Below are 72,089 nucleotides of genomic sequence, written 5' to 3' on the forward strand. Positions count from 1 at the left end.
TTCCCTGCTCCGATACCTGGGAGCTCTACCGCACTCAGGCACCCCCGGTCTTTCTGTGACCCCGAGGGTCCTGAGACCACACTGTCCCGCGAGGGTTCCACCCCCCACTTCGCCACCAGAGTGACGTCCCTCAGCGGAGCAGACTTCTAAAAGTTCCGACTTTGTGCTCCGTGGCTCTATCACTTGCCAGAAGCGGCCGTCGGAGGCCCCTCCCCCGCCGTCTATCCTCCCGAATATCGCCTCGGATTCACTTCTCCGCACGTCTTACCTTCCAGAAAGTGGTCGCTTTTCTGTTCAGAGAGTTGTTGCTCTTCTTTTCTTTGATCTCCTGTTGAGTTTGTAGGTGTTCAGAATGGTTTGATCCCTATCCAGCTGAATTCCTGAGAGGAGAGGAAATCCAGGTCTCCTACTCCTCCGCCATCTTGCTCCGCCCCCCTCTGTCCTTAGGATTCTATAGATGCGTCACACATACTTAATTTTCTCTTTGAAAAGATGTAGCTATTGGTGTCCCTATCCTCTTGAGAATATGGTTGAGAAATCTAATGCTGAATTGCAAATCTTCTTATCCATCATTCTTGGCCTCTAGTCATGGGTTTGTATCTTACACAATGAGGGAGGGGCACTGCTGCTGCATCAGACTCTATGGACCCATGTCAGGTGTCCTGCCCTTGGAGGTCAGGAGGGGAAGAACACTTTCCCTGCTGTCTGGGGAGAGGCTGCTGAGGCTTAATTGCTGGCATGCACAACCCACCTCTTAGGTTGGGCTTCAAGGTGTCATGTTGCCATTGCTTCTTTTTGCCATATATTCTTTTGTCCCTCAGCTTGCTTTATGAAAGCTTGCACACTCTCCAGTCATCTAGCATTTTCATGGGCTCTAAGACCTTGGTTTAAGTCCCGTCTTTGTGTTGACAGAGTCTGTGGAGTGCTATAGCACCCACTCTTTCTCTCCTCAGTCTATTTTCTTCAAGGACTGCCAGAAGGCCTTTAAAGGCAGATCTGATAATGTCCCTTTTCCTGCTATTGCACCTTGGGCACCCCTGCTTGGCCTCTTGCTCACCACTCTTTCTCTTTCTGAGTTCCAGCCACACTGGCCTCCTTCGATGTTCTGATGCACTGTGTTCCCTCCTCTCCCTGCTGTTCCTTCTGGACCAAAAACTCCCATTCTAGGAGTTCTTATCAGTTGTATCTTAACTCAGTTGTGATCAATCAAGATCACAACTGTGATCAATCAGATCCCTCCATCACTCATTCTCCCAAGTCCCATTGGCTGTTTGATGATGTCCAGCTAACCAGTGTGATAATGTCATATGAGCTGGCTGTAGCTCTTTCACTAGCCTGAAGCCTCTTTGAGGACAAGGACACATTTGTCTTTGCTCATGCCTGAGTCCTTTATGCTTGGCATTGAGTAGGCCTGCAAAGAATGTCTAGTGTGTTAGATGGAAGAGCCAGTAAACTGTACATTGTATCCCAGCACAGTCTCTACCCTACCGCATTCCACTCCTGGAGTGCTTGGAATATCTTGGTTGCTTGTAAATCAATTGTACTACTGTGATGAATATATGATAAAATATTTAAGGAGTCACATATGACACCATCAGGTATTCCAAAATCATTTGTAGTAAATGTTATGTTATTTGGTATTCTATTATTAGGACTTCTAAAAATCCCTTCTCCCATCAACATGTAATAGTTGCTATCAGAAGCCTCATGAACCCAGTCGCTACCTAATGTATGTTTATTGATGACCATGATGACAGCATCTTTAGTACAGAGGTGATTGATTTTCACAGTGACAAGCCTGAGGCTCTGTGATGAATGAGCAGAGGAGGCACTGAAGATGCTGAGATGCTTTCCAAATAAAAGCAATTGTTTCCATGTGGTTTTACTAAGTGCTTTCACTGGATTTCAGATTTTTTAAATTATTAATTCCTATGGGGCATACACAGCAACTGCACCGAGCAGGATATTTGATTGATGTATTGACTCAGTCTCAGCTGTGCCAGCTCATGGCACTGGTGCCAAGCGCTGGGCACACTCACACATGCACACTTGGACTTTGCCCTGGAGCTCAAGGTTCAAGTTCTAACACCTCCCCTCAGTTCTCTGATGCAACTACTGGTTTTTCTGAAACTTTTTCTGTTTTTAAAAATAATTACTGTAAGACTGAGCAGTGATTGACAAATGATTTAATTAATGAATACCTGCTTTACACTTTCCTTTTCTGATGGTTATCTTAATGAAGTGGGGTTTTTTGTTGACAATTCCAGAGTGAATAGGGCCAGATAGAGTAGCTCAGATTAAATTCAACTCCCCCTGCCACATGGGTGCTTTTCCCAAATGCGCCATTCCATTCAGTCCTCACACACCCTGGTGGCTGGGAATCCCTGTGCATGTTTTTAAAGTGTTGGAAGCTGAGAATCGAAGGTCAGAGAATTTGCCAAGGTCAGGTCTGGCCATTCTTTCTTCTGACTGAGAGGCTTCCACTGCTTAGCTAATCCTTGCAGTTTTTTTTTTTTTTTTTTTTTTTTGTAGAATCCTAAGAGACATAAGAGTGGCCTCAGTTTTTACCAATGATAAGAGAGAAAGTGACCAGAGGTATGTAAATCTTGACTTCTCAAACATGCAGTGAAGGAGGTTCTATTATGGCAGTATACAAACTGAGTCAATAAAATTCCAAATCAACCACAACAAGAGTGCAGTTGGGTAAATCCTTCTAGCATCTTAATTGTTCATGCAGTAATTGGTGGCTCTTATCTGCTATAATTTGTCAATTGAAAAAGCAAATCATTTGAATTCATTGTGGAAAACTGCATTCAGGAAAGAGTAACAGAATAATTATGAGGCAAAATGTTACTGGAAACCATTAAGCAAGAATTTACAAGAAGACGAAAGACAAGCTGTCCCCTAATCCTACGCTGTTGAGTGTTCCCTGGAAATGGCCAGCTGCCAATGAAAATCAAGTTGGAATGAGAAGTCAGCCAATAAAATAGCTTATCAGTAAGGAAATGTAGGCAAGACCGAGGTATTCTGTCTGAAGGGAACAGGAAGGGGAGATGCCTGGGGGCTCAAGTTGCATTGTGTGCTGAATCTAAACTGGCTAAAGGGGAGAGAATGTACTGGCTACTGAGCAAAAAGCAGTTATATTTCATCTGAAAATTAGGACAGAGTACAGGGCAAATCCAATTTAAAAACACTTCCTTCTGCAAAGCACATTTTACAATAAAAGGTAATCAACCCCAGCGACATCTGCCACATGTTTTAAGAAATAGACTTATAACATTTTTCCTTCTGTTCTTCCCCCTTCTCTCTCTGTTCCTCCTACCATCCATTTCTTTGAATAATTCTCTCTCCCTCTCCTTCACTTACTCTGTCCCTCCATCATTTTTCTTCATCCATCCATCCATCCATCCACCCACTAGCATACATTCAACAAATATCTTTTTTTTTTTTTTGAGGAACAAATATCTTTTTATTGCCTGTGATGATCCAGGGACTAGGTTTTAGGAATACAACAGTTTATAAGAGCATCATGGTCTCTGGTCTTCTTGGAGTTTACAGTTTCGGGTGGGTATAGACACATGACCACTCACTAGAGTTCTTCCTGACATGTGCAGGATGTACCTCCTTTGCAAGGATTTTATAGCACTAAATGTAGAGTTCCTAACTACTGCAGGTATTGCTGCTGAAGGCTGCACTTACATAAAGCCTCTGGAGTGCCTCCCTGTTCTGAAGACTTCATGTATAGTGATTTATTTAATCCTATAGTAACCCTATGTAAGTTCGTTCTCTTTTATGCCTGAGCTGCACAGAGATTGAGTGATTTGCTGAGATGCCCTAACTCATGGTAGAGGGTCAACACACTGGATACAGGTGGCTCCCCTCTCCACTCTCCTTGCAGTGCTTTATGTCATATCCCTTCCCCAAAGGAATTTGGGATGTGTGTATTCACTGTGGTAAAATACTGTTTACATCAAGGAGCTTGAGCTAGGTTGAAAAGTACATAAAATATCATCAAAGTTGTGGTTCCCTGTGTAAAAATTAATAAAAGGAAACTTTATTCAAAATGGAGTCAGGAAGCCAGAAGGGGGAGCTTTCATGCCCTACCCTCCTAGTCAATTGCAGACCAAACAGGAATAGAGGTATCTTGTATTCCCAACAGGAAGAGCCTGTACCTTACTATCCTAGCAGGAGGAAGAACGATTTTCTCCTGGCTGGCAACAGCCCAGCCAATGACAGTCTTACACAACTTAGTCAAGGAGAAGCCATGACACTTTGAACTCCTAGTTGACTCCTATGGGCTTTTGTTTGTAAGTCCTTCCTAATACCTCCTTTCCTCTATAAAAGAGCATTCTTCTCCTTTGCTCTATAGACTTGCCTATGGTTTTGCTGTAGCTTGCTTGTCCCAGATTGTATTCCTGAATAAACTCATTTTTGCTGCTATAATAACTGATAGTTTTCTTTTTAAGGTTAATACCCACAACTCATTTTGTGTCCTTATCTTTATAAATTCCTCCTCATACAGTGGAAGGGACTGGAGAAATGACATGTGCAAGTCATGGGGTGAAAGCCTTCAGAGAACTGATGAAACCTCCCTGCAGGAATGTCTTCTGTCAAGTCCTGATCAGCACTTGCCAGTAGCAACATCTGGCAAAAATAACCAAGAAGCCAGGGATCAAGAGCTGGGCAGGTTTTGTTATTACCACACAAATGCCCTAAAAGGTAAAAGGACTGCCCACATCCTACTGCCACAGGTCACAAAGCAAGGAGGAGCTTCTAAGCCTCATATTTCTGGACAGATCTTCTGCATAGGCCTGCTCACAACACTCCATCCCATGGAGGTCTGCTTATTCTTGCATCATCTTACCTCTTTCTGTCTTAAGGACAGAGTTCTCTTCTCTCTCCGTGCTTCCACATGATTCCTCACTTGTACTGAATCCTCATCACTACTGTCATTCAAGCATGTTGCTCTGCTTGAGCACAGATTGCATGCTCTCTGCCGCCAAAATAGAATTGCTTTCCTGATAAGCCTTGGTCCACCCTCTAGCTTAGTTGGTTCATCTCTTTTCCCAGGGAGAACTATCCAATGACTAAATTCCATATTTACCATCCTCTGATCTGCATCCCATACCTACAGAAACTATACTCTCTCAGATCATCTGTGACACACATTATCAAATACTGTGAATTTTTCCATTTTATTTTTTTCTGATTTGTTTTCGGCATTCAATCTGATCTTTGAAATGTTTTCCATTCTTGGCTTGAAATTATGTTATTCTGGTGGTCCAACCAGCATTTTAAGGGTCCTTCTTTGCCCTTCTTTTCTCCTACTTCCTGACTATGGGCATTCCTAATGACTCTCTTTTACTGGTTGGTCCTCCCTGTGTATGTGCCTTCCCTCAGAAACAGTCTCACAGCTTAAGCTATTATTTCTATGAACATGATTCCAAGATTTCTATTTCCAGCATGTCTTCTGTTTAAAGCACAAGCCCTGTACTTCCTTTCTGTTGTGTTTTTGCATTAGACTCAAAATAACTACAAACCAAACTTCCCCTTTCCATTTCAGCCTGGCTTCCTCTCCAGAATTCTGTTTCTGATGATTGTGTCATTCTTTTTCTATGGGATCATGTTTTATTTCTCTAGCCTGTTTGCCCCCATGATCATGCATCACACTGATTTCTTATCTTCCCTGTCCTACTCCTCTTGCTGTTTTTGCTTCTTCCTTTACATTCACTGACACCACACTAATCTAGGATATTATTATTTCAAGTCTTTTTTTAAAAGATTTTATTTATTTATCTGACACAGAGAGAGAACAGGAGAGCACGGGCAGGGGGAGTGGCAGAGGGAGAGGGAGAAGCAGGCTCCCTGAAGAGCAGGGAGCCCAATGCAGGGCTCAATCCCAGGACCCTGGGATCATGACCTGAGCTGGAGGTAGATGCTTAACTGACTGAGCCACCTAGGCACCCCATTTCAAGTCTTTAGTGCAATAAACTTTGTGTTAGTATCTCTGCTTTTAGCCATGACTACACACCTTGTTATCTGACTCACATTTTAAAACTCCCTAGAATAACACCTTCATCACATATATCCCTCTTTTTTTTAAATACCAATACCTTTCTGGTCATTGAAGGCTCTAGGAAATATGGCTCCAACTCACAATTCCAACCATATCTTCATCAGTTACTTCTACCTCAGCCAAATTGGTTCACTCTCTCTGGCCCCTACATACATAGTGCTTATTCCTATCATTAAGATTTCACAAAATAGTTCATCTTACCTGAATGTTTTCCCCACCCTCTAAATTCCAACTATTCTTCAGAAACCACTTTAAGTCCTCCTTCTGCCATGAGTACTTTTCTCATTGCTCCATCCGTCATCTAAAATATGTCTGAACAGGTAGCCCATTTGCTCCCAAATATTAGTCTGTGGAACAGCCTGAACTGGCATATAAGTATACCTGAGAGCTTGTTAACAATGTAGTGTTTGTGGGTCTATTGTGGGAGCTGGGAATTTTATTTTTTATGAACCTACCCACAGGATTCTGATGTGCAGTATGTGGAGACTTATTTGACAATTACTCTCAATCTAATTTATGTTTAACTTTTTATGTATTAGATATCATTTACTCAGCTGAGGTGTATAAGATGCTTCAGGGAGAGGCCCATGGCTCATTCATGGTATGAGTAATGGCATGCCCCTGGAAACACAGAAAACACTAGGGAGAGAGGCTGGAGTTAATTACATTTACAAACAGCCCCCAAATTTACTTTCCCCTTACACTTCTTTTTGTCTCCAGATAATACTATACATTCATTCGTTTTTCCATTAATTCCATTCATTCACTTAAGCATTTACTGGCCATTGCCATCTCCCTGTGAGAGTGACAGGAGACACTCCCCATTCCATGTGATAAAAGGTTCTGCTGCCACTATGGACAGAATGATATGGAAGTCCAGAAAAGAAAGCAATTAATTTTTTCCTTGGCAAGTCCATAAATTCTTCAAAGAAGAGGTGACATAGATGACATGTGAACTGGACAGTGAAGGTTGAGCAGAGAGAGAGAATTGGCAGGCTTTCCAAGATAAGAAAAAGTATTATAGAAAGGAGCCAAGGTCAAAGGGTGATACTACTTGGAGAGAAGAATGAATGTTTCCAAGTGGCTAGAGGGAGGGTAAATGGTACACATAGAGATGGTATAAAGAGAGGTGGTAGTAAGAGAGGAGGGCGGTGATTGGAGAGAAGGAGAGGGTCAGACTATGGCCTTCATCTTTGGGGGAGGTCATCTAAAGGCTCTTAGGAAGGATAATTACTCCATTAGATCTGTGTTTGGGGTTTTGGGATTGTAAATTTGGCCACAGTATAGAGAAAGTAATAGGTGAGAATTTGTAGGCTGAGAACGTGACCATGAAGGTGTCACAAGCAAAGAAAGGCAGATGAAGTTTTGGTCTTCTGAAGTGACTGTGAAGATCCACAGTGAGGTTTGTCCTACTTCTCTCCTGCTGCCTCTCCATCCATCAGCAATCCCCAGAGACTCCTTTCAAGTTGTCAACTCGGGCAACTGGGTGAATAGTGATGTCATTAACTAAGACCGGTACCAAAAAGAAGTACAGATTTGTGAAGAAATATGAGCATGGCTTTTGAGGCAAAGAACTTTAATTGCCTGTAAGACAACATGATGAGGTGTTCATAAGGCAGGAGGGAGATGAAAAATGAGTATGTCTACTTGGAGTTACTAAAAAAGAGGAAATAGTGGGAGCCTTGAGAATGGATGAAATTTGGACATGATTTGGACATGGAGATGATCTGAGTTTAGAAAATTTTATCTGCATTGAGCAAGAAGAAAATGGATATGCTTGAGTGTTATTTTAGTTTGTTTCTTCTGTTTCTTCTGCTTGGGATGCTAATGAATAAATGAGTCCCATGAAGAAAGAGGATAGCTTAGGTTTATTAAGAATTTATAAGTTAAATAATCAGTACCAACCAACAAACAAAACAGTGATGGAGTAAATAGAAGTGTTGGATGATAGGCTCTGGAAATATTAAAACTTCACTGCTCCAGCCTGTAAATAGGCCTTCTGAATCCAGAATTTGGTGTGAGAACCATTATCCATTATTGAAAGAGAAAGGAGACAGAAATTTATTGGAACTACCAGGAAGATATGATGTATAAGGAAGAAACCATTATTTATAATATACTTTGGCAATTATACATCCAGAATCTATCATTACAGTGAATTTCATTATCCTTTTAATTGTTATAATTTCTTTACCTTCTCAAGAGCTCAACAAACCTTCTCATATAAATGAAATTTTAATTAAGTTAATAGCTATATCTTATACATAATTTTTAAAGATAAGAGCTAAAGTAAAGTAAAATAGAGGAAAAGAAACACTTTGCTTGACTTGCCCCAATTTTTCAGAAAAGTTAGGAAATGATGAATAATAACACAACAATCTTGGTCTCCACCAGAAAGTTTTCTGAGCTCCTAGTTATAGACATTTTTTTATATGTTGTTTAAACCAACCTGAAAGTGGAATGCTTTATATACATTTAATTCTAATGAGACTAAAATCCTCAATATTTATTTGTTATCCAAATTTTCTTTCAAGTATGAATAAACCTTTAAAAAAAATCTCAGTATTATTTAAATTGATGTGTATTTTATATAGGATAAGGGTAATTTAACTACAGAGACTTATGTAATGTCAAAGAACCTTTTTTCTTCTATAACTTTATGCTTCTAAGCTCTTTAGGTCTTTTGTGAGAAAATGACTTAAATATAAGATTATTAAACTGACTTTGATTCCTAACAATTCCTTATTTTATACCTGCCACCACCATACAATAATTGAAAAGCATTAGAGGCATGCATATGTGTGGGGCAAATGTCAGGATATATGAGGCATAGTCTTGCCGTCAGAAAGTCTACAAATTTAATTTAACAAGCATTTGTTGAGTCTCCATGATGGAAAAGGCATATACTAGGTACTTGGTGATACCCCAAATGAGTAAGGCGTAGCCTCCCTCTTCAAGAAACATATTGTCTAATGTATTAGCTACCAATCATGGTATGCTAACTCTAACACAAAGATGACTTGTGGTATGGGAAAACAGAATGTGTTTACACACATCACTTCATGAGATCCTTTTAAGAAGACAGTGAGTGAGTTGTATGGTCTTAGAGCTGATGGGGAGTGGAGCCAAGCTATCACTGCTGCCTTCAGTTTGGTTATGGTACTCAATGAGTATGCTGTAAATGGTGTTTACTCAACAACAGGGTTCTTCAATGAGACACAAGCATGAAAATTCAGTTACTTTAGAGGCAACTGTGCTTTTAATCTACTGAACATTGTGCTAATTCAAAATACAAAAATGCAATTCTCCTTGCCCACAAATTAATTTCTAAAATTGTAATAATAAAAAAATTAAAAATGCCATTAGAATTCCTCGATATTTTTGTATGCTTTGTGATTTTTTTTTTTTCATGTCTCTGTGTGCCCTCTGTTGTCCTGTTATATATTGGCCTTTTCCTCATTTCTCTTGTATATCACACTGCCTTTGGGTGTTTCTCATATCTGCACCACAGCAAATGACAGTAGGTATCCTACCTGTACTTTCATGGTACAGTGGATGTACCCTAACCAACCCACCATGTACTGGAGTCTGAGAGTAACAGATCTTCATTACTTCCAAAAGTCGGTGGTCTTCACAGTAACAGAATGCTCAAAGTCACTAGGCTATGTCTAACCTCTGAGTCTTGTATGTATTATTTCCTTATATTGCATAATTACAATTAACATATATGTTATTGTAATTGTGCTATATAATGAAATATTACACAACCCCAGAAAAAACAATTTTAGAAGAGAGTTGTTTTTATGAAAATTTAATTGAATGTTTTTGAAAGACTTTATAACACTGCTATTGAAAAGGCAAGTGTCAATTCAGGGAAAACATAAAAATCTGGAAAGATTCTACACTCAAATTGCTTTTTAACTGTCTTTAAATTGTTCGCTTCACTGGCTGATAAATAGAATTGCTATATTATAAGTGGTTAAAATGCAAGAGGAACAAAGAGCTACAATCATACTCAAAGAAAAAATGATCTTGGTCTACATACAAGATTTGTGGATAAATACATATTTATTATTTATGTGTTTAAATCTGATTTTTTTTCAAAATATATTTCAGTACTTTTGTTAATGTCTTGTCTTATGTGACTGTTAAAAATTAGTTAACCAGATGCTGACCCCAGTGAAAGTATCTGGCAGGTCAGGCAGTGAGGGCTTATAAGTGTTGGCAACCAAGTACCTCTGATTCCTTCAACTTTTCATGAAAAACAAAGGACCATCCAGAAGCCCTTGGAAAATGCTGTTAGAGTGTTAGCAATTTCTCAAAACCTGCATTTGTTTTCATATGTCACATTTATTTTAATAATTTGCAGATTTTTCCTTTAAAACTTTGCAATGATTATTCTGAAATAGCTCTCCCATCATCTATTGTCTTTATTTGTCTCCTTTATACCTTATTTATTCTTAATTTACTATTAATGTTTGTGTCAATATATGCTGTCTGTTATTTTCTTGTTTAAGGCTTTCCCTGTCCCTATTTCTTCTAAGTCTATCATGGAAGAAAGACTCATTTGCATAATTTTCTGTTTCTGACAACCAGCTCATTTCCCCAATCTTACCCTGGGATATGTCAGTGCAAGTAGCTAAACGTCAAGAAGGACCTGAACAGCAAGAGCTAGAGAGGCATTAAAACAAAATAAATACTTATTTCAAGCAAGAGGACTCAAAATAGCATGTGAAATAAATATTGAACTACAGATTGTGATTTGGCCTTGAATGGCATCTGAAAAGAAACTAGAATGACTTCTAAAAAGAAACTAGAATGACTTCTAAATGAAGCCTGAGAAATTTTTTAAACAGGACTAGAGACACCAACTTTCACACTGGCCATGAAAGCCCTGGAGTGTTGGGAACTACACTGAAATTTGCCTCCTGGTCTGAGTATGAAATGCAAAGTGAACTCCTTCCAAAAGGAGTTTTGGCACAGGGAATCTGCATATACTGCACACGTCTTTCCAGCTAGGGGAGTGTTCAGGTTTTCAGGCAATTGGGACAGGAATTTTTTTTTTTTATAGGAAAATGTAAAATGGGGTATAAGCTTTCCTGGAGAAGAACTATTTATAGAAACTTTCTGTTTATTTTGTGGGTAGAAAAAATAATCTCATTGGCTTTTGAGACTTGTCAACTCTCCTGGTATGGTTTTACAAATACCAACTCTACCTCACAGAGGAATAAACAAGTCATAAATTTCAAGGATCTGGCAGAAATAGAACCAAAGCTACCTTATTCAACCTCCTCCTGTCTTGTATATCTATCCATCTTACCCCACAAGAAGCTATGTAATTAATATATTGCTCAACTTTTGTTGAAGAGAGTGAGCTTTATGTTGTCACTTCACGTTGTGCATGGGTATAACTCTGGAAAAGAAATGTGTTATCCCATACCCGGAACTCCAGTTGCAAGAATGAAATAAGATAGGATGACAAACTTGGGCTTACAAAGCAAAGGATTGACTTTATCTATTTCATGCCCAATGAACTTATTTAAATTCTTGAAGGTACTTTATTCTGGTGACCCACTTAATTTACCACAATTCAACAGCGTGGGTGAAAACAATGTTACATAGTTGATAGAAGTGGAATCTCTCTTTAGTGTTGCAACTCACAGAGCCCTAGCTACATCTGAAAGATTAGCTGGCACAGTACTAGATTGGTGCACTTACAAGTAAATTTTTCAGAGCTGAAATTTCTGCTTTGTGTCTTTGGACACTGGACACATTACTAAAAGAACACATGAATGGAGTAAAACAAATCCCTTACTGTATGAGGCACCTAAACAGGTAGCATTAGCATTCTAGACTTTGAAGGAAAACTCTTTTGGATCTTCCAAATTCAGTCTCTTATGAATCTATGATTTTCTGGGATTTGTATTTCTATCAACCTTCCATCCTTCCATACATGCTTCCAGGAACACACACACACACACACACACACACACACACACACACACACACACTGAAATAAATTATGTACTTTGTTTCTTGAGTTCTGCCTCTATATTCCTCAATAACAAAGGGTAATGCAAGAGCTGAGACTCCTGTTACAGATTTCATTGTGTTGTCTTAGAGAGTGATGGTCACTGAGGGAACACCTTAGTTATAAATATATACCTTTGTCTTGAACAGACTTAGGCATATACACAGTAGCATCACCTCCAGACTAAGAAACACCCTCCATACAAATTTAACTTCATCTGTATCTTCAGATTTTACCTAATTTTCAATGAAAAAAATGGACTTAGGTGTAAGCAACAAAATCAGGTGTCAGTTAATTCCATTCATTCACTTTCTGGTTTACATTTTGGTGCTTTCTTTCCATGCCTATAATATCAGTCTACTGACAGATATATTAATGTAAACTTTTGTTTTTCATCTTCTAAACCTTAAAAAATGGAACTGAAGATTTTGTATATATAATTTACAGGGAAGTCCTCTACCAAAACAGCTTTCCTCTAACTATACATTTGTCAAAGTCTTGGGAGAGAAAATGAATAGAATAGCTTTCTTTGTTACACAGAAGGATCCATACTCCAAAAAACAAATTATGTCCTGAGTTTTTTTGAATGTTACAAAGACAAATCCAATGCCAGAGATTTTTATGGAATACATCTTTTTAGTTCTATGTAACTGCACTCTTAGCTTTTACAAATGAATATAGAAAATAAAAAATATATATTTCACTGATGAAATAGAATGTAAAATTGTAACTGTTAAATAAAAACTTCAATAAATGTTTGAATATCTATAAATGCAGACAAAGGTATACTTAATGAATTGGATAAATTAAAACCCAGATTTTACAATCTGAAGATTTCTTTACACAATTCTTTTTTGAAATACAATTATTCTCCATTTTGTCAAGATTTTGTCATTTTTTCCCCATGAGTCAACCATGGGATGTCTTGCAACCATCTTCTGCATTCTATCTAGATTATTAGGGGCTTGTATGCAGGGACAAAGAATTGTTGCTTTTGTTTTTTAAGAACACTTTATTTTTCTGGCATGGTAATCAACAAAATATAATAGCACCAAGATAATCATTTCTTGATATCACTTTCCCTGATTAAACCTCTTAGAATTAATGTTTCTCATGAATGCTTAACAAATTTTGATTTTTAAAAAAGATTTTATTTATTTATTTGAGAGAGAGAGAGCACAAGCAGGGCGAGGGGCAGAGGGAGAAGCAGACTCCCTGCTGAGCAGGGAGCCTGATGTGGGCTCATCCCTGGACTCCAGGATCATGACCTGAGCGAAAGCAGATGCTTAACCCACTGAGCCACCCAGGCGCCCCACAAATTATGATTAAATAACTAATTTTTAGAGTTAAATCACACATGATCCTTGGTTTCTTATCTGCATAAGAAAGGTGTATAGATTGCAAGACACAAAAATTCATTCAAATTACTTACATGAAAAAATGAGAATTAAGGAGGGTTACAGGGTCTCTGATGGAACCGAAGTTCCACAGAACAGCCAGGTCTTAGGAAAGAACTTCTCCAAGGAACGATCTATAGTCAGTAATTTCTCACTTTCTTTCCTCTCTGCTCCTTTTTCTCTACTCTGGAATCCTGATAAAACATAGTGTAATATACCATCTGCATGCAGCCTGGGTCTACATTTCTTCCATTGAAGAAGCCAGCCAGAATGATACTGAAATGTCCTCGCTCAGATTCCAAATTTTAATATGAACATGGTCTCTGGTTGACCTGTCTGGATCACGTGCTCACTCCAAGATTATTTGCTTTTGTTGGGTGAGGATGAGTGGTGTTAGTGTCCAGTTGTGTAAACCCAAATGTTCCTATTGGAACCATGGGAATGGGAATTGGAGGGAAAGAAGGGAAGTAGGAAGTAAATCCCCAGAAAAGTAGGAAAATAGCTAAACAACTACCCAAAAATAACTTCTGCAAGGGTCTTGGACCAGAGGCTTCCAAAGTTGCTTTTGATTCTAAAATTTATAATTCCTTTTTCAGATTAGATGTTTCTTTTAAATTTTTAATTTCTTTTTTCATTGAAGTGAAATCCACATAACATTAAAATTAACTGTTTTAAAGTCTGAAATCAATGGCATTTTTATACAACTATCATCTTTGTCAAGTTTCAAAACATATTCACCACCCCAAAAGAAAACATACCATGCCCATTAGCAGTCACCCCTTATCCCCTCCCGCCCCCACTTCTTCTCTGTCTGGTAAACACTAATCTGTGTTCTATTTCTATGAATTTATCTATTCCGGGTGTGTCATATAAATAGAATCATACATTATGTGACCTTTTGAGTCTGGCTTCTTTCTTTTAGCATAACATTTTTTAAGGTTTATTCATATTTAGCATTCTTTTTTGTCATTTAATAAGTTTCTATTATGTGTATATACTACAATTTATTTATCTATTCATCCATTGATTGAGATTTGGGCTGTTACCACCTTCTAGTTATTGTGCATAGAGCTGTTATGAACATGTGTGTACACGTATTTGTTTAAGGACCTTTTTTCCAATTCTGGGTGTACATCTAAGAATGGAATTGCTGAGTCATGTGGTAATTCTACATTTAACTTTTTGGCAACCACCAAACTGTTTTCCACAGCAGCTGAAAATTTTACATTATCACCAGCAATGTATAAGAATTAAAATTTCCCCATATGCTTGCCAGACTTATTATTTTCCTTTTCTAAAAAAAATTTATGCCAGCTATCCTAGTGAGTTTAAAGTGGCACCTCCCTGTGGTTTTAATTTTCATTTTCCTGATGACCAGTGATTTTGAATATCTTTTCATGTGTTAGTTGGCCATTTGTAAATCTTTGGAGAAATGTCTATTCAAACCCTTTGTCCATTAAAAAAATGGTTAGTTTTTGAGTTGTAATAGATCTTTACATATTCTGGGTACTAGACCCTTATCAGATAAATAATTTGCCAATATGCTGCTCCTTTCTGTAAGTTGTCTTTTTACTTTTTTGATAATGTCCTTTGATGCTTAAAGTTTTTCACTTGGTAAAGTTCAATTTGCCTAATTTTTTTATTGCTTATAATTATGGTGTCATATCTAAGAATCCATTGCCAAATCTAAGATTGTGAAGATTTGGCCCTATGATTTCTTCTGAAAGTTTTATAGATATATCTCTTACATTCATTCAGTTCTTTAGTCCATTTTGAGTTAATTTTTTATATGGTGTTAACTAAGGGTCTAACATTATTTTGCATGTGGCTATCCAACTTTCCCAGCACCATTTGTCGAAAAGACTATTCTTTTCTCCATTGAATGGTCTTGGCAAATTTATTGAAAATCAATTGGCCATAGAAAATGGCTTTATTTCTGGACTCTCAAGTCCATTTCATTGGTCTATATGTCTACCTTTATGACACTGCCACAGGATTTTGATTACTGTAGATTTGTAGTAAGTTTTGAAATCAGGAAATGCAAGTCTTACAACTTTGGTGGGTTTTTTTTTTTCAATATTATTTTGACTATTTGGTGTTCCTTGTAATACTATATAAATTTAAGTATTGTCTTTTCTATTTCTGTAAACAAGACCACTGGAGTTTTGGTAGGGATTGCATTATATCGGTAGATTGCTCTGGGTGGTATTGCTGTCTTAACAATACTGAATCTTCCAATCCATGAATACAATATGTCTTTCCATTTATTTAGGTCTTCTTCAATTTCTTCCAGTAATGTTTTGTAATTTTCAGTGTGGCTACAGTGTTATTTGGTTAAATCTATTCCTAGATACTATATTCTTTTTGAAGCTATTGTGAATGGAATTGATTTTTAATTTCCTTTTCAGATCATTTATTACTATTATATAGATCTTATATCCTACAACATTGCTGAATTTTTTATTAGCTCTAATAGTCTTCGGTGAATTCTTTAGGATTTTCCATATATGTGATTATGTCATCTATGAATAGGGTAGTTTTACTTCTGCCTTTTCTATTTGAATATCTTTTATTTCTTTTTCTTATCTAATTGCTTTGACTAGAACTTTTAGTCCAATATTGAATACAAATATCAAAAGCATGCACTCTTTTCTTGCTCCTGATCTTAGGGGAAAGTTTTCAGACTTTCACCATTGAGTATGATGTTATTTGTGGGTTTTTTATAAATACCTTTTACCAGGTTGAGGAAGTTCATATATATCTAGATTGGTAAATGATTATATCATGAAAGGGTGCTGGGTTTTGTCAAATGCTTCTTCTGTATCTTTTGAGACTATCATATAGTTCTTTTCCTTCATTCTATTAATGTGAAGCTTTACTTTGATTTATTTTCATATGGTGAGCCACTCTTGCATTCCTGAGATTGATGCCACTTGCTCATGTATAAGTCCTTTCAATATAATGTTGGATTCAGTTTGCCAGTATTTTGTTGATTGTTTACATCAATATTCATAAGGTATTTTTGTCTGTAGTTTTCTTGTGATGTTTTTGTCTGGCTTTGGTATCAGGGTTGATGTTAGCCTTATCAAATAAGTTAGATAATATTTCCTCCTCTTCTATTTTTGAAAGAGTTTGTGAAAGAGTGGTGTTAATTCTTTAAATATTTGATAGAATTCACAGGTGAAGTTATCTGGTACTGGGTTTTTCTTTTGGGGGAGGTTTTCCATTATTCATTCAATCTCTTTACTTGCTATAGGTTTTCTCAGATTTTTTATTTTTTCTTGAGTCACTTTTTAGTAGTTTGTGCATTTCTAGGAATTTGTCCATTTCATTTATGTTACCTGATTTGCTGGTGTGAAATAGCTCATAGTGTTCTCATGTTCATTTTTTTTCCCTTTAAGGTCAGTAGTAATGTCTGATTTTAATAATTTGAGTTTTCTCTCTCTTTTTTTTAGTTTATATAGCTAAAAGTTTGCCAGTTTTGTTGATTTTTTTCCAAGAGTCAACTTTAGGTTTTGCTGATTTTATCTATTGTTTTTCTGTTTTCTATTTCAATTTTCTCTGCTCTAATCCCCATTATTTCCCTCCTTCTGTTGGCTTTGGGGTTAGTTCTTTTTTCCCCCCATCTCCTTAAGATGTAAAATTTAGGTCATTGATTAGAGATCTTCTTTTTTAATGCAGGCATTTACAACTATAAATTTCCCTATAAGCACTGTCTTAACTGTATCCCAAAAGTTTTAGTCAATCCACATTAGATATATTTTTTTAAGATTTTATTTATTTTGACAGAAAGCACAAGCAGGAGGAGCAGCAAGCAGAGGGAGAGGGAGAGGGAGAAACAGGCTCCCTGCTAAGCAAGGACCCCGATGCGGGACTCGATCCCAGGACGCTGGGATCATGACCTGAGCCAAAGGCAGACACCCAACCAACTGAGCCACCCAGGTGCCCCCCACATTAGATATTTTTGATGATAGGTTATTTCAGTTCATCATACCTTCATATTTAGGGCTTTTCTGCACACTATTCTTGTGGCTATCTCAATAAGTCACAGAAAACCAGGGAGAGTTGTTTTTAGGAGGTTCATATATTTCTAGAGTTCTTATCTTTATATATTCTAAATTGTGGTATATATAAAAGAAATTAAAAGGCAAATTCTGTTTTCAAATTCCACCTAATCAAAGCAATAAAAGTTATCAATATACCAGGAAACACTGACAGACTTAGGAATATAAAATATCCTAAGCTAAAAACAAATTCAAACATCTTATTCCCAAGCCAAAACCCTTTACTCTTCCTTATTTTCCAAATGAATCCCAAGTGCCTTTTGAAGACAAGCAAAGAACTTTAATACATGGTTGCTATTCACATGTCCAACTCCACAACCCTCCTTTTTATTTTCTAGCAATACCTATTGTATCTTCCTACACAGCCTCCAATGTTCCATGCCTCTAGATCTTTGTCCATACCCTTCTTTTGCCTGGAGTGCTTGCCTGGAGTGCCCTTATCCTTTTTCTTTCCTTTGCTAAATATTCCTCATTTTTAAAGATTCATTTCTGGCATTTTTTTTCCTCCAAGAAATCCCAGATATTCTTAAGTATAGTTTGTACTTTTGCCTGAACTTCACAGTTCATCTCTCTTTTTTTTTTTTTACTGAATTAAACTGAAATTACCTGTTTTTGTGTTGGTTTCCCCCCACTAGAATGAAAGCTCTTAAGTCTGAAATCTGAATTTGATCATCATTTTCTCCATAGTGCCTCTTAAAAGCCATGGTACATAGTAAATGCTCAATGAATACATGTAGAGCTAAGTAAAAGGAGGCCATATATTTAATTGCTAAGTAGCATGGAGACCATAAGAGTAATAGAGATTAAAAAGCAAGTTAAGAGGTTGCCAAGAACTAAGGTGCCAGGAGAGTCATCAAGGAAACAGGACTTAGATGGGAGGAAAAAAAAAAAAAAAAGGTAAGTGAAGGCTAGGGGCTTACAATGAGAAAGTGAAGTCAAATGAGCAGAAACCTGGATAATCTTAGAAATAATGAGACTGGGCAGATTAGAAGGTACAAAGGTTTAAGGAGAATTGAGAACTGCCTGTGGATGTAGGGCAGACTGGCTGTGGAAGTTGGCTGGCTTGATACTGCGACCAGAAACACTCCCCTCCTGTGGTGTGTCTTCCCCATCTCTCCCTGATGGCAGGTAGTTAGGAATCTTCAAGAATGTCATCTGTACCTTGCAGAAGGTTGCTTTTTCCCAACTTTCCATCCCAGAAAGGCTTTGTCCTCAATGAATGTTGGAGTTGGTTCTAAGGAAGTGGTGGGTGGAAGCACTGAGAATCCCAGGAGTGACCTGGGCTGGGTCAGTGAGCCCCATAACTCCTGAGTGGATGGGGCCAGCTTAAGGCTGAATATTGCTTGTTATACACACCTGAATTTCCCTTAAGCCTGCAGTTGTTTTGTTTATCTGCTATTTTATGGAATACTAATTACATCCTAGGGCTACAGACTTCTAATGAGCCAGCACCTGGGAGATTAAACCTGGACTTGCTTCTTTGTAGAGATTTTATTTTTTAAACAGAGCATTTTAATATACAGCTGAAAGATAATAATTTTTCATTTAACATGTAATATTCTTTTGTGGATCAACCTATCATTATGCCTGATTATTCTACCACATTACGAGCTTTGTTAAAAGAAGAAAAAAAACAGCTTGTCTTCCTGATGGTAAAAAAAAAAAAAAAAAGGAAATAAAATAAACCAACTGAATATAAGTGATGCTATATATAAAAGGGGCCATAGGTTGCCATGGTAACCAAAGTTCTAAAAATGACAGAAAGAAAAGAACATCAGGTTGTTGTGACAAATGACACTTGAAGTGACAGGTTTCTTGTGGTGCTTGCTTTTAATTAATTCAGCTCTGTAAGGAATGTTATTATTGAATAATAGATTAATGTGGAAATCAGGAACATGGCTGGAAGATTTGTTTTTCCAGCACTGGGATAACTAATAAGAGAATGCAGAAAACAACTGGAGAGTGAAACTCTACTGTGAGAGAAGATGCCTGATGGTGGTTATCCAAGATCACATGATGAATATATGCACCATACGCTCTTGTAGATTGTGGGAACAGCTGTCTCCAGCAGCAGTAATCAAAGTGAAGCTAAAAATACAACAGTTACCACAAAGGAGAACAGTTGTGTAACATCAAAAATCACTAGCTTAAAAAATTTTTTAATACATCATTTTTATTGTTGGTGCTTTTTAGTAAGTGTTTCAATGTCTGATATGTAAAATGAAAATATATATGTAGGTAGGTATGGATGGATAGAAATGTATTCATATCCATGCAAAGGGTGTGTGTAACCTATTTCTTTCAGCAGAATGAGAGATCCTGTGAATTCTTAAATAATAGTGCACCTCACATCTGGAGGCTGATTAGGCCCCTGATGAGGTATTTATAGATATTAAAATATATAGGCAATATCTAAACAAAACACTTTTATGATACACATGGAAAAGAAGATATACAGATTCTTCCTATAGTTGTAAAAATTGAGGAAAATAGAGATGAGATAACATGTCCACATGATATGAAGCTGAGATGAAAACCCGTATTCACACTCCCAACACCCCATATCTACACTACCTGTTCCAGGCCTGGTTACAGTTGGGCTCCTTGACCTGGATCAAAGGAATTATTGGTGTATCTATTTATTTATTAGAGCCTCAGTGAAGCTCCATAAGGACATAGACGCAAAGGAAAACAAAACCAAACCAAATTCAAATGGCATGGGTGGCAGACACCTTCCTTATATGTACTTCAAGCTACAGAGTTTTGAGCTGGTTCAAATCCTAGTCACTTGTTTTGTTTGCTTCTATCTCCCTCTTCCACGACAGCGCCATGTTGCTCTGTCTCTATACACTGGCCACATTCTCCGGTAATTGTTAATAGCTCATCCTTACCTTTCAGACTGTGAGCTCCTTGGGCAAAGTAAATGTATTTCTTTTACCTCATTTCTTGGCACACAGAAGGGGTTCAATACATTTTTTAAAGGAAGCAATGAATAAATGAAACAAAACCTGCATGTCTAGGTGACCTCAGCTGAGTTTCACCATTATAATCATGTTAGTTCATTCGTCCACCAAACCCCTTTTTTTAAATTATGTTATGTTAATCACCATACATTACATCGTTAGTTTTTGATGTAGTGTTCCATGATTCTCCATCAAACCTTTTTAAGGACAGACCTTATTTTAATGGTTGGGTGGGTGTGGTGAAGACAATGAGATACAGTACCTGCTTTTGTCTTGTTGTCTAGAGGGCAGCACAAACAAAGTGATAATTAAGGCAGCAAGGTAAACACTACAATAGAAGTACATGCGCAGTTGAATATGGTAGGATAGAGGATTCTTAGAATCAGAGGCTTTAGAAAAATTTTCCATGAGAAAACGAAATTTAAAGAGAAGCCTAAGGAGAAGTTAGCTAGACAGAAAAGAGAGAAGATTGTTCTAAATCAAAGAGACACAAACCAGCACAAGATATTTGTGGAAACTGCTAGAAATGAAGTGTGGCTGAAATGCAGGAGCATGTGGAGGAGTGGGAAAGGAAGAGGGGATGAGGCTGTGAGCATACATTTCGTGGAGGGCCCTGCTCATCATGTCTTGACAGGAGGACCTAGTCTACTGCTAATGGGTAACCTCTGGGCCTTTTACATGTATATTTCATATTATGCAATTAATACCAGCTCATTATGAAAATTGGAAAGTATGACTAATAGAGGTGGGGGAAAGAGTACCAATTGTCTCCTTACCAGAAATACCCATTGTTAACTCACTTCAATATACTTTTTTTTTCAGCCACGTGGGTATATGTAGACTTTTTTACATATAAAAATGTTAAAATCTAACACTAATTTTTTTTAAAACAATCACTGTTTAAGAAAAAATTGGAAGTACAGTACAAAGAATTTTTTTACCGTTAATAATTTGTGAGTAAGTTGTCCACTGGGTGCATCCAACATCTCACCTCCACCCAAATACCTATCAACAAGGACATTCCCCTACCTGACCTCAGTTTAACACAATTCAACAACAACAAAAAAATCATGAAATTAACATAACGCATAATCCTCAGATCCTCAGGCTTAACTTTTTCCCAGTTGTTCCCAAATATCCTTTTAAGAAAAGGAGTCGGGTTCAGAATCACATGTTGCATTTGGCTGTCGTGTCTATTAAGTCTCCCATAGTCTGTAACAGTACTTTCGTCTTTCCAAGACTTTGATGACTTTGATACTTTCAAAAGTCTTACGGAAATTTTGGGATAGAATGTCCCTCCATCTGGTTTAGTATAAAGTTTCCTCATGATTTGAATCTGATTATGGATATTTGGCAGGACTAACATAAGAAGAGATGTGCATTCTTCCTAATCTATCAGGTGGATGCTTAATTTTGGTTTGCGCCATTACTGATGATATTCATACTAATTGTTTAAGTTGCGAGCTAGAATTCTCCACTGAGGGTGACTCCTTTAGTCCTGTAATTGATAAGTATTTTCCATGGAAATGCTCTTGTCGGAAGACAATTCTCTGCATTTTTGCACCTCTGAGAGGCACTGGCTACCTTTTTCCTGGTCAGTCTTTTTAAGGATGTTTTTATGGCAAAGAGCCTTGTTAGACAGAGGTAATGTCTCCCTCTGGAGAACAGGGCAGTTTTGTTTGCTATCCAGAGTAATAAAGATAATGTTTCACTCTGGGGCAAATGTTGGGCAAATTGCTTGGAGGCCATTATAAAGTTTGGGGTTTTCTAAGCTCAGGGCTCCGCAGTTGTGATGTAAGCCTGTTGTGTATGCAGCATTCACCTGGCCATTTCATGTTGTTCCTGTGGAACTTAGGGGACAGAGGGAACCAAAAGAAACTTGCTGCCAGCTGTGCAGTGAATAATAAAGTCCTTTGTTTTTTAGCCTCCATGAACCTATCAGCTGCTAGCCTGTAAGATTGCAAGGGTAAAACCTCAGAGCTCTTGAGAACTTTACTTATTTATTAATATCTGTATGGGTGCATGTTTTCCTACTTTTATAAAAGGTCATAATCTACTACTATTGTTTTTTCTTTTGATGCACAGATCAAATCCCCTGATTTGCCAATGGGATCCCCTTCAGGTTGATTTCTGTATCTTTTTGACATATTCTCATCCTTCTTTGAGCACTTAGTTTCTGGCACAAAGAGGATAAGTTAGCTCATCTTGTACTTTTTCTGCCCCTGCCCTTGATTCAGCCCTTTCTCTAAGGAGCTCTGGTTCCTTTCAGTGGAACATGGGATTTAGAAGCTATCTGGTGGGCCTTGAGATATGGCCAACTACAAAGTTAGGAGGCATGGTCCTTCAAAACCATCCTAACCTGTGATACCAACTACAAGTTGAGGGGTATCATAAATCATCTCAGATTTGTGACTCACTAGAGGGACTCACCGAAATCACTGAAAGCTATTACGCTCATGGTTATAGCATATTATAGGGAAAGGATACAGATTAAAATCAGCCTAGGGAAGAAGCAGAGTCTATCTAGGACAGTTACCAGGTATAGTTTCCATTGTCCTTCCTCCATGGAGACAGAATGAGTTATTATGCTGTCATTCTATGTATAACAGTACACAAGAGTTTTGCCCACCTAAGCTTTGGTGTCCAGAGTTTTTATTGAGGCTTCATCACATAGGCATGATGAATTGATTGCCCACCCACATGGTTAATCTCAGTCTAATACCATATGACCCAAGGTCCTCACCCTAAGTCATACTGTTGGTCTTTCTGGCATGGCCAGCCCCCATGGATGTGACCAGCTCCTCCCCTAACTCACATTGTTAGACTATCCAGTATGATCCAAGACTCTCCGGCAAACAGAAATGATCTTATTAGGTATAATATTCCAAGGATCTAGAGATGACCTCCTAGAAGCTGAGGGGCAAAGCTCAGACTTTTTTTTGGACTAGGTCAAATTCTTCACTACACAAGGGCACTAGGTGTGCTCATTGGAACCGAGGTGCTAATGCTCTTAGGCTCTTTCAGGGAACAGAGCTAGGGGACAAATGTATGTACACACACACAAGCTTACATCTTTACTAATTTCTCCGTTTATCTATCTACCTGTGTATCTAGCTATCTACCTATCTATCCTAATCCACCTAATCTATCATCTTTCTATATTGAAAATCATGAGTTTATAATACTACATTTAATACCAATATAACAGCACAGAGTTTATGAAAGTTTTCTCCCTTTCCCATATTTGTAAGTCTTCTCTCCAATAGTAAAAAACCTATCTCCCTTTATTCTATTTACTTATGTGACCAATCCCCTATATTAATCAATCTCCCATCCCCACCACCATGCTCTCCCTTCCAGGCATAGTTGTCTTCCTAACTCTGCTTGCTCTCTGACACTCCATGCTGGGCCACTCCTCTAGGAGGAAACATTTTCACCATGCTTGCACCCCAAAACCCTGTGATAGACCACCATTCTGTGTGGATGTCATTTTCATCCTACTCATGCTCTGAGACTCCATAGGAAGGAAGACAGGAAGAGCTCCTACTGACTCATTAGCATACCTTTTTCTGACTATAAAAAATAATATTTGCTCATTGAAGAGCATTTAGAATATACAGAAAACTATAGAGAAAAAATTTAAAGTCATCCACAGTTCTGTTCAGAGATTTCCATTAACATTTTTGTTTTCCATTTTGTCCCCTTCCTAAGAACATTTAAAATTAATTGATAACATAATTAAAAAAAAAAACAGAAAATTCAAACTTGTTCAAGATAGTAGTCAATGTAATGAGGGCAAGTGCTGAAACAGAACAACACTAATAATTTTAATTCATTGTGAGACATGGTGAGAAATCACATCTGAACTGTAGAAAAAGGATAAGATTTGAGAAGAATATTTTCTTGTACTGAATAAAGCTAAGATATGGAAGCAATAAATGGAGAAAGGCAATTCAGGATGAAGATTTGCCATAACATTGCTGTGAAAGAAAAACATTCCTCTAGTCTCAATACTCTTCTCTACTCTAGCACTTTTGACACCAAATTGTGTGTGTGTGTGGGGGGATTCCCCATGCTAAGCAATTCTGGGATAACAGTTGGGTATCTTACAATTTAACTCAATTATGACTACCTAGAGATAGCATTAAATCCCATAGGTTGAGGGCTCAGTCCGACAGGATTGCTCTCCCCGCCCTCCCCCGTGAACCTTTAGACATCAATGGCAAGTCCAGGTTGTCACCTGTGCTTCTGACCAACTGGCTATAAATTGGAGGGTCCCCCTCCTTGTGTTCAACTAATTTGCTACAGCAGTCACAGGACTTAGGAAATCAGTTTACTCACTAGATGACCAGTTTATTACAAAAGATATTAAAGGATACAGATAAACAGGCAGATGAAGAGATTCATAGGGTTCTGAGCACAGGAGTGTCTGTCCCTGTGGAGTTTGGGTTTCCCACCCTCCCAGAATGTGAATGTGTTCTCGTCTGTCAACCTGGAAGCTTTCCATATTATTTTGGATTTTTATGGAGCTTCATTAGGTAAGCATGGTTGATTAAATGATTGGTGGTTGGTGACTGATTCAGCTTCCAGCCCCTCTATTCTCCCTGGAAGTTAAAGGGGGTGGGACTAAAAATTCCATCCATCTAATCACATGATTTGTTCTCATGGCAACCAGCCCCCATCCTGTAGTTATCTAGATGCTTTCCAAAAATCATCTCATTAACATAAACTCAGATATGGTTGAAAGGGATTTGGTATGAATAACAAAAGACACCCAGTTCACCATGATCACTCCAGCTTTTTAGGGACTGGGAACAAAACTAAATATTATAACAAAAGATGCTTTATGGCTCTTATTTAGGGAATTACAAAGGTTTTCAGGAGCTATGCACCAGGATCCATGGTAAGTGGGGAAACCTAACACACACCAGTTATAATCCTCCAATTCAGCTTTAAGTAGCTTACCTTACCCTAGACAGTAGGACCTACTAGCCTTGTAAGGAAATCCCTGACCTGGCCAATCATGCCCTGTTTCCACCTTGCCTCTCTTAATGCTTGGGAGGAGTGTTCATTGCACATGAGGCACTGTACTCCCCCAGTACATGGATTGTTTTCCCTTGAGAAGATGACATCAAATTCATTCCTAAATTGCATTATTTTTGTCACTTGACACCAGGAATTGCACTTGCAGTCTCCCTTTTGCTGAATGGTTCTGGGTTAGTTTCCCAGCATGAGGAAAGGTGAGATCTGGAAGGCAGAGGAAGAGAGATTCTTATTCTTGGTTGGTCACTGTGGTGTGGTGACTTCTCTGTGAGGTCCAGCTTCTCAGCTCACCCAGAACCTGATGCCAGAGTTGTTGGTGACTGTTTTGCCCATTTCCTGGTGGCAGCTCCTCGGACTTTCAACCTCAACATTTACACAAGCCCAAATTCCTATGTTAAAACTTTTCATTCCCTTAATTTTTTGTAGTGGCTCTGTTTTGTAAACCAAAACTAGATTGATATGTTGGATATGTTGGATAATGTAATTTTTCCATGTAGAAGTTGTTAAAATAACTTTCTAGGACCAATATGGAGCTGCCCTACCCACATACATGTCAGCGAGTCAAAACTTAGCTTTCATATCCACGTAAATGCTTCATTTGACCAGAAACACAGAGTACCCAGGCAGCCAATCCCCATTCACCAAGCCAACTCTGGACTCTCACCCCAAAGAAGGTTGATTATGCAGCTCCAGAGGTAACCAAATATTTTCTATTTTTCTCTTCTTTGTTCCTTATTCTTTATCATATAAGAGCTTCCTGTCTTCTGCCCCATTTGGCAGTTCTCTGGACCCTTGACAACAGAGACTGCCCGCTTCATGAAGTTTTCAATAGAGTTTGTATCACCGAAATTGTCTTTTAAAATCATTCTTAACAAAGTTTATGGATTTTTAAGCCATATAACATGGTGATAAATTTTGGCAGAATGTGTAAGCGTCTTTTTATCGTCTTTGTCTGGAATTCAGTGAGCCCTGCCCAGCTGTATGCTCCTTATTTGTCTTTAATTGTTTCTATGGTTTTTGCTTCTCTTCCACTTTCTATAGTTTCTGCCTCGTGAAAAACTTGGTTCTCTTTTCTGTCCTCTAACAGCACTGTCTTCAGTATTTTTGTGTACACATTGCCTGTTTCTGAGACATGCTTCAATTTGCCTTCTTTATGATAGATTCAGTTTTCTGCAACATTGATTTTGGGTTTTTTTCCCCCCTCATTCTAAGAAGCTTTTCATTCTGCATTTGACACTATTTCCTTTTCAATACAGTCTTTTTTCATATGCTTTTATTCAGCCTCTTCTCTCTTCCTGGATTGCTGTTGTTTTGTATACATCATATAGTTTTACAAATAGTTTAAGGCAGCAAGTGGTTGTCTAGGTGAGTTTGTCATTTCTAAAATTAATTTTCAGGGGTCTGCTGCTTTTGAAGACTTCATAATATTATTATTTCCCTTTCAGTGTTTCATTATAGGCCACATGTTGATGCTTTTGTCTTCACTTATTCTCAATAGTGAAAGACTTAACCAATAGGCACAGGGTGCTTTTGCCCTTCTTGTTCTCCAGCTGGACCACAGCCTGGCATGTGGAGCTCCTGGCTCAGTTTCTAGGGGTGGCAGGGTTTTTTGGGTGCAGCCTAGCTGGACTACACTGGTACCTTTGCCTTTTTAGGGGCTCAGCTGAACTGGAGAAAGTTGAACTGCCAGATGTCTGAATAGATGGTTAAGACAGGTCGTAAGGAAAGTAATGCTCAAGACTTTAATCACCTACCATGACTGTGTAAGCATGAGGCTAAGCCAGAGAAAGTGTTGGCTTCCTCATCTTCCATTTTCCTTCATGGATCAGCATTCTGGCTAAGGGTCAGGTGGGTCAGCACAGACATGATATGGCAGGTGGTGATCATCTCACTGCTGGAAGAACCCTGAAAAAACAGCTGCTGCTGTTTTATGGACCCAGGAGGGAGTTTGGGGGTGGGAAGGAAGGAAGGACCAGGAAAATTTATCTTAATTGGAGACAATCTTTCAAGTCTCCCCTCTGCCCCCTCTCCCACAAAGGGGTCTAGCAGAGGCACTGTGCCATGTCCTGACACAAAATTCCTAAACCTTATAATTTCCTATATAGGAATAATATGGATACTTTTTCACTCACAATCTGCATTTAATCAATCATGATGTTCCCTCGAGCTGATCTTCTAAAGAGCTCCCAGAGATTCCCTCCTCCTCCTCCTCACTACCATGGCCTTATAGAGCCCAAAACTTCCAACCTAAAAGATCATTAGCCTCCCATTGGCTTTCTTAAACGTTCAGTAGGGAGACTTTTGGATTGGTATGGTGTCAAGCGGCAGCTGCCAAGACATCTTCTATGATTTTTCTATTATTTCATCTATGAAGATGCATGAAATGGGTATATCATGGCCAGAAACAATGACTCTTTACAAACTTAGCATGCACTTTTATCTCCTACAACCAAAGAAACCAAGCATGGTGGCCCTAAAAGAGGGTTGTGAATGAGGATGCCTGGCTAGGAATGCAGATGTACATGAGTGTATGGTTGTCCAGGGGTAGGGCAGGGAGGGCATGAGTCCTTGACTGCAACTCCCATGAGAGACTGCCATGCCTGGCTATCACCAAGCCCAGTGTGGACAGGGCATCCTCCCTTGAGGCCTCCCTGACAGAGCCTTGTAATTGCTTGTGGTCAGGCCTTATATGTTTTTGGCCTTGAATTTTTCAGGACCCAACTAAGAAACACAGCTTGCCCATTATGAATCCAAATAGGTTAGACTTTGAGGGGCTGTGACAAGAATTGGTTGATTAGTCTGAGGCAAGGCCAAGATCAAGTTTATTCCATGCCAATTGGCCAGGCCTGCCTGGAGGATTGGATGTAACCATGAGTCCCAACGGTCACCAAGTCAGAGAAAGATGCCTCATGGCCTTTTAGGGTCTACTTTAGAAAGTCAGCCTTTAGAAAGGCTTCTTCTTTAAGTTTTTGTAGGAATCTCTTTTACCTGGTCCAAGACATCAGTTCAGGCACTGCACAGCACCGATCAGTAAGATGAAGCTGATCTGAAGGCCTAAACACCTTCTAGGGCCGGGGTGGTGTCCTGACAGGCAGGGCATGCACATAAGGGCACAGCACCTGTGTCAGTCACAGGAGCACCCCTCAGGATCTGACCACAAGTTATCTGGGGAGGGAGAAGGAAGGAGAGCTGGGCAGTGCAATGGGCCAGGTAGACAGCTGTTTCCTGGCTGCAGGCACAGGTTTGAGCTGAGCCAGCTTCCTTACAGGGGAGGGCTTAGTGCCCAGGAAGATGTGGCTGTAGCTTGCATCCAGTTATCCTGGCAGGACTGCTGTCTTGGCCCTCTGAAGGAGGTGCAGAGGGGCTTGTCCCACACTGTGTCACTCTTCCTTACTAGCTTTAGCAAGATTACCTCTAGAGGGGGTCTATGTCTCTAAGGTTTTTTAGGGCCGCTGAGCAACCCCAGAGGGCTCTACGCTCTCTCTCTCTCTTCTAAATTCCAACAGCTTGCTGTACCAAGGGTGTTTACCAGCACCAAGGACAAGCTTAGAGTCATCAGGCTCATAAGAACTCCCACCACCCACCACCCACCACCATCTTTTGGTCCCATTGACTGAGTGCCATAGCGGTGGCTTGAGAACTGTTTCCCCAGCTTTCTTTGAACCCCTCTTTTGCATTTCTGATCTGACCCACTGGTGAAGCTCAGCCAGGGAGTCAGGAGCTAAAAAGGAGGATCAATGGTCCCTCTTGAAACTGAAAATCTTGTATGAACAATTCACTAGCAGCCTACAAGAATTCCCCATAGAATCTGCTAGCATTGCCCAAGGCCCATTGACAATGTGTTCCGTGAGACCCTTAGATTCTTGCAAATGATTCACTAGCATTTCTCTATAATGGCCTGCAGACTCTTCAGGCTTTTTGCAGTTCCAGAATGGCATTGTGCTTAATTGACTTCCCAGTTCACTGCAGTAATCTGTCAAGAGCTCAGCTAATCTGGCTTGTTCTCTGGATCTGCAGTCTAGAAATGGAAAGAGAGAAATAAAGAGGAGGTGGTAGGAAGCAGTTCTATGTCTAATTCAAAAAGCTACCCCCATAATACTGAACATCGTCAATTTTTTTTCCTCCCAACTCATCTTAGGCAGGCAAGATACTACTGTTGGTGATGGCACTAGGGCAGTGGGGGGTGTGTGTGTGTGTGTGTCTTGGAATATGCAGGAAAATGTACCTAAAAATACCACCAGTCACTTTGATCATGCTTCCTGCAGGGGACAAAGCCTCCCTCTCAACAGGCATCCTCCCCTGGGGAATTACTACCACTGAGAGATGCCTGCCCTATTGTTCAGTCCTGTATCTTTAACTTGTGTGGAAGCAATAGCTGAGGGGAATGGGATGGGTTGAAGGGGCAAAGACGGGGCAGCAGAGGTCCGATTGTCCTGTGACTGGTATCCCACTACCTGCAGGAGGTGAGCCAACTCCATCTCCAGTGGTCCAACCAGGGACCTTTTTTTTTTTTTTTTAAAGATTTATTTATTAGAGAGAGAGAGAGAGAGCGTGCAAATGCACAGGATGGAGGGGGGAGGAGGGGCAAAGGGAGAGGGAGAGAGAGAATCTCAAGCAGACTCCCCACTGAGCTCAGAGCTAGAAGCGTGTCAGGGCTCTATCTCACAACCCTGAGATCATGACCGGAGCTGAAACCAAGAGTTGGATGCTCAACCGACTGAGCCACCCAGGCACCCTAACTGGGGACCTTCTAATCATGCTTGTATGATACTTGGTCTCTTTGGTTATAGGAGATAAAAGTGCAGCTGAGTTTGTAAAGAGTCATAGTTTCTGAACATGATATGCCACTTTAAGAAGTCTTCACACCATTCCAATCCAAAAGTCTCCTTACTGATTATTTAAGAAAGCCAATAGGAGACTGATGATCTTTTAGCTGGGATGTTTTGTGCTCAGAACTAAAGTTATGGTACCGAGGAGGAAGAGGAGGGGATATCTGGGGTGCTCTTTAGATCAGCTAAAGAAAACATCGTGATTGATTAGATGTAGATTATGAATGAAAAGAAGCAACAAAAACACCCTCAGCTTTTCCTGGGTGGGTAATGAAGAATCAAGGGGCACATTATCAATAATTTTACTTTTTTCCCCCTCTAACAACTACTCCTTAAAAAGCATCCTGGAGAGTAAGAATGAGGCCATCTTTTTTGGGCTGTCCACCAAAGCTGGTTATGCTGATCACTTAGAATAGTCATTGCATGCTTCTTGGATGAACTTTTGGTCTTATACCACAATAAGTATTGATGTAGATGTTCAGCTCCACAAGTTTGATAACTGTCTCCTGGACATATTAAAAAGCTCAGAGCATGTTCACCAGGATTCCCACCACCTGCTGATCCTGTCTAAAAGAGAATGTGTGTTCTTAGGGCTTTGCTCCTTTGTAGTCAAAGTCCAAATCGTGAAGTTTGGACACAATTTAACCCTCAGTAAACATTTATGTTTTTGCATCCTCTCTCTCTCTCTCTCTTTTTAGAGAAAGAGAGAAGGCTTGAGCTGGGGGTAGAAGAGATAGGGAGGGAAGAAGGACAGAGAGAGAGAGAGGGAGAGAGAGAATCTTAGGCAGGTTCTGTGCTCAGCAGCAGAGTCCAACTCGAAGCTTGATCACACCACCCTGAGATCATGACCTGAGCCAAAATCAAGAGTTGGATGCTTAACTGACTGAGCCACCCAGGCACCCTTCATCCTCTCTTTATTAGTATATTTTCTGTATACTTATTTATATCCTAAGGTAGATATAATATTAACTTCATGTTAAAAAAAAACAAAATTTAACTGGGTAAATTTTAAGGATCTCATTGGCTTTATTCAATGACTTGTGAATGAGACAGCTTCCAATCTAGCAGATAGAAAGGAGCTCTGAAGAGCTGTACAAAATGGAAGACTTTTATAGGCAGAAGTGAATGGGAATAAGAAATTGTACAAGGCAAAAAAGCAGACTGGTTACTGCAAGGGTACTTTCCTTTCCTATGGCAGAGGTCTATCAGGCGATTCCAGATTGTCTAGTTTTAAGATTCCATTTCTGAGAGATCCAAATTTGTAATTAAGTTAAGTATTGGTTTAGTGATGTGGGGCTTAGTCTAACCAACTACATTTGGGGTCTCTTGTTTTGTTTTTAATACCCTTTTAAAATAATTAATAAGATTCATTAATACATTGACATGAATGATTTATTTTTATTAACAAACAAACCAAAATAAAACAAGCATAACACTATAAGAGAAAGTGTGATAGGCAAACTGAGAGTGAACCAGCTGGTGAGAAATGGGTTTTTGCAGTTTCTACAAATATTAGGAAAAGGTGTACAGCCAATACTATCACACTTTAGGTTATATGCCACAAGATGTTTTGGGCCTCCCTCAGGAAACATTAAGAACTTATGCCTTTTTTTTTTTTTTTTTTAAAGATTTTATTTATTTATTTGAGACAGACAGAATGATAGAGAGAGAGAGCACATGAGAGGGGGGAGGGTCAGAGGGAGAAGCAGGCTCCCCGCTGAGCAGGGAGCCCGATGCAGGACTCGATCCAGGGACTCCAGGATCATGACCTGAGCCGAAGGCAGTCGCTTAACCAACTGAGCCACCCAGGCGCCCGAACTCATGCTTTTTAATAAAGCAGGCTTCAATAAAAGGTCAATTGCTTTTTTTGTTTTTTTATAAAAAAAAGCATTTTGCTTTATTGACAAAAATGAAGCATCCTTTACTGAGGCTGCAAATAAAGCCATTGTTTGTATCTGCAAAAGGCACTCAGAGACAAAGTGGGAAATGGAAATCTGGGCCTAGAGAGGGCAGTGGGAGACAATACTGAGAACCTGTGAGTTAGGCTTGGAGAATATTTGAAAACCTTCAGAGATGTCACAGCTGTCTCAAACATGGCTGCCATCATTCCTCTCTCCGCATCAGCATTTGCTTCTCTGTACTGCAGAGGGCTCCAATTTTACATACATTTCCAGTTCACCTGGCCAGCAGGCCTGAAAATCAAGCCCACAATTTGATTCTGCCAATTGTGGAATTTCAATGTAAGTTTGACTCATAGCTTCTTCATATTACTGAAGCGAAAGTCACTGTATTGTTTAGGAAAAAAATGGAACCGCAAAACAAGGAATGGGAAGATTTGAGTTGGCTCAGATGAATTGAGAATTATGAAGCCTCAAGTTTCCTTGAGCTTTTTCTTGCCATGGAAGCAGTTTCCCTCTCTCTGTCTAAGGAAGCTAGTCTTCCTTCCTTGCGGACTCAATCAGTTTTCAGATGTAAATGTGCATAAGAATCACCTGAGTATCTTGTTAAAAATGCACATTTTGACTCAGTAGGTCTAGGGTGTTGCTTGAGTTTCTATATTTCTAGAAAGTGCCTAGATGATGCTGACGCTGTTGGTTCACAGACCACACTTTGCACACCAAGGGACTCAATATGGATTTTAACCATGGCAGTTACCTTGCAAGGGGATGCCCATTCTATTCCAGGTCTGCCCTCATCACCCTCCAAAGTTTCCAGAAATAAAACTGGAACTCAGTCCCAGGCCTGCCAGGAGGTCTGGTATATAGTCTGACCCAGCATGAGATAGTTTAGACATTGAAATAATTATAAGATTATGCCAATTTATATTAAAAGAAAGTTGAGGAATAGATGTGGAAATGGATCCTAAGATTGTTACACCAAGGAAGCAGAAGATAAAATTGGATTGGGCTAGACTTGTGGATATAGATTCCGTGGGTTAGTCTGAATATCTGGGAGTGGCTCTAAGTCCAAGTTTGCTTGGTTAATTTACTGAAACCTGGACCAACTATGGCCTACCTCCATTGAGGTTGTAAAGTCGTACATCCATGATACGGGATGGACTAATATTTTTAAAGGTTTAGGCAAATAGCCATGTTGGGAGTGGAATTTATCAAATGAGACACAAACACCTGTATATCCACTATACCCCCCAGAGAGGCCCAGAAAATAGTTCCTTCTTTAAGGTATTGAGAAATGCATTGGTAAAGAGAGCACCAGCAGCTTAAAAACCCCTTGGTGTCAGTTTTCCACGAGCCAGGGTCACTACAAAAAAAAATTACAAGGGCTCCTGATTCAGTGGGAATCATGGAATTCCAGAGTAGCAAAATCCAAGAAACAAAGCTGCCAGGAAAAAAGTGGGCTTGGTTACTGAAGCGGTGTTGGGGCAACAGGGATCTTTGTCAGCGATGTCCTAGCAATGAAGTAGATGGGCAGTTTACTAAAGTATTATTTGATATATACAATTAAAACCTATAGGTTTGGTGACCAGAAACCTAGCTTGTCATTACAATGGAGATGTATTGCTTATGGTTGGGTACCAAGAGCCAAATTATTTCATAGTTTGCAGTCCCACTGAAGGAAAGGTACACTGGTTCCACTTGAGAAAGAACGCCCCTCGACTCTTCCTCCAAAAGACCTATGTCCATTCATTCTGCTGGCTTACACTGGCTAATTTAACACTAATCCCTTCCTGCAGTTAGGCAGGTAAGAATTACTAGTATTAATGTTGCTATTGCTATTTGTTCTTCCTGGTCCTCTAATAATTTTGTGTGGTTCATTGGAGCTTAGGAGATAAATGAAATTTTGGTTTCCGTCTATCTCAGAGTTGTTCCAATGGGTCTGTGAATGCACCTGATTCTGTTATGTCCAGTTCAAATGTATTACTTGGCAATCTGCATTAACATATTGCTCCCCAAATCTTGGAATGAGGACTACTATGGCCAGAAAAGACAAATGGTAGCCCCTGGACGTTCCCTTTCTTACCAAAAGAGTAAACCAAAAGCAATTCTGCATCCTAGGAAGAATTAGAGAGATTAGTGCCACCAACAGAGACCTGAAAAATGTAGCTTTCCCAGCATATATTTAGTTATTGACTCATTTATTTGACCTGGGCAAAAAGCAGACTGATCTTGAGAAGAACTTGACTCATGCACTTTTATACATCCCCTCACTTTGCTAACTCATCATTTAGGTTTTAGCTGAATATTATTTCTCTGAGAACTTTCCCTGACACATGGAATAAGTTATACACTCAACTCCCCCAGAAAAGTTAGTAAGGCTGAGAGGATAAAGGTAGATGGCAATTACACAGTAACAACACTTGTATTCATTGGTCTGCAGTCAAGAAAACAAATATTTCAAGCAGGAAATTTAATAGAGGGAACTGGTTACAGACTTTTTGGAAGGGCTGGAGGAGCTGCAGGAGAGAAAACATTAGATTATTCAGAAATTAGTAATTGCAGATATCACAACTCACTTAAGGATGAAAGAATAAAAAGAAGAAGAGGTGGTGAAGAGGTCCTGAAAGCAAGAAACCCACTCTGCACGTCACTGCTGGGCAGTGCCATTGCTGTTAGAGGTGCATTGCGACTTTGGAAACTTCCCACTACACTCTGTGGAAACTTCCAGGGGTAGTGGAGTCCATTCCTGTCCACTGTGACACTTCTGATGACCAAAGACATCATCAGAAGCATAAAAAAAAAAAGGCTCTGCTTTCTTGACACATTCCAATTTTTCAACCAGTACCTCCCTTGGGCAAAAGCTAACCACAAATAGACTGGGAAGGGAGCCTGGGAAATGAAGTTTGTAGAGATGCTGTCCTTTCAGAAAGGAGAAGAATACGAAGGATGTGAAAGAAGGCAAGGGCAAACAAGAAAATGACCAGAACTGCCCACCCTTTTGGCTATTTGACATCCATTCTCCTCAGCCTTCCACCTGTTTTTCACTTCTGTACAAGGACATAATGTTCAGGGTAGCATGATGGGATTATCTTAAATGAGTGAAATATTTTCTCCACTTTTTCCAAAGGTGAAATGTAAAGTCCCATCTATATCCATCACTGTAGCCAGCCCTGGGTGAGACTGTTAAGATAGTTCTGGCCACAGCCAGTGGTTCTGAGGAGATGCACAGTGGGAATATGAATGGAGAGAAGGCAGTCGGTCTGAGAGGTATTTACAAAGGACACTTTTCAGAATCAAATCTTAAAAGAATTGGTCATATGTCACATAATGAACAATGTCTGAGGCAATAATTTGCAGAACACTCAAATAGTCATTTGAAAAAAATCTTCTTCTTTTAAGAGAGGAAGAGAGGGGTGGGTCAGGGGCAGAAGGAGAGAGAAAGAGAGATTCTCAAGCAGGCTCCATGCCCAGCACAGAGCCCCACAGGGCTCGATCTCAGGACCCTGAGATCATGACCTGAGCTGAAATCAAGAATCGGCTGCTTAACTGACTGAGCCACCCAGGTGCCCCTCAAATGATTTTTATGGTCAAATTTTATGTTGTCTCCAATACAAACTGAGAATAGAAAATTCAATCATTATGGAAGTCACTGCCTCTGCATGAATAGAATATGCACAATATCCCCATGAAAATCTTATCTCTGTCTGCAACTCAAGTTGTTTCTTTATGGATGGTTCAGAGACCCTGGATATTTTCTCTAGTGGTTTTGTCGTCCAAATCAAGCCCAAGATATCTGCAACTGGTGTAGCATGAGTTTGCCCATATGATTTGATCAATCCTGGTGATGGCATAGGACTGGTTCAAACAATGGAACTTTCAGAGGAGATGGCATTGTGTGCTTTAACCACTACTCATCTAGACTTTCATTATAATTAAAAGTACGTAGGCCTATTCCTAGAAAAATATTTTATTCTTATCCTGGAAATGGTTTAGAAGCTGAGAAAGTTTCAAGGCCCTTCCTGCTTCTGAAAGTTTGAATTTGTTGAGTGCTGACCTCAACCTAACAACAATGTGTGATTCATTCTATCCAGGAGCTGATTCTGTGCTTCAGTTTTCCCACAACGTGTTCTGTGAAAGTTTGGTAAGTGAATGGATTTGATTTTTTCCTTCACTCTCTATCCCTGTTAAACCTCTGTTAAAGCTATATTTCTATTTGGAGTCCTCTCATTTCTTTATATCCCAGGCACAGTGATTCTTGCTTCAGCTTGGGGAAGCACCCCACCCTTCCTACTGAGTCCTCAGATATTAGCTGTTCTTGGGTTCAGCTTTCTCAGGCCCCTTTTCCTCTCTTCCTTTTGTTCACCATCTCTTTAGTCTTGGGCCAGAAACACTTAGTGGGGGCATAAAAGCAGTAAATTGGCCAGAATCTAAGAAATTCTAAGAAGTCTAAAAGAAATGGTAATTATGTGAGATGGTGGAGGTATTAACTCACCTTACTGGGTAAATATATGTGTGTGTATATACACACACACACACACACATATATATATATAAAATCATGTTGTGCACCTCTAAACTTACACGCTATTATATGTAAATTATCTGGATAAGGGTGGAACAAAAAATGACTTCCTTTGTCTAATAATTTGACCATTAAATATTAATTATGATGATTTATTGGGACATTTTAAATGAATTTTATGATGGGCAGAAGTGACAATACTGATTACAGAAGCAAGCTTTCCAAAGTGGAGAAGCACATGATGCGTCTTCAGGCATCAACAGTACCCCTATGTAATTACAGCTTTCAACAACTATATCTAGTGCATTCTTGCTAAGAAGGATCCAAATGTAGAACGGTAATTTTTTTTAATGAGGGTTCTAAAAACTTTTGCGTTCCCACACCGGGAGTCGAACCCGGGCCGCCTGGGTGAAAACCAGGAATCCTAACCGCTAGACCATGTGGGAGGCGACGAAACTACATCGGAGTGTAAGCAAATTGAAACACTCCCGTCTGCTTCCGCTTTCAGTGTCCGGCCCCGCCTCCTGCCGCACCAGCTTTCTGCGCCTGCGTGACTTTTCGGCATTCAGCAATTGCGGTGAGCTCCGTGGTCTTTCTCTATGCCCTCCTCTCACCCCGCCCGGGGAAGGTGCAATCTCCAGAAATCTCTGTTAAAAAGCTGCGGAGGTGAAATTTGGAAAAGAATGGTTTGAATGGCTTAAGGAACACGTTATGAGATTGGCTTCCCAGGTCCCAGTTCCCTGGGTTGACTCTGCGTGTAACCTTTTATTAGACCAGATTTTTCCAATCATGACGGTTTTAGGTCGTAGGAATTTTGCATTTAGAAGCCTGCATACGCCGAATAACCCGTGGGGAACGTTTTGGGCAAAAAAGCCTTCGGACACTACAATCTTGTTTAGGAATGGCCTTACATTATTAAAATCTGCAAAACACCCAGGACCGCAAAGGAAAAATCCACACATTGCACTATGTAAGCAACTCATACTTGGGGTGGGGGGGCGGTGCGGGTAAAAAAAACCCCACAGACTGGGAGATAAACATATAAAAGATTGGTATCATATAGATAAACTACACATGATTTATAGTAAGACAAACACTGCAATATAAAAATGAGAACTTGCTGTGAACGGGCCATTAGTTGGAGAGGAACCCCACGGACAAAAACCATTTGGAAAAAATCTCAACCTCACTGGCTCCCAGCTAGCATTTGGACAAAAAGCAAAAGTGTGAAAATGTCAAGTGTTGGTTAGTATGTGGGAAATAGGAAGTTCTTAGAAACTGATAAAACTTGATCAAGGAGGCACAGTGTCAGGATTTCCTAAATGTGTTTATGACCAAGCATTTCTATTTAATTTTTATAAAACCAGTATTGTTCTTGAACTGCTTCTCAGGCGCTGAACACCAAGACACACTGCTGTGAAAGTAATAGACACACCTTAGGGCACAATAACATTACCACAGTGGAGGGCCAGGATCACCCTGAGCAAAAATCAAAGACGGGTGAAGGGATTAGAATATTCTTAATCTCTAAGAATTTCAAATGTCTGCTGAAAAATAAAAAAATTCTTAAGAATTGAAAACATTTTGGGGCGCCTCGGTGGCTCAGTTAAGCGTCTGCTTTCCGCTCAGTTCCCATCCCAGGGTGCTGGGTTGGAGCCCTGGGTCTGGCTCCCTGGTCAGTGGGGAGCCTGCTTCTCCCTCTCCCTCTGCCCCTCCCTCTGCTTGTGTGCTCGCTCGCTTGCTCTCTCTCTCTCAAATAAAATCTTTAAAAAAAAAAAATTGAAAACTTTTTTTTGGCATGAAAGGGACCATAAATAATATCAATATGTCAACATTCTAGCTACAGGTTGGAAGAAAATGTTTGAAACACGTTTGATAGGAAAAGGCGACTATTATTACTGTACAACTGAATTTTAGCATCTGGGGAAACCCACAGGGATAGGGGTCAAGGACATGAATGAATAGTGGATGGAGAGGCAAGGAGTTCTGATTAGTCAATAGATTTCAGCAAAAAGCACAGGCTCATGTGTAACCATGGCAACACAATGTAAACCAATGCTAAGATAGCCAGTGTTAAGGAAGAAGTGAGGACACAAACTCAGACGATGGAAATGGGCTGTGGGGATGGAGAGGAACAACTTGGCAATTATTGAAATGTGGAAAATGTATATTTAATCCAGCATTTTTAATTCTGTGTTGCCCATAGCCAGGCACCCTATGATGCAGGGTATTAGGGAGGACTGTATGGGAGGCAGTGCTCCCAGTAGAAAGTGTTGGGGCCTCATACTCTCTGCAGATCCCACACAGGAGAACAAGGAGCACAGCACAGACTTCAAGGTCATTCACTACCATGCTGAAACATGAATAGTGATGGCTGGCTGGCTTTCCCCTGCCATGCTGGGCACAGTCTCTTTCCCAGCCCCTTCCAGCTGAGGCAGGGGGGACCAGAGCCTCAAGATGCAATGAGAGAAACCCTGGAAATGCAAGCCACTTGCCAGCACCAACACATACATCACGTTGTTACGTTTAGAAATTAAGTTTTGTTGCATTAAGTCACTGTAATTTGGGGTTTGTTAGTAGTACAAGTAATGCTTAGGTTCCTAAAATGATAAGGGCAAGACACACGGAAAAGAATTTTCTAGTAGGTGATTAAGTGCCTCAGGCAATGGTTATGGTTTTGTTTCTGTTTTTGGTGAAAACTGAAGTACAGTAGAAAGGCTCGAATGTTTTGATTTGTTTTAGAGAGCGGTGCATCAGAATCCTTCCATTTGGTAGTTTTAACTCAATTAAAAAAATTTGGAGTTAATATCTCACATTTCTTTTATGGCATATTTAATGTATTTTAGTAATTTAGAGTTTAGATTTAAGATCTGAAAGATCTGAAAGATAACCTTGGGGATTTTCAAGGCCAGAACCTCAAAAATAACCAGGAATTTAAATCATCCAACTAATAGATTTAGTGAAATCCTTTTAGCAGATCATCTTGTGTTGACTCCATGATAAGGATAATATTGGAATGTGCTGAAATAAATAAAAACTAGAGAGCAGTTTCTCTATAAAGGAATGGAAAATTCCAAGGACAATATATATTCTGAATAAAAAGTATTAAATTCTAGTGTCTTTCTATGAGTTGTAATTTGGCAAGTATAATATTACTGATAATAAATTTTTTATTAACTTGGGTAACCTGAAGGTGAAAATAATATGAATAATATGTGTGTATGTATTTGTGTGTATAAATTTCTCTTGCCTTTTGAAGTCAGGTATACCTGGTATAAATCCTAAATCCAAAAGTTGACCCCTGTTAATTTTTGGAAAAACTACTGAATCTTGGAAAATGTGTGTCCCCCCACCATGCCCCCATTCCCATCCATATATAGCTCAGTGAGTCATTGTGAAGGCAAGTTCTAAGCATCCTGCCTGTAATGAAGGTGGTACTTGCTCAGTGCTAATTGCCAGTGGCCACTGTTGCCCCCAGCTCTGGCAGAAGGCTCAGTCTAGCCAACCTCACTCAGCTCCCAGTCAATGAACCAGATAGACCATGGCTTCTCCATTGATGGATCTGGTGGATGATGGCTTTTCCAGCTGGTGTTTGGTTCTGATGGAGGAAGTTACCTGCATTTCACCAGACTGCCCAGACCTCTGTGCCCAGACCTCTGTGAAGAAAGCTAAAGTGACATGCTTAAGCATACAGAGCCAATATTTGACCACATTCCTTGGAGAGATTTCGTGTGTTCTCTGTTCATTTGGATGTATGCTCTTTCTCTTCTGCTTTCATTCTTTTTTTAAATTTTATTTATTTTTTTGTCAGAGAGAGAGAGAGAGAGCACAAGCAGGGGAGAGGCAGGCAATGGGAGAAGCAGGCTCCCCACTGAGCAGGGAGCCCGATGCTGGACTCCATCCCAGGACCCTGAGATCATGACCTGAGCAGAATCGAAGGCAGACACTTAACCAGCTGAGCCACCCAGGTGTCCCTGCTTTCATTCTTTTGCTGAAATCTGGCAATACTTCTTCTCTGTATCATTTGTTTGACAATTGGTTAAGATTTTGCAGTTTTTATCATATTTCTGTATGTATGTGTTCAAAAAACCTCTAATAGAATGTAAGTACCTTGGGTGAACTTACAAGAACTTACAGTTCTTGGGGTAAGAACATGTCTGTACTGTTTTTCTTCCCTGTCCATACCAAGCATGGGGCCTAGTACACAATAGATATGCAACAATTTTTGATTGGTTTATTTTCTTTTCAATGAGAGTAAGATTATGGAAGTAATTTTTTGTCAAGTCCACGCTCCTCCACTTGTGTTTCCAAAAATGTGTCCAGTTGGGAAGGAAGATGGTAACCATCCTTATTCTTGTTCTAACAAACACACGAAACAAAACAGGCAAAAAACTGGCATTACTTCTGTAGAGCATCTTTGATTATTCTCTCAGCCAAACCAAACTTTTATTTAAAAAGTAATTTTTCATTATATTATGGCTAGCCACATGGAATTGCCAATAACCCCACTGGTTTTGATTTACTAAAATGGAAATTCCATGTTTCAGCACAATTCTTCCCCTAACTGTGAGTGTCCAGATTTACCTAATAACAGGAAAGACTTAAAGAAAGCATGCAATTTAATTAAAATCTGAGTTTTTCCAACATCAACAGCAACAACAATGATAAAACAAAACAAAACAAAACAAAACAAAACAAAACAAAACAAAAAAAACTATACTTGATTCCAGGACATAAATACTTTGCTTTTAAAGTCACCATGAAAAGATGAAAGCCTACTCGGTAATATTTATTTTAGAAGGGCTCAGGGGTGGGAAGAGAGCAGTCATAGAGTATTTGTTTAACAAATTTATTCTGGGTGTGTAAGAGCAGAGTTGAAATGTGATTCACAACTTCAACATTATTTAAATCAATGAGAACTCCTGAATTATTAGGGGCAGAAAAAATTCCTTTCAACATATAAAAAGCATTTATGAATCCTCTCTAAAATGTGGACTCCTTTAAAATAAGTTGCATTTCCAAGTATGTTAAAAAACCAGTCATTGCTTCGGAGAATTAGCACAGGATTAAAGAGATTGCAGCAACCATTAAAAAGACTATGACATTAATAGTGAAGCTGTGCCTGGTCTTCAGTAGAAATGAAGTTGTCGGGGAGATAACTGAGTGTACGCTGGCTTAAATTTTTACTGGTTAAGTAGAAGCCTATTCAAGTGGGGCTTTGAGCTTACACAAATGTTGGGATCTATTTTTAAAAAAGGAATACAAAATCATGAATACAAAATTCTTTATGGAAGTGAATATTCATTTAGAGTAAGAAGAAATCACAACAAATCACACATTTAACAAATGAAAAATATCACAAATATTAAAAAAATCTAGAAAAATTTTTTATTAACTTCTAATGCCCCCTATGTTACTTTTTTTTTACTTTCTTTTTTTTTTTTTGCTGCATATTCTTTGGTCCTTTCCTCATATGACAGAGAATGTAATATTTTCTATGGAGGGAATAGAAAGATAAAGCAGTCTTTAGCATGATTTTTGAAATTTGTTCTTTTGTTATTGATAGTTGAGAAAATTTCTTTTAGTTTCTCGACTCATTATTGGTAATATCTTATACATTTTTAACGTTGTTGGTAAATTATGGCAAGCTCTGCTAAGGTTCTTTCATATACGGATCATAACACTCCAGGATATTTCCAGTGTTCCCTGGATGGATGACACCCACTTACCAGTTTGCTATGTGTGTTTCATTGCACAGGCATCTTACAAGGTTTTGTGGTTGTTGCAGTCTTTGTTGAAATGAATATTTTATGTCAAATCAGTAGGAAATTTAGATATTTTCCCAAGAATTTATTTACCACTTCTTTTTGAAATTTATATCTTCCTCTTAATGAATTACTACTTTGGTATGATTTATGTGACTTTCATATGATGTGTCAAAGATTTGTCAAAACCCCATGATGTGATCCATTCGGTTGGAATGTGTAAAACTTGACTTCACACACAGATGAACATTCCAGCTTGTAAGATGGCTGTGGATTTTTGCCTTGCAGTCATAGGACTTATAAATTCTATTCCAAATGATTCCTATCCAGAAAAGTATCTGGGAGTGTTTGAATGTTATCTAGTATATTCCTAAGAGGAGACCAATGATAATGTCATCCTCTACTTAAAATTTTGCCTGTCTGGTAATTGGAAGGATTTTCCACAGGCTAGCTTCTGACTCTGTAAGTAGCAAAGCTGTTTTTCTTCCACTGCAGACATGTTCCAGTGCCAGAGCCATAGGGAATGTTCTTATCAAGATAACACCTCTAGCTGTTTGTGTCACACCCCTGGGTGATTAGCCTGGCAAGGTTCAAGTCTGTGGGGCTTAGCACTTACACAAATGTTGGGATCCATTTAAAGAAAAAGAATACAAACTCATGAATACAAAATTCTGTATGAAAGTGAATATTCATTTACAGTAAGAAGAAATCACAAGTAATTACACATTTAAAAAATAAAAAAACTACCACAAATATTTTAAAATCTAGAAGAGTATTTTTTACTTATTATATTCTAATGCCCCCTATATTACTTTTTTCAGCCAGATCCTGAATTCTTAGAGCCATCCAAAATATCCATCCAACCTGAGGGGAGCTGTGAAGGAGCAGAATTCCAAGGGGAAAGAGGCATTTACCTGATTGTAATTAAAATATCTTATTTTGTAAACTTTACAAAAACATATGACTACATAAGACAGTCTGTGGGCCACCCCCAGGCACTTGAAAAGGGCCAGTGCAAAGTGAAGTTTCCTGAAGCTGAAGGTTTCATGGAAAATTCACCTCTGGCTTTAAGAAATAGATCTAAAGTCTCCATCACCTTCCTCCCTTCTGTCCGATCAGCAGGGCCCTGGTTCAGAACTTACTTGGATCACTTGAATGATTGAAAATGCTTCCTTGCTGGTCTCTCTGCACCCGGGTTTGTCTCCTATCTAATACAGTTATGTAGGTCCACTGCTTAAAACCTTCCAATGGTTATTTATCATATAAGGTTAAATTCCTTAGCAATTCAGAAAGGTCATTAACATCTGACTCATGCCTATGCATACAGCCTTATTTCTCTATGCTTTGGATTCTTTGTAGTTTCTCCTAATGTGCCATCCTAAAAACTCCTTTCCTTTGTATGAGCCAGTTCACTTCTGCTAAAATGCCTTCTTCCGCACTTTGTGCATGTCCCTTATTCACCTTACCTAAGGAATGTCTCCTTATCTCTCAAGACTTAGCTTAAATATCACCTCATTGTGGACATTTTTTTGCAACCAAGCTCTGCTCATGGTGGCCTCCATCCATACCCCAGATGGATGACTCCCTACACCATGCCACCACTCTACCTTGAACACATACTTGTAACTCACTTCTCACCCTGTATTATGATTAGTTAATTCTAATTGTTTGCTTGTGTCTATTTCCTAAAACTTTAATTTTGAGAAAGGAAAAATATACAGCCCCAGATATGCAGGGAGCTGGCCTGGTACTCACAGCTACATCATGTTATTTTCAGATTGGACATAAGCAAACTTATAGAACACAAACCTCAGACAAGGTCCCTCTGAGGCCACAATAAAGTGAGATAAAGCAAGGGTCTTTCATAGTGTTGTCTAAGTACAGATGAAAAGCAAGGTCCCTATGCCACCCACAAAGTACCAAACACCCCTTTCTCTTGGCTAACATGAGTGACTGCAATTTCTTGATCAATTACAACTTTTTCTTTCTCTTGTCTGGTGGCCTCTTCTCCTAGATAGGATGAATTGGGATACCCAATTATAGAATTGCCCACATTTTCTGAGAGCATCCCAAATAGAACAAACTCTTCTGACTCTTCCTCAGTTCAACCAACTAGAACCCAAATTATATGATAGGTTCTTTGGAACAGCTTCTTGTGGAGATGCCATGGTTCCCTATGGTACATCTCCTCTCTCCCTGAAAAGAGTGCTAAAACCAATTTGTTCAGCTACAGGTATGCCCCTGGTGGTCTTTGGCTGAAAGGCATTGACAGAAATAGAGGCTCCACTCAGGTGCACTGAGAGCTTCCTGCCTTGGCCTGACATGCTCTACTCAGTGATGGCACACACATCTGGGACTTTCTATCTCTACCTCCACCAGTTGCCATCTGCCTTGGCAGGGAGGTAATTTCATGCTGAATTAAACTCCCCTATTTTGGTAAAGTCTTTTCAGTATTGGGTTTATTTTCTTAGGAATTAGGCCTTTTGGGATTTTTATTTATTAGACTAGATTTGTATTGTTCTTTCACAAAATTGTTTATTAGCACCTAACACCTGCTTGTCTAATGCCCTGTCTGCTTGTCTTGTGTCTTAAAGTTGTTTGTCTTTTGGTGGTGGTGGGAGATGTCTATAGATATAGACCTGAGAAATCCATTATCAAGCCAACTCAGGGGCTGAAAATTGAGGTTTCTTCTCAGACCAGTGTTCTTTGGGCAAACTTTGCCCTGGGTCACCATCTCAAAACCTGGTAAGAAGAACTTCCTCAGTCTTGTTTTTGTATCTCCCAAAAACTGCTTTTATTTAATTTTGTCTGCTTGAAACCAGATTTTGTCTGGCCCCAGTAGGTGATGATTGGTCTTTACCAAGCTCCAGAGACACAGAATCATGCAAGAGCCATCCTTATAGACATTTTGCAATTTTCACTTGGTCTCTTCAATATAAACTGCCCTTCCTCCAGACAGACTCCTTGCTTTCCTTATGTTTTATCACTATAACTCTAATTATTGTGCATATCTTTCTAACTGGCACAATTTTACCAAGACATTTGAAACCAAAGACACCACTTTAGAGAATTTTTAACATAGGCAAGATAGTTCACTTGAATAGCACTTTAGAACAAAAAGAAACAAAATTCCAACTGTCCCATGGTCTGCTTTCTTTAATTGGCATAAGGAGACTTCTGAATGCAATTTAGGCCCCAAATTTGCCTCCCTAAAATATTCTTTAGCTAATGAAAAATGTGAGAAAAATGTGAGAAACTGTCCCTCTAAGCAGCATTTTTTTTTTCTAAGCAGCATTTTTAAACAGTGTTCAGGATTAGCTACTATTGACATTTCCAAAGACCTTCCCACTTTTTTCTTGATGGTTTGAAGTCAGAAATTGAAGAATATGATTGTAAATAAAGAAATGGCTGGCAAATCACCTCTTGCATGAACTTCAGCATTTGAGCATTTTCTACTTTAGAAAATTTTAAAAGCCCTCGTGAAGGAATTGCCTTATTTGTCTAGAAGAGACATCATTTTAAGTGGGAGGATCTCCTCCTCCATTTTCATCCGTGGAGATTACTAAGTGTGGGCTTTTTGATCAGATGACTTGATAAAATTCTCAAGGACCCACATTATGTCAAAATCAGCTGCATGACACCCTCATTTGTGTGTGTATATGTCAAACTCCTTTTTAAAATACATCTCAACTTCCTTCCCTTTCCTACAGAAGAAGCTAATTAGTGATTTGTCTGAAGATTTCTTCCTCACATCTTTTTGTCCCACTCTTTTACCTTTTCTTGTGAAACTACAGATTAATGGATAAAAAAAAGTCATTCAATTGTTATGTGTATACTCCAGGAATATTTAGTTCAGATCAATAGTCAAAATTGTCTAAAAAGGAAAGAAAAAAGTTATCAAACTATGTTTCTCTTTGTGGACACTGAAAACTATATTTACATAATAGCCTTTGTGACTAGATAGGAGACAACAAGAAAAAGCTTCAGTTTCAAAATAGAAGAAAACCTTGGCGTGATTCAGCATCTTTAACAATTAGTTCACCGTAAAAACATCACTACAATATTTTGTATTGTTCAAGACCAAGGTTAAATTTCTTGTGACCCAAACTTCCCACATTGGTTTTATGAGTTAAGTTTCCAGTATTTTCATAATTTTTTATTTAAAAATGTTATGTATAAACTTGTATTTAATTAAATACAGTGATAATGTTGATGTCTTTTTTATTAATACATTTTAATTTTAGAATAGTATTAGATGTACAGAAGAGTTGTGAAGATACCATGTGACATGCCCATATACCCCATAGCCAGTGTCCCCTATTATTAACATATTACATTAGTATGGTATGCTTGTCACAATTAATGAATCAATATTGGTACATTGTTATCAACTAATGTCCATATTTTATTCAGATTGCCTTGGTTTTTGCCTGATGTTTCAGGATCTCATCTGGGACACCACATTACACTGAATCATTGTATCTCCTTAGGTTCTCTGGATTGGGACAACTTTTTAAACTTCCTTGTTTTTGATGATCTTGTCAGTTTTGAGGAGTACTCATCAGCTGTTTTGCACAATGCCCCTCAGTTGAGATTCGACTGACGTGTTCCTCATGATTAGATTGGACATATGGGTTTTTAAAAGGACGACCACAGAGTTCAGTGCCATTCTCATCTCTGTTGATCTTAGCCTTGATCAGTGGGCTGAGGAAGTTTTGCCAGGTTTCTTTACTATAAAGTTATTCTTCTCCCCCCTTTGCATATTGTACGGAAGGGATTCAGAACATGTCTTCCCAAACTGTACCACTTTGGCACGTGGACAATTTCGAGCTGAAGGCCATCAAGGGCCAGCAGACTCAAAAACAACTTTTACCTCTCCCTTAAACTACCTGGAAGAATTTAGATAGGGGGCCTGGCCAAGAAAAGAGCTATTACCAAGAGATAAATTTTTTATCTGAATGACCTATCTGTATAGCAGGACAAACATCTAATTACCAAACATCTGCTCTTCTTATTGTCCTGTGAATCACCCTCCTCCCTTAGAAACCCCAGGTCCTTATCACATTTCTTAGCACAAGGTGGTATACAAACCTCAATTACCTGGCTTGTCCTTGGGTCTCCTATTCTTAGGGGGCCGCTGTATGTATGTAATTTAATTTGTTGTTCTCCTGTTAATCTGTCTCATGTTAATTTGATTATCAGACCTATCAGAGAACTGACAGCACTTTTTGGAAGGAAGTCATAATGCCCACCTTCACTTAAGGGACAGTTACACTCTACTTCTTTAATGTGGAGTATCTGCATAAATTATTGGAAATTCTTCTGCAAAGGCAAGTAGCCTATTATTCCACATTTATTTATTTAATTTGTGTGTGTGTGTGTGTGTGTGTCTGTATTTAGTACTTCCTTGGTTTTTTTGGCACAGTAAAATGTTCCAGACTGATCTTGTATATTCCCTGCCTCAAGAATAAACAATTTCTCCAAGGAGTCGTTGGCGAATGGTATTAGAAACTAAGATCTGGGTGCTGGGTGTGCTCGTTGCCACTGAGACGTCGTGGCTTCTAGGCCTTCTTGGCAGAAAGAGCAAGGAAATTTATGTGTGTCCACATACTATATATGTGTATATAGATATATATATATTTATAGATACTAACAGATCTATAAATATTTTACACGTGCCCATCTAAATGAAGCTACACATGAGTTCATACTGCTGTTTCCAGCTCTAATCCTTTACGTATAGATTATTCTAGCCTTCTACCCATGCTTATAAGTAACATTCTGCTTCAATAGTGAGAAACCTTATACTCACCATTCACCATCCACTTTCTTTTCAATTCCATATTTGTGTAGAGTAGTTTCAGATGTGTTAACCCATATCCTGAAAAAAATTTTCCGCCTCGAGTACAGTGCTTGTGCACAGATCCTTTTGCCTTTAGTCTTATATACTCATTTCTTAAAATTACTTCGGCCCACACTTTTTCTCCCTGCTCTCTTCTGTGAGGTTGTGTCATACATTTGTAATACAGTTAGATCCTTTTGTCACAGCCTGCATTCTATTTTGGGAGCCCCTGACTTCCTAAAATGACTTTTAAACACTTGCACACAGAAGGCTCCTCTTTGTGTTGTAAAGTTCTATGCTTTTTGACGGGCGCATAGTTTCGTGTATTCACCGTTACAGCATCATACAGAATAGTTTCACTACCCTAAAATATCCTCTGTAATTCAACCATCTTCCCTCTCCAAATTCTTGATAACCACTGTTTGTTGTCGCTACAGTTTTGCCTTTTCCAGAATGTCATATAAATGGGATCACACAATATGTGGTCTTTTCAGACTGGCTTCTTTTACTTAACAATGTGCATTCAAGATCTACATGTTTTTGCGTGGCTTGATAGCTTATTTCTATTTATCACTGAATAATATTTCACTGTACTCCATCCAAGTTTGTTTATCCATTCACCTACTAAAGGACATCTTGGTTGCTTCCAGTTTTGTCAATTATGAATAAAATAGTTATGAACATTTACAGGCAGTTTTTTGTGTGGGCCTAAGTTTTCAACTCAGCTGGGTAAATACCTAGGAGTGCAATTGCTAGATCACATGGTAAAAGAATGTTTGGCTTTGTAGGAAGCTGACAAACTGTCTTCCAAAGTGGCTGTACCATTTTGCATTTCTACCAGCAATGAACGAGAGTTCCTTTTTCTTTATACCCTTGTCAGCAACTGATTTTGTCAGCGTTTTGGAATTTAGTCATTCTAATAGATGTGTTGTGGTATCTTATTGTTGTTTTGGTTGACACTTTCCTTTTTTTCCCTTTTTTTATTTTATTATGTTATGTTAATCACCATACATTACAGCATTAGGTTTTTTTTATTATTATGTTATGTTAATCACCATACATTACATCATTAGTTTTTGATGTAGTGTTCCCTGATTCATTGTTTGCGTGTAACACCCAGTGCTCCATTCAGTATGTGCCCTCTTTAATACCTATCACCAGGCTAACCCATCCCCTCACCCCCCCCCAGAACCCTCAGTTTGTTTCTCAGAGTCCATAGTCTCTCATGGTTCATCTCCCCCTCTGATTTCCCCCGCTTCATTTTTCCCTTCCTACTATCTTCTTTTTTTTTTTTTTAACATATAATGTATTATTTGTTTCAGAGGTACAGGTCTGTGATTCAACAGTTAGTTGACATTTTCCTAATGACAAATGATGATGAATACTTTTTATATGCTTATTTATAATTTGTGTAGATTCTTTGGTTATATTCTGACATTTTGCCCCATCAGCATTCAATGATCTCACTCCTATGGCATAAGGATGTTCTTGCCTTATTGCACATATGTGATTCTATGTGCCATTTCTAACTCTGGGATAGCCTCCAGCAGGCCAAGTCAGGGCCTGCCCCATTTGATTTGACAATCAAATGACACAGGTAGAAAATTTTGAAAACGTGTAATTATAAAAATATATATTTATCCACATTTTCACCCAAGAATAGTCACCTATCCTAATTTGTCACAACTCCTTCTGGCCTGTTTTCTCCCGTGGGGTTATTTTTCTTTACATATTTTTTCTTTATGTTGGACATTTAATTTATTTTCATCTTTTTCTAATCTTAAATCATGCTGAAACAAACCACATGCTTCATAAATCTTTGACTTCATTTCAGATGAAACCCCGGAATTATCTTATAAAATTCTAACAGCCCTTTAAAGTTCTTTGATATACACATCCAAGTGTTTTTTCACAAAATTGCTAACATTTTATTTCCACTGGCAGAGACTGAGAAGGCTTATCGTTATACTCCCACCAGCACTGAGGAAGGTCAGTGGTTTTCATCTTTGTCAGGCTTCAGACCAACATGGTATCTTATGTTAATTTAGATGTATTTAATTTACTATACGTTTGAACATTTTTTATTATGCTTGAAATTAGTTTCCTATAATAGTTTTTATAAAGTACTCATTTGTGGTCTCAGTGACGATTCACTTCTGTCTGAGTCATAGCCACAGATTGCTTCTCTAGCTGTCTTAGATGTGTGTCCTTCATCAGGGATCAAGACCAAGGGAGGATGTGAAGCACAGAGCCAGTTTTAAGCTCAGACAGAGCTCAACACCACAGCCTCTCCATGTTCTATGGTTTTGAAATGAGATAATGGTTAACTCTTTGGGCCTCTGTTTCTTCATTTGTGGACTGGGGACATCACTGATGCTTCACAGGACTTTTGTAAAGATGACATGAGATAATACATGTGTCAGGCCTTCTGCTTTTTAGCTCTTTGCCCAGGATTGCTTGGGGATTTAGCTGTTGTGTAAATCTATTCATTGCTGTGAACAGGGAATTTACTATTTATAAAAGGAATGTTACATGCAAGAGATGAGGCTGACCTTACTGAAAAGTGCATAAAAAAATCTTGGTATAGGGTTCAGGCATTAGAATATATCTGGTATATAATTTTTGTTTCTTTTTTAAAGGACCAAGTTTGAGGAACTGCAGTTTACAGTTATAAAATGTAACTTAAATATGCTTTATCTTTCCGTCTCAAGAGAGGCTTAATAGTTTGTAAGCTTGTTTACCGCCGCTTAGCATGAAGGGAAGTAGATTTACCTATATTGGTTTCCACTTCTCGACAGACTCTAAGTGGGCCGGTAGCTGAGGGCATGTACAGAATCATAAACAGACAAAGAATAACAACACACTTAAGGGGAATTATACTACAAGTCAACATGAATGAAACAGAACTGGCAGAAAAACCAGTTGACAATGTTAACCAAAAATTATCCTTTAGAGGAGATTCAATTAGAGCACAAAAATGACTTTCTCAAATTTAAATTTTATAGACAAACTGAAAAAATGTTTAACAATTAGAACAAATGTGCCAAAGGAACAGAAATAATGAAAGAAAAGATGTTAGAAACAGAGTAGTTTTAGAGAATAAGAAACAAGCAAATAATTCAGCAGTCCAAAGAGAAAAAAACAAATAGTTAAAAGACAGGTGATAATTAAATAATAAAGAAAATTTCTCTGTGATAAAACCTTGTCATCAAAAACTGAGTATCCACATGCAAAAGAATGAAATTGGACCCCTTATCTTATACCATACACAAAAGTCAATTCAAAAATGGATTAAACACTTAAACATAAGACCTGAAAATATAAAACACCAGTAGAAACATAGGAGCAAGTCTTCATGACATTGGTTTTTGGCAAGGATATCATGGATATGTCATGAGAAGCACAGGTAATGAAAACACAAACAAGGGGGACTATATCCAACTAAAAATCTTCTGCACAGCAAAGAGAGCAATCAACAGAGTGAAAAGACAACTTAGAGAATGGGAGAAAATATTTGCAAGCCATATATTTGATAAGGGATTAATATCCAAAATATATAAGGAGTTCCTGTAATTTATATGTAAAAACACTAATTACCCAATTTAAAAATGGGCAAAAGACCTGAATAGACATTTCTCCAAAAAAGATATACAAATGGCCAACTGGTATGAAAAACATCACTAACCATCAGAGAATGTAAATCAGAACCACAATGAGATATTATTTTACACCTATCAGGATGGCTATTATTAAAAATACAAAAGGCAAAAATTGGTGAAGATGCAAAACGCTTGCATGCTGTTGGAGGAATGCAAAATGATGCAGCCATTATGGAAAACAGTAAAAAAGTCCCTCAAAAACTTAAAAATAGAACTACAACATGACCTAGCAATCTCACTACCAGGTATTTATCCAAAAGAATTGAAAAGAAAATCTCAGAGATATTTGTGCTCCCATGTTTAGTGAAGCGTTATTCACAATAGCTAGGTACAATTTTGAATCTAGAGTCAGCAATAATGTATTGTATACTTCAAGTTTTGTTAAGAGAGTAGAGTTCATGTTAAGTGTTCTTTCCACCATAAAATAAAATAAAAAATAAAGACTGAAGTCTGCAGATTGAAAAAACTCACTTTGTGGAGAAAAGATTACTTTAAAAAAATAAAGAGATGCCTAGAAATATCTTCTTAAAATTCTGACATGCCAAGTATAAAGAGAAATTGTTTCAGTTTCCAAAGTGAATAAACAGACACAACTGAAATTAAAATAGAATCAGACCTTTCTTCTCTGGCACTCAGAGACAGTGAAATAATATCTAGAGAATGCTAATAAGAAAGAGTTTTGACCCAAGAATATATTCCCAATAAAATAGCATTTACTTGTCAGGGTTAAAGATAATATTTTTGATTTAGAATATATTACCTGCCAATTTATAGGTGAATAAAATACTTGTGAAAATTTCTTTTTTTTTTAAGATTTTATTTATTTATTTGAGAGAGAAAGAGAGCACGAGTGTGTGTTTTGGGGAGGAGCAGAGGGAAGGGGAGAAGCAGACTCCTTGCTGAGCAGGGAGGCTGATGTGGGGCCCAGGACCTGGGATCATGACCTGAACAGGGCTCGATCCCAGGACCTAGGGATCATGACCTAAGCTGAAGGCGGATGCTTAACTGGCAGAGCCACCCAGGTGCCCCACCTGTGAAAATTTCTGAAGCCAATAGTACTTCAATTGTAAGAGAAATCTCAAGATAGATGGAAGATTGCTGATCCCTGAATCTTGCAATATCTAAAATCTAAAATAATAATAATTATTATTATAGGGTGATAGAAAACTAGTACCATGTGTTAATTAATGATTGCTGAAAAATAACAGATATAATTTAAGGGCAAACCTATGGAAATTTTTAAGGATATATTTAGAGAAAACATTTTTCACAAAGAAATACAAAAGTCAATCTACAAACTGTCCAGAAAACACTGATACAGAACATTACATATTATATGTATTTTAACAAAATTGCTGAACTTCATGAATAGAGAAACAGTCCCTTTACAACCATGTAGATGATTAAGTCACATTTATTTATTTATTTATTTTTATAAAGATTTTATTTATTTATTTATTTGAGAGAGAGAGAGAGAGAGAGAGAAACAGCATGAGAGGGGATAGGGTCAGAGGGAGAAGCAGGCTCCCCGCCGAGCCGGGAGCCCCATGCGGGACTCGATCCCAGGGCTCCAGGATCATGACCTGAGCCGAAGGCAGTCGCTTAACCAACTGAGCCACCCAGGCGCCCTATTAAGTCACATTTAATGAGAAAGGAAAACACACACACACACACACACACACACACACACACACACACTTCTTCATTCAAGCCTTAACTTTCCATATAAACATGAAATCATAAAGGACAGTAGAAGAATATTTTCTAAGATCTCATGAAATGGAAGTATGGCCAAAATTCTATTCCAAGGCAAAGAGCCTTTTAATTATAAAGGCTGCAGAACAAACATGTAAAAAATTGTATAGATCCTTTTAGCTGGTCCTGAAGAAAGTACTGAAGACAAATTTCAGATAATCAACAGATTAATGAATATACTAGGGGGAAAAAAGAGAGGCAACTGGGATTAAATCTACTGAATGAACTAAGATGAAAGCCAATGTGGTAATGTGTTGTGAGTGTTGCAGACCCTAATGCTTAGAGAAGCACCCAATTAGCCACAACTCCAAAGAAGAAAGGGTAAAGGATGATTTGAATATTCTCGTACCCTGTCTTTTAAAGCTGGCACCAAGATAACCATTTCAAAATGGACAAATAAGACAATAGAGGGATAAGTGCTTTTAAATTTCAAAGGTGAACACAAAATAATGATCAACTAAAATACAGTGGTGGAAGAGAGATAAGGGGAGCTTAGTGCTGGGAATAGGCTAGGATCATTATTACAGTGAGCAAGTAATGGATGCTTTAAAAACACAAAGGGTTGAGTTTTTAGTGGTGTTAAAGCTATAAAGTTCATTGCTGGAACAAAAATTAAATATAATCCTCCAGGTTGGCTAAAGATACACACACATAAAACCAAACAAAGCAAACACTGTAAATGAAACACTGTAAATGAAAGTTATAAGCACAGAAGAAATTACAGTAACAAAATTCACTGACAGAAATTTTACCCCAACTTTAAAGGATAGGTAACTCTAAGTCTATGTAAACTGTAAGAACAGAGAAAAAGCAAAATATCGCTCAAATTATTTAAATAAAATTTATAAAACATAGAACAACAATAAAAAGAACAAAGTAAGAAAACTACTAACTGATCAAACATAAATATTGATGGAGCATCCTAAATTAAATACTAATATTTAATATTCCATCAGACAATATTAAAATATTTGATTAATTTTTGGTTAATTTTTTAAATTCAAGTATAATTAAATACTGGGAAATCTCTTAATATAGTTTTCTGAATAGAATGCCATTATGTTAATATAATTGATACATTTATATATAAAAGGTGATTATTTCTATAGATGCTAAAAAGATACTTTTAAAAAATTCAATATTTGTTTTTGATGGAATATCTTTAAAAAAATAAGAGTAGATTGTCCTTTAACATAATTAAATTTCATGTGTGCATGTGTATAATCTTAAATAAAGGCCAACATCACGTTTGTTGAGGAAACACGAGAATTTCTTCCATTAAAAGTACATAAAAGGTGGGGCACCTGGGTGGCTGAATTGGTTAAGCAGCTGCCTTCCGCTTGGGTTGTGATCCCGGGGGTCCTGGGATGGAGCCCCGGGGTCGGACTCCCTGCTCAGCGGGAAGCCTGCTTCTCCCTCTCCCTCTGCCCCTCCCCCCTGCTTGTGCATGTTCTCTCTCTCTTTCTCTCTCTCTCAAATAAATAAATAAAATTTTTTTTTAAAGTCGGTAAAAGACAAGGATGTGAAACATTACCACCAGAATTTAACATTGTTCCAGAATTACTAGCTAATGCCAGAAGCCAAAGACATGAGATGAGATACAATTGTCATCATTTGTAGGTCAAAATCTATATATTGGAAATATGTAAGAAAATTGGAGGAAGAAAATATTACAAGCAAATGAAGGATGCAATCAGCTGCTTATAAAATTAACACACAGAAATTAATTGACATCATATATAAAGCTACAACTAGTTAAACAATTTAATGGCAGAAAAACTTACTTTTTACCAATAATAATAAATAAGCATTTAAGAATAAACGTAATGAGAAACATACAATATTGTTATGAAGAAATATTTAAAATGCTTCTGAGTGATACAAAAAGAAGCATCAACAAATGGAAATGTTACCAACTCAGGACCTTGGGCACTCCGAGCAACAGAAAGTGACTGGAGCCCAGTGGGTATTCCAGGCAAGGCTTTTATTGGGTCTTATGGTTTTGGGTTTTTTTTTCATTTTTATTTTTCTTTGGAGAAAGAAAGACAGTGAGAGTGGGGGGCAGGGATGGGCAGAGGGAGAGAATCTTAAGCAGACTCCCTGCTGACCCAGAGCCCAATGTAGGGCTTGATCCTATGACCCTGAGATCTTGAACTGAGCCAAAATCAAGAGTTGGTGGCTCAACCCACTGAGCCACCAGGAGCCACCAGGAGCCCCTATTAGGGCTTATGTTTGAGCACAAGGGAGACAGCACAAAGGAAAGGTTCCTTTGGGCTGGCTTCCTAAAGCCTGGGGAAAGTTTTTAAAAATACTGAGGCAAGAAAAGAGTGACATTTAAGCAAGTAGAGATGGGGATTTCTTGGCACCGGTGTGCTTAAAGGTTATGCTTTTTATTGTTGCATGTCTAATTTCTATGTTAGATCTCCACCCTTGGGCATGATTTTTAGTATTATAATGAGGGAGAAAGTTGTGAAAGGTCGGCGCTGGGGTTCACCTTGGCCCTTTGGTTCGATCTTTGCTAGTCTTTGCTCGTCATAGTCCAGTCCCTCCTTTAGGTAAGCATCTGCTTCCACATTCCTGCAAAATATGTTACTCAAGGGCATGGGGTTTCAGCTAGGGACCTGAGTCCAGTCTCTGCTCTGTCTCAGAAAGATAGACCCTCTTCTTGGATAAGAAGAATTAGTATCATGATGATATTGATTGTCACTTTAGTAATTTATACATTGAACATAATTGCAATAAAATACCAACAGAATATGTTTGTGGGAACAAGGCAAGCTGATTATAGTTTGTATTAAGAAATAAACAGATAATTGCCAAGAAAATTATAAGTAAGCTTTATCAGAATTTAAAACATATTTTAAGATTTCATAAATAAAAGAGTGATGCCTGCTCTTGAACAGAAAAATAAATGGAGGGACACCTGGGTGGCTCAGTTGGTTAAGCGACTGCCTTCAGCTCAGGTCATGATCCTGGAGTCCCTGGATCGAGTCCCGCATCGGGCTCCCTGCTCGGCGGGGAGTCTGCTTCTCCCTCTGACCCTAACCCCTCTCATGTGCTCTCTCTCATTCTCTCTCTCTCAAATAAATAAATAAAATCTTTAAAAAAAAAAAAAAAAAGAAAAGAAAAATAAATGGAAAAAAATAACAAGTACCCAAATACACTAAATTCATATGACCATGATAGAGTAAAAAATTGGTTGGGAAAAGATTCATAAATAGATTGGGAAAACTGCATATCCAAGTAAATTTATATGCCTCCTTTACATCTTTACCAAAATAAATTAAAAATACATCAAATATTTAAATCTAAAAACCCAAACAAAAAAATACCTCAATAAATATGAGAGAATGTTGATAGGGAGTAGGGAATACCTTTGTAAGTATGATACAAAGATACAGCAACATAAGGATGGTGGTTGCTGGGGCTGGAGGTGGAGGGGATGGAGAGTGAATAAATATTCATTAGGCACAGAGTTTCTGCTTGAGTATGAGACAGGGAGACTGAAGGGACACCATGAAAGAAAAAAGCTGTTGTTTTTTTTTTTTTCTTTTTTCCTTTTTCTCTTTGCTTCTTTCTGGCTATTCTTGCTAGGATGTGCACCCCCACCCCATTCTACACACACCCTGCAATATCCTTCTTGTAAAGGACAAGGAGATAATGATATCTTTTGAGTCTTCCAGCACAATAGATGATATCTGAGGAATGACCTGACAGAGCCATCATGTGCTTATTCCAGACCACTGGCGCTAGATATCTCAACAACAGGACCCCTGGCTTCGGATAAATGACTTATGAAGGACATCTGGACCCTGTCCTTGTCCTGACCAGTTCCTGGATACCTGAAAGGACACATACACTAGACCATAATTGCCAGTAAAAACCCCAGACCCTAGGCAAAGGGGAAACTCCCTCCTCTCCTTTCTGAGTCTCCTGGACACTCAGTTCGTCTGTATCTGCTCTCTATCTTCAGTCATCTTTGCTCTTACCTCCTCTGGCTCATGTTTGATTTTTCATCCTGTGTGAAGCCGAGGACCGTATTGGCTGGCCTGGTGGGACTGCCAGCCCCCCACCGAGGTCCTTGGACCTGGCCTGCCTGCAACAGGAAGATGAAAAAGTTCTGAAGACGGACGTTGGTGATAGCTGCACAGCAAAGTGAATGTACTTAATGCTATAGAAACTATAATTAAAAATGATTAAAATGGTAAGTTTTATGTTGTGTATATTTTACCCTAAAAAAATATAGCAACATAAAACAAAAGTAACTTAAAAAAATCAATAGCAACCACTCATCACCATAAGCAAAGTCAAAAGACAAATAACCTGGGAAGGTGTTTTTTTTTTTTTTTTTAAGATTTATTTACTTATTTGAGTAGAGAGAGAGAGCACAAGTGGGAGGGGCAGAGGGAGAGGGAGAGAGAGCATCTCTGGCAGACTCCCCACTGAGCACTGAGCTCAATCCCATGACCCTGACATCAAGAACTGAGCCAAAACCAAGAGTTGGATGCTCAACAGACTGCGCCACCCAGGGGCCCCTGGGAAGGTTTTATTCAATTTGTATCACAGGAAAATACAAATTTTCTTAATCTCTAATGAGCACCTTTAATCAACAGAATCCTCAACAAAGCAACAGAAAAATAGAAAAAAAAATTTAGCTTTTTGCAGGAAATAAAAATTACTCCTATATATGTGAATAGACAGTGAATTGAAATCATAATGCTATTTTCCCCTAGATTGTCAAAGATTAAGATGGTTGATAGCACACTTTGTCTACATGAGTCCAGAGACAGAGGCACTTGTATACAATGCTGGGGATGGCACAGTTTGGCTATAACTACTGTTAAAAAGAAAATCACAGGCCCAAAATACGGTGTCACTTAGGTTAAGGCCCCAAGTCAGTAAACTAAGATTAATACCTCACCTAATTGCAATTTCACACCCCCTTCCCAAAATGTAGTCTTAAAAATTTTCTGGTCAGCACCAATAAATTAATCTGTCACATGGGCTTTCTCCATCTCCCAAAGGAAGATGAAGTAATCGGCAAGAGACCCCTGCCCTTCTCCAAAAGGGAAGGTGACCTTGCCTAGAACAATCCTTTCTTTTCTTTTGCTTATATCTTTCTTGCTCCACCTTCCTTCCTATAAACACTTTCCATTTTGTACAATTCCTCAGAGCTCCCTTCTACTTGCTAGATGGGATGTTGCCTGATTCATGAATTGTTTAATAAAGCCATTTAGATCTTCAAATTTACTCGGTTGGATTTTGTTTCTTAACATGCTAAAATTAAGTTAAAAAGCATACTTCCCTTGTCCAACATTTGCACTGCTAGAAATACAGCCTATAGATGTACTCACACATGTGCAAGCAAAAAATGTATGGGAGCATTCATTGCAGTATTGTCTGCAGCAAAAGATTGGGGAAAATAATTAAATGAAAAGGGTGTAGCTGCTAAAAAGAGTGAGACACTGGTATATGAACCAATATAAACTGAATTCCAAGATTTATCATTAAGAGAGCAAAGTGAGGTGCAGAACAGAATACTGCATCCTGCAACTCACTGAAAGAGCACACAGAGGTGCATGTGCTTGTTAAGCATTAACTCTTTCTAGAAGTATATCTAAGAAACTAGTGACAGTAAGTATACAGAAAAGGAAATTGGGAACATGGGAAAAGGATGGGTGGGTTATATATTTTCCTTTTGTATTAGTTTCTTATGGCACCATAATAAATCATCACAGACTTCTTGGCTTAAAACAACAGAAATTATTCTTTCATAGTTCTAGAGGCTAGAACCTGAAATCAGCAAGCTCGAAATCAAAGTATTGGCCAGGCTGGTAGTTCTCTAAAAGCTCTAGGGAGGATCTCTTTACCTCTTCCAGCTTCTGGTGGCCCCAGGTTCCTCAGCTTGTGACAACATAATACAGTCTCTGCTTCTGTTTTCACCTGGCCTTCTTCCCTCTGATTCTGGTGTCCTCTCCTCTTCTAACAAGGACACCAATCAATGGATTTGGGGCTGACTTTAATCCAGGATGATTTTATCATGAAATCCTAAAAAGATCTGTAATGATCCTATTTCCTAATAAGGTCACATTTGGAGGTTCTGGGTAGAATAAATTTTTAAAGGACACTGTTCAACTCAATGCACTTGGGTATACTCTGATTAAAAACCATCAACAATACAAGTCCCCATTTTACATGTGAATCTATGATGGCATTTGTTTACATGTATAAGTGTATTTATATTTTTTATAAGGTAAAATGAACAGAATTTTAGAGTTGTGTCCACCAGGTTAAAAGTGGCTTTCTGGTGGAAGGACTAGAGCTAAAAATGTGAAGGGGGATGGAGAGCTCAAGTCCATGTTCCCTGTAAGACTCTGTAATGGTTTACTGAACACAACACACAGTTTGTACTGTAATTTTGGAGGGAGATATTTTATGAAAGATTATACTTTCAAATAAATGTATTTGAGTCCTAAGGGTTAAAGAGACACATCCTTATAATTTAGAATAAACTCCTCCATTGAATTTTCAAAATGACAATAAAATTGACATTTTTTTATCAGAAACAAGTTATTTCAAAAGGAGAAACACAGAGGTGACACTCTAATTTTGGATACTAAAATTAAATCTTGTTAGGTTGCCTGGGTAGCTCAGTCGGTTAAGCATCTGAATTTGGCTCAGGACTATGGGATTGAGCCCCACATTGGGCTCCATGCTCAACGGGGAGTCTGTTTCTCCCTCTCCTTCTGCCCCTCCACCCCTGCTCATGCTCTCTCTCTCTCAAAAAAATAAATAAAATCTTTAAAAAAAAATTAAATCTGGTTATACTGCTCAGCTAAAAGGTCACATATGACCATTGCCCTGAGCTTGTGAACACAGAGACTGCAAGAGATAAGAAGCTGGGTGCTCCAGCTATTATGACAGAGGGGAGAAAAAGTTTTCCTCAACCCTCTTACGGTCTCTGGCTGGGTCTGAAAAATACACCACCAACAAAGACAGATTAACAGAAGAGCCTACACATGTGACTGTCTTCACAAGGGAATGAATACCTGAAGAAGTGGCCAGAGCAGGAAGTTTTTATATCTTTTAGACAAAGAAATAATATATTTGTAAATAATTGACAAAACAAGGGGGTTGTGGTAGTAAATGGTGAAAAAGTAAGTAGGAAGATAAGTTAGTTTCACAAGGTTTGTTTGTACAGATTTCTTGGTACCCACTTCCCTGTCTTTGGTGATAAGAATGCCTTCCCTCTTGGTATATGGAGGGCACCTTCCACATGGGAGATTTATGACCTGTTTCAGGTGGAGGCGGGGAGGTCAGAGTGATCTTCTTGCTTCTGCCATTTTCTCAAATTCCTTCAGCTTAAGAATTCAATATACCGAAGTGCCGTATTTGGGGTAACATGTCCTGAACCCTATCAACTGGCACAGTGAGGATTTGCCATCTGTTCTGGGAGTGGGGATACCTGAGGGCTATCATGGCAGAGTAACCAGGTGCCAGATAGACAGATGTGGGCCAGACCAAGAAAGTTTGGGACCCCTCAGTTCATCAGGTAGCCTACCCTTGGAGGGGAAAACACAGCAGGTGAAAATCCCCCAAACAGTGATTATTTTCAATAAAATCTCTTCCTGGCAAAAGAACTCTAAAATATATGCTGGGTTGATCTAGAGCTGTTTTTTGAATAGAAAATACAGTCTTTCCTTCTCTCCACCCTAGGTCTTCAGAGGTTTATACTCATTACTGTTCAACACTACAGGAGCTCAGGTGTGCCCTACTTGTGTTGGGGGGAGGGGTTCGCTCCCTCTGGGAGTGGACAGAGCAAGCTGGAGGGGCAGATGCTGTGCCTTTGTGGGAGTGCTCCTGGGCGGCTTCCTGGAGGGTACCCAGCCTAAACAGGGAACACTGTCCTATCAATCAGATGGTGGTCACAGGGTTTGTTCAATAGCTGAGGAGCAAGGGGGACAGCTTGTTAATATTTCTTCTGGAGTTTAGTTTGTATTGAAAACTCAGGAAGCTCAAACACAGCCTGTGCCCAGGAGATGGTCATTGCTGGAGCAAACTCTTATCAAGGTGATCCTTTTGGGGAGCTACTTTCAGCATCACATTTTTCTTCTTCAGAGAAACTAGGTGCAGAGTCCCAACAGGTGCTAGAGAAGGAGGCCAAGAAGCTTGGCAGAAATGTGAGGGTGCACAGTGTGGTGTGTGTCAGAGAAGTGGACTCTCCTGAGGCTGTAAATGTGAACGTCCACTGTACCGTGACCAACCAGAGTTTCTGATGACCTTCTGAGTTGCCATACCTCAGAGAGATGGTGCAGAATACACCTCATCTTGCCAAGATTTAGAAATGTTTGGCTTCTGGGAACCAGGTGCAATTATCATCCTCTTCACACAGTGAGATGGAAATAATCATTTTGTGGGCTTTTATTTTTCCCTTGGATTGGAAAATGCAGCTAGAACCATACTTGGGGTGCAGTGTTTCCTCCTGAGGCACACTGTAGGGTAATAAGTCAGAGTACTGACTGCTAGGGATGACTTATGGTGTGGGTGCCTGGTGCACTCCCCTCCTTGCTGTGTGAGTGATGTGTAGGTGGGTGGCAGGAAGAGATGGGGCAGCTTTCAAAATCACCCTTCATGTTCTTATTGGCATAAATGCACCTCCCAGTTATTTAAACTGCATGTAAATGGTAAGTAATTTGATCTGTGCTATTTTTTTTCTTCCTTTGCACAAGCGCCCTAGTTTACATACTTTCCCTTTGCCCCCTTCCTAAAGGCTTGAATTTTCAATACTACTCTTCATTTAAAATGTCTGCTTTTCAGTGTGAGTTATCAAGAAACACAGAGGAGATTCCCATTTCATGGTTATCTACTAGGAAACCCTCTTGCAGGAATAAAGTAGGATGCACAGGAATTGCCAATATATGCCACGGTTCTCAAACCAACCTTTATTCTTATTGAACTAAAGTTACACATAAATCTTTTATGACATATTAATCCTCTCTGTATTGGCACTCTTGTGTGCCGTTTGTTTCTTATATTACTTGTGTCCTCCCTGTTGTATTGTTGATTTTATTTGCTAAAAGTTTGTTTTATTGGCGATTTCATAGAATATTTTTTTGGTGCTGCTGGTCATCTGAATGTGTTGTGTGTGGGTCTATTTTGTTGAATTAAATTGTTTATCTCTTTATTAATTTTTTGCTTCTAATTTCTTAGGTTAACTGTGTTGTTTGTTTACCTAGATTACTGAGTGGAAAGCTTAATTTAATTTATTTTAATCTGTCTTTGAATCTACTCAATGCATTTAAGAATATGTTTTTCTAAATGTCCCTTTTGCCTCCCTCCTTCCAGGAGATTAGAAATATGGTGCTCTCATTTGTTATTCAGTTACACATGGTTTACAGTTTCTACTTTTATTTGATTTTTAATTTAAAGTTACATAAATGTTTGGCTTTTAAAAATTGTTTTCTTATTTTTTTGCTTTGTAAAAATAAATGTGGTTTGAGCGATACATCTTAAAATTTATAGCAATTGCCTTTGTGGCTCAGAACATGGTTAATTGACTTTGAAAATTATATATGTGTTTGAAAAGAGAGCATTCTTTCATGAATGAATGTAACCTTGTGAATTCAGAGCCTCCCCATCCCTGTTATTTCATCCATTTGAACTCTCCCTTTCTGAAAGAGGTATGATTAAGTCTACCCCCATATGGAAGTTGAGTTGTGAGAAGCTATAGAGCTTTTCTTTAAAATTGTATCACACACATTCTTAAACAATACATGGTTAAACATTTTATATTTTTGGAAATCATCTAAATGGAAGCACATTTTATGTATTTTTTCCTTTCTGATTTATTGAGATATAATTGACGTACAGTACTGTGTAAGTTTAAGGTATACAGTATAATAATTTCATTTACATTTATCATGAAATGATTACCACAGTAAGTTTAGTTAACTTCCATCACCTCATATAGATACACACACACACATACACACACGTGTTTTACCTTGTAATAACTTTTAGGATCTACTCTCAACAATTTTCATATTTACCATACAGCAGTGTTACCTAGAGTCATCATGTTGTACATTACATCCCCAGTACTCATGTATCTTGTAACTGAAAGTTTCTACCTTTGACTACCTTCATACTTATTCTTGGGTGATTTGCTTATTTTCCTTTTCATTATATTTCTGAGATAACTCATATTGATCAGGCCAGGACTCACTATTAACCTAGGACCTCTTTGGATATATTCCTAATTTGAGATTAGGAATTGGGTGTGAATGAGAATTGTGAATTGTGTGCACCAGCTACATGGGGACAGTGTGTGGTTGCTGTGTTCACTGAAGTTGGAGGCAGGCCCATTTCCTCTCTGTCCTTCTGTGGTCCCAGTATCCCTAGGTCCTTGGAGTCCTTGTGTCCCTCTGGTCCTGAACCCACCCTGTGCCCCATCCCCACCCACCAATTCAGCCAACAATACTGTATGTGCCCCTTAGAGACAATGGGCTACAAAGCCAGCCACCTGTCAACCTGGTCCCTGCTTTTACTTAGTTTCAGGCTTCTGAGCCTTCTTTATTATCTTGCTCACTCATTTCAAAAATATTTTAAAACTTTTCCACCATCTTTAATTGTTTTCAGCAGGAGGAGTTCTCAGAGTGCTAAGGTCACCAAACTGGCACAAAAAGAAACTAACCAATTCTTGATATTTGCTTAATTTTTAAAAAGTTAAATAAATATATTCAAGAAATTTTAGGGAACAGAAAAAAAGAAAGAAGAAATTAAAATAAAAAATAACCAAGCATCAAAAAGGAATCCTGGTATCATGTCTATATATACTCTTCTATGCTTCCCCCCTTCTGCATGTACAGGTTCTTAAACAAAAACTTGTGCTTAAAACTTTTGACATATAACTTTCTATGTCTTTTTTCTTCATGTACAGATTTTTAAACAAAAAATTTAAAACTATAATCTTCCTATGCTTTTGGCCTTATTTTTATGCTCAACAATATCTTATGACCATTTCCTTAATTACTTGATATCATCCTATAAAATATTTGCCCCCATGGCACTGTCTTCTTTGCTAGTCCCTGAATATACTGGCATGCCCTTCCTCAGGCTTTCATGCTTGCTTTCTCTCTCCCTGACCCTCTTTGGCCCAGACAACTGTCTGACCAGTACTCCAAGCGCACCCCCTCAGAAAGGCCTTCTCAGGCAGGGGAAAATGGCATGCCTATCCACACCCACACATCTTCCTCTCCTCTGCTTCCTGCAGCAGGGACCACCAGCTGACCTCCTACTCTCTCTCTGGGATTGTATTTATTTCCACTGCAGAAGAGTGACTTGCCCCATTTTGTCCTCTGCTGGGTCTTCAACACCTAGAACTGTGCCTGGAATATAGAAGACCCTGTTTTCCCTTGTGAGGAATGCCCTGGTTTTAGCTGCTCTTATACAAGCATATCTAGATGGAAAGGGGCATCACTGAAGAGTGAACTTTTCCCCATTTCTTAAAATTAAGGAGCTAGACACTCCAACTACAAGCAAAGAATGCAGAGTTCATCACCCCCTTTGGATCCCTCAATGCTCTTCCTCCTTCCCCATATGCTCCTCCTCATCCACCAAATCTGTCACTCCTATGCTAAGGCTATAGACTAGAACAATACAATAGTCTTCTACTTGAAACTAAATGCTCCAACTCCCTGCTTTGTTGATATTCTTTTGGGGTTATTTGCTTCTGAAAAATGTCCTTTTAGGTTGCTTCTGCTTTTCCAAAAACATATCCTTTGCCTAAGATGACAATGAGTGTCTAAATTCTTTTTGTTTTTCTTTATTTGTTTGTTCTTGGTTATTATCTTTGCCCATTTTCCTAAAGTGGCATTTCTTTTTTTTTAAGAATTTTTAAAAAGATTTTATTTATTTATTTATGAGAGAGAGAGAGAGAGAGCATGCAAGCAGGGGGAGGAACAGAGGGAGAGGAGCAGAGGGAGAGGGACAAGCAGAGTCCATGCTGAGCATGGAGCCTGACGCAAGTCTTGATCCTATGACCCAGAGATCATGACTTGAGCTGAAACCAAGAGTTGGAGGCTTAGCCAACTGAGCCACTCAGGCACCCTCTTCGCCTTTTTTAAAATTGATTTTTATGCCTCTTTATAAACTTGTAAATACTTTTCTCCAGCTTTTAAATTGCCTTTTAATTTCTCTGATGGCATTTCCCGGCATTTTACTTTTTGTTTTCTTTTTATCCTGTTTGGTCTAGAAAGGTATTTCTCATATGAGAGCACCTAAACCTTAGTCTATATTTTCTTCTCTTTAATCACTTCTAAATTTTTAATTATAAAATAGTTCAGAAAAGTTGAGGGAGTAAATGTAAAACATTTATGTACATGCTAATTGCCATCAACAGATAACTTATGGGGGCACCCGGGTGGCTCAGTAAAGCATCTGCCTTCAGCTCAGGTCATGATCCCAGGGTCCTGGGATCGAGTCCCACATCGGGCTCCCTGCTCCGTGGGAAGCCTGCTTCTCCCTCTCCCACTTCCCATGCTTGTGTTCCCTCTCTCACTGTCACTCCCCTGTCAAATAAATAAATAAAATCTTAAGAAAAAAACAGATAACTTACGTTATTTGCTTTAGATTATTATTTTTTTTAATGAAACATTAAAAATACAGTTTAGACCCATCCATCTTCCTGGCTTTGCTCACAGAAGTTACCACCACATTAAATTTGGTGAGTCCCAACAGTGATAAATACTCCAGTTTCAGCCTGTCAAAAACTAACCGAAGACTGAGAGGAAATGCTCGATAGGAAACATCTGTTGCCTTTTCAGGCCACTGAGAGATGATGAGGATACACCTTTTGACAATAAATAAATAAATAAATAAATAAATAATTTAAAAAAAATTTGTGAGTCTTCTTTGGCATGCAACCTTTTTTTGTACTTTGTACAAAAGAGCAAAAGTACTCAGTTTGTATTTTTTCATAAAATATATATACTATTCATTTGTATGTCTAGATATTTGCATAAGAATTATGATTCTTTATTATTCAAACATAAAAAGAAGGGATTTGTGACAACATGGATGAACTTTGAGGTCATTATGTTACGTGAGATAAGCAGCAGAGAGAAAGACAAATACTGTATGATCTCACTTACGTGTGGACTCTAAACCCAAACCCAAACCAAAAAACTCATAAAGTTATCAGAGATGGTGGTGGTGTGTGGAGGAATTGGAAAAAAATGGTCAAAAGATACAAACTTTCAGTTATGAGATAAATCAGTACTGGAGATGTAATTAATGTTCAACATGATAACTATAGTTAACACTTATGATACACAGGAAAGTTGCTAAGAGAGTAAATCTTAAGAGTTCTCATCACAAGGAGAAATTATTTTTTCCTTTTTCTTTGTACCTATATGAGATGATGGATGTTAATTTCTTGTGGTAATCATTTCATAATATATGTAATTCAAGTCACAATGCTGTACACTTTACCCTTACTCAGTGCTGTATGTCAATATATCTGGAAAAAAAAAGAAACTGAAAAAAAGAATTATGATTCTTACCTAATCCCATTCTATTCACTTAATATTTGTGGAGATTTCTCAGAACTAGTAGATGTAGATCTCATTCATTAATTTATAACTGAGGTATAGGCTATCTTTCTCTTGTTGAGGAGTGTTTAGGTTGGTTCCATTTTTGTTATTTGAAACAATGATGCCATGAATATCCTTGCACGTTTCCTGTTGTACACAGGCTCCTGTTCCTAAGGGGAGCTGTCTTAGCAGCGGATCCATTAGATAGATGGCTACAGTCTTCAACCCTAGTGTGAATGCTCTGAAGTCCCCAGGATGATGCACTCTCCCACCAGTCAGATGTGCAAATCCCAGTATCTCAATGTTCTTGCCAACTCTTGCATCATCAGATTTAATAGCGGAAAGATTTTCCAGAAAAGTCCTATGTTGACTCTCGTTGTTTAACTGATTTTTCTTATACTTTTAAGTTGACTAAGAATTAGTTAACAAAGCACTACCTCTAAGAACTACGTAGAATATATTTTAGTGTGTCTTGTAATAGTGAAATCTGTCTTATGTTTTCTCCTTAGAATTAACCAAATGGTTCAGTATTATCTATTGAACAACCTTTCTTTCTCCACTAATTAAAATGATTACTTATAAATTCTTGTATAAAATGGAATTGGTTAACACATGCTAGCCTATTTCTGTGCTGGAATAATATTCTTATAATTGTAGTTTTATAATAAACTTTAATGTTCTATATCATTTTTCTCTTTCAAATTTTTTTCTAATTATTGTCTAGTGAACTTTAGAATAATTTTGTCAAGCTCCAAAAATCCATAAATATTATAGATATTTTAAAATCAGTCATATGTCTTACTTGTTCATGAAAAAAGACATATATTTTATACTCTATGGATAAACACTATCCATATTTTTCTTCCTAGTTTCTAGCTTTGATGACATGTCAATTTTGAAACTTTGGCTGGTCACGAAAACAATGTTAAGATATTCACCTGAATTTTCTTGTATTAATTTACTTTTATAATTTCCTTTGAAAAATTGAAGTGTGTTTCACCTGAAGCTTATTTGCTACAAGGGGTGAGTTAAGAATTCTGTTTTTATAATTATTTTTAGATACTTAATTAGAATTTGAGTCCTAGTCTATGTTTTCCTCTCCGATTTGAAAGGTTATCTTTACCATGTGAGAGTTTCTCCTGTATTCTGAGTTTGAATCTGCATTCCCTGGTCTTAGCATGTTTCCCTTTTGCTGTTCTGATTTACTATCACCTTATAAAACTTTAAAAATATCTCAATGTGGGTCACTGGTTCTGGAGCCTGGGCATCATGGGACCTGGGTGGTAAGGGGTGGTGGGCAGGTTCTAGTTCCTTGGCATTCTCCACCCTCTCTGTTACCCACTTCCTATTCCATACTCAATTAATCCTCAAATTCTATCCTAGTTACTTATATATGTTTCTAACAACATGGCACATTGCTACAAACACAAATACATTTTGAATCATATATAGCATTAAATGTAAGTGAAACAAATAAAGAAACTCCCAGTAACCAAAAATAGAAATAAAAATCAGGCAGATGAAGAACCCAGGCTGATGCTGGGGTGCTTGTGGGGGTTTACAGCAGTGTGGGATAAATGTTTAATATCTGATCTCCAGGAGATAAAAGTTTTGACTTGTCATGTTTGCCAATGTCCATGGTGTAATTACTCCTACCATGGCTGATTTCAAACTACCAGGATGACATCACTGAACACAGAGTTTGGAAGAGCATAATCACCTCCTGTGAGTCTGTGCAAGCTGGATCAAGACCCACCCCCGGGACTTGAACCCAGGCTCCTCACACTTATATGTCAACTTTGACCCACCCAGGGATTTTAGCATAAATCTCCGTATAAAAATGACAATCTCATGGACGGATGGACGGACCTAGAGGGCACTGTGCTAAGTGAAATAAGTCAGACAGAGAAAGACAAATGCCATACGATTTTACTTATATGTGGCATCTAAAAAACAAAATAAAGGAACAAACAAACAGAAAGAGACTCAAATACAGAGAACAAACTGATGGTTGCCAGAGCTGGGCGTGGAGAGAAGGGCAAAATAGATAAAGGGGATCAAGAAATATAAACTTCCAGTTGTAAAATAAGTCTTGGTGATGAAAAGGACAGCATAAGGAATATAGTCAGTAGTCAATAGATATAGTTAATAATACTGTAATAACATGGTATGGTGACTACCCTTATTTGGTGAGCATTGAGTGATCTATAGAATTATTGCATTAATGTTGTATACCTGAAACTAATAATATAAGTATACTTCAATAATTAATTTAAACAAATGACAATCTCAGACAACTACATTTGTGTGTGTGTGTGTGTGTGTGTGTGTGTGCAAAATTTTATTAAAACATGGGGACAGGACCCGTGAGCAGAAAAAGCTGCTTCCGTTGCTGCCTACAGCCTCCTGCTGCTCTCTGTTGCCTCAGACAGGAAAAGAAAATCACCAACTGGGCTAGTGCCCTGAAACCCAGAAAAGAGCTGGGTTGTCAGAGGCTGTTTGAGAGAATGAACTGCACTTGTCGACATCCACACCCAGGGCCATCCACTGGCCAGAGAATGTAAGTAAGAACAAAAAGAATAATTGCAATGGATAGAAATACATCAAATATGTTAGAGTCCGTGGGACTATCATAAAATTTAAAAAAAGAACCCAACTCATTGATTGCCTTTGATGGATACAGAATATTAATCTTTTTATTGAATATTGATAAAGAAAAACAAATATTTACTCTACCTTTCTTTTCAAACTGTATCTCAGGGTACATAAACATTTGATTAGGAAAGATATTTTGCATGGAATAAATCAAACCCATACCTGCAGAAGAAACAATATGAGGATATGACCCCTTGACTTCCTTAATGACGTCACTAAACCATTATTTGAAAGACTGATGGGAACATCATAAGAGAGTGATCAAACCTGAATGGGGAGGAGGAGCAAGATGGCGGAGGAGTAGGAGACCTAAATTTCGTCTGGTCCTAGGAACTCAGCTAGATAGGGATCAAACCATTCTGAACACCTACGAACTCAACAGGAGATCGAAGAAAAGAATAGCAGCAACTCTCTGAACAGAAAAGTGACCACTTTCTGGAAGGTAGGACGTGCGGAGAAGTGAATCCGAGGGGATATTCGGGCAGATAGACGGCAGGGGAGGGAGCCTCCGTCGGCCGCTTCTGGCAAGTGATAGAGCCGCGGAGCACAAAATCGGAACTTTTAGAAGTCGGCTCCGCTGAGGGACATCACTCCAGTGGCTAAGCGGGGGTGGAACCCTCGCGGGACAGTGTGGTCTCAGGACCCTCGGGGTCACAGAAAGACCAGGGGTTCCTGAGTGCGGCAGAGCTCCCAGGTATCAGAGCGGGGAAGCCAGCTGCAGAGACAGAGCCGAGGAGTGGGCTCTCAGCTCAGGGTTGTCATAAACCGTGATCCGGGGCACAGTCGCGCCACTGCTCCTCCTGCAGGGACCCAACAAGTGGCAGATCCGGGGAGACTCCCCTTCCTCCCCGGGGAGGAGCGGCACGGGAGTGCACCGCAGGGATCTGCTGGGTTTGGAGACTCCACACGGGGTCGGGTGCCAGAGATAGAAATGCTCCATCACAGGCCGGGTGAGCACGGAGTGCTGCCGGAGACCGGGGAGAGGGGAGTGATTGACGGCTTTTCTCTGGGGGCGCACTGAGGAGTGGGGCCCCGAGTTCTCGGCTCCTCCAGGGCAGAGATTGGGAGGCTGCAATTTTCACATTCATCCTCCAAAGTTGTATGGAAACCTTGCAGGGAACAAAAACTACTGAGAGCAAACTGGAGCTGATTACTTAGCCCAGCCCAGCAAGGGTGGGGCAATTCCACCTCCAGCAAAGACATTTGAGAATCTCTGCAACAGGCCCCTCCCCCAGAAGATCAGCAAGAACAGCCAGCCAAGACCAAATTTACCAATCAATGAGAATGGCAGAACTCCAGCGCTCAGGGAATACTGCACATAGAATTCATGGCTTTTCCCCCCTGATTCTTTAGTCTTTCAAAGTTAATTTTTTTAATTTTCTTTTTTTTCTTATTCTTTTTTTTGAATTTTTCTTTTTCCCTTTTTCAGCGAACATCTTATCAATCCCTTTTTTAAAAAATCCTTTTTATTTTTCATTTTTAGAGTCATATTCTATCCCTTCATAGTAGTTAACCTTATTTTTGGTATATATATATATATATATATATATAAGTTGTTCTCTCTTTAAAATTTTGGGATACAATTTCTTCTAACAGATCAAAAGATACCCTAAATCTCTAGCGTATGACTTTGTTCTAGTCTCCTGCCTGATCACAGTCTCTCCTTTTTTTTTCTTAATTTCTCTTCTTTCTTTTTTCAACCAACTTCTTATCAATTCCTTTTATAAAATCTTTTATAATTTTCATCTTTACAGTCATATTCCATCCTTCATCATATTTACCCTTATTTTTGTACATATATAGACTTTTCTTTCTTTAAAATTTTGGGAGGCAGTTTCTTCTAACAGACCAAAATACGTCCAAAATCTAGTGTGTGGCACTGATCTATTCACCAGTCTGATCATATTTGATCATATTATTTTTTTTAAATCTTTTTCTTTTCCTTTTTCTTTCTTTCCCTTTCTTTCCCCCTGGTTTCAGGTCTCTTCTGATTTGTTT

At 38.6% G+C, this 72,089-nt stretch overlaps 1 long non-coding RNA gene and 1 other non-coding gene across 3 annotated transcripts; one reads left to right on the forward strand and one right to left on the reverse strand.

Moving 5' to 3' along the window:
* Nucleotides 1–37,197: 37,197 nt before the first annotated feature.
* Nucleotides 37,198–37,269, reverse strand: TRNAE-UUC (transfer RNA glutamic acid (anticodon UUC)). The gene has a single exon. It is a non-coding gene; the product is annotated as a tRNA-Glu (tRNA).
* A 61-nt stretch (nucleotides 37,270–37,330) lies between these two features.
* Nucleotides 37,331–57,817, forward strand: LOC144382747 (uncharacterized). Of its 2 annotated transcripts, none has more exons than XR_013450138.1 (3): nucleotides 37,331–37,400; nucleotides 43,410–43,508; nucleotides 57,584–57,817. It is a non-coding gene; the product is annotated as an uncharacterized LOC144382747 (long non-coding RNA). The 2 variants fall into 2 exon arrangements; XR_013450137.1 differs by lacking the exon at nucleotides 37,331–37,400 and adding an exon at nucleotides 40,642–40,791.
* The last annotated feature ends 14,272 nt before the right edge of the window (nucleotides 57,818–72,089 follow it).

Source organism: Halichoerus grypus, chromosome 8, assembly GCF_964656455.1.
Source record: "Halichoerus grypus chromosome 8, mHalGry1.hap1.1, whole genome shotgun sequence".
NCBI lineage: Eukaryota > Metazoa > Chordata > Mammalia > Carnivora > Phocidae > Halichoerus > Halichoerus grypus.